This window comes from Talpa europaea, assembly GCF_964194135.1.
Source record: "Talpa europaea genome assembly, chromosome: 15".
NCBI lineage: Eukaryota > Metazoa > Chordata > Mammalia > Eulipotyphla > Talpidae > Talpa > Talpa europaea.
In genome coordinates, this window is record NC_140083.1 from 36,657,270 (window position 1) to 36,729,358 (window position 72,089).

Below are 72,089 nucleotides of genomic sequence, written 5' to 3' on the forward strand. Positions count from 1 at the left end.
TGAGTGTAGGTTTTCTCCAGTCACCATGAAGCATCCTTTCCCAAGCAATGTCCCACAGAACACTAACCTGGGAGATACTCCTGACAAAAAAAAACCTAAATGACCCCATAACTCAATAAGTGTTGAAACACTGTATTTTCTATCTCATCTCTTGGAAACCAAAGATGCATATTAGCATAGTAAATGCTCTGAGAAGTCCTGCATTGAAGAAAAAACAGTCTGATTTGTCCCAGACAAGATTTCCCATATATATTCTTTGCTAGAACTCCTTTTTCATCCAGTACTTTTTAATAATTTTAGAACTAATATTTGTAGGAAAAAACTGAGGAACCACTAAAGTCAAGAATTTATACTCAGGAAGAACTGAATTAGTCCCATAAACAAAGTAAAATGGGAAAACACATTTAATATATGGACAGGACCTCTCAGCAACTTGGAACACAGGCTTCCATTCCCTGTCAGGAAACTGCCATTGGATGAAGAGACTGTCGGTCCTGAACAGAAAAGAAGCAATATTCTTTGTCTGCATTCGGTTGGAAAATTGGGGTGACTAGTAAGCTACCAGTCATCTTTGATCTTTCCTATTCCTCAATCCAATATGTCCTTCACCAAATCCTATTATTCCTCAATATCCCACATCTTACACACCCATTACCCCTACCCTGACTCATTACCTGGGCTATTGAAATTGTCTAATAATGGGTCTTCCTACATTCATTTTTGTCCCCCTAATATATTGTCCATGCTGTTTCAAACCTTCTGAAAGCTGAAAGAAAGAAAGAAAGAAAGAAAGAAAGAAAGAAAGAAAGAAAGAAAGAAAGAAAGAAAGAAAGAAAGAAAGAAAGAAAGAAAGAAAGAAAGAAAGAAAGAAAGAAAGAAAGAAAGAAAGAGAAAGAAAGAAAGAAAGAAAGAAAACGAACAAGACGATAATGATGACCAGGTATGGCATTTCTGGCAAACTCATCTCAACTCATTCTCATGCTCCAGCCATACTGATCTCCTCCTATATCCCCACTGCCTGAAATTCTCCTTCCCCGCCTCAGTTGTGTTCATTCATCCTTCAGATCACTACACAAAAATCATTTCCTCCAGGAAGACTTCCTTGATTTGACATTCCAAGTCAGGCATACTCAAAGTGCAATCCAGAGTCCACTGCCAGCCCACAAGCTGTTCACAGGGAGATCAGTGCAGAAATTGAGAAATAAGCATCTAGAAACTTCTATAGTATTTTACTATCACCATGACATCCAAGCATCATTTAAACAGGGTAAACATCCATGTGTCTGCAAACTCACATGGTTAGTCATATAATACAACACTGATATATATTAGCACCATGACAGACAGACTGAGGGGCTGGCGTTGGGGGACGCTGGTCCTTCAACACACGTATTTTGAGATGCACTGGTCTAGGTCACACTGCCACATCACACAACCTCACTGTGCCAAGTACTTTCTTTCAAAAGATTTATCACAACTAGTAATTTCATGTGCATTTTTGTGGGGGTTCTTCCTAAGGTCTGTCTCCCACAGAGACCCCTGGCTTCATCAGAGCGGGGGCAGGTTTGCTGCTGCTGCTCAGTGTTGTCATCTCCTAGCCTGGCAGAGCATTCAGCAGTGGGTTGGTAACTCAGTCATGTGTCTGATTGTATGGGAAAAGAGTGAGCACTGTTGATTTTAACACTGTGGCAATTCAATACCATTCTTGGCACTTACTAAGTCACCTGTGCCTGACATAGGAAGATGGAAGAATGGCTGGAGGAGGTATTGAGAGGAAGACAAGAGGTAGTTATTCTGTCTCCTCAAGTCAATCAGACCCTTTCAGAATGTGTTTCCATGGTGTTAGAATGTAAACTAAAAAGTAAGCACTATTGTTTCAGAAGACAAAGGAATGTTTTGTCTTTGGATCACCTTCTTCTGTCACACATCAAGGGTATTTTGTGTGCTATTTATATTTAACTCTAATTAAGCAATTTCAGAAAATATTGCTGCCCTTCCAGGAAGAGAGCTGGGCACGTGCCAGCTGCACATGGTGTGGTGTTTCCTCACACAGGCGACCCTCTACGTCTTTGTTCCCAGCTATTTTGTTGATGAAATGGAAAGAAACAGCATTCGTGTGGTGGTGTGAATCCGACAGCTTGACTGCTGGCAGCTGCTGGACCTCTGAGCATAATTCCCTCCCTCTGGGTTATCAGAATCAAACACCCCTCACTAATCAGAATTTCAAAGGCAGCAGCTAACTTAAGAGGATTATTCTGAAATAACTCTGAATGGGACATTGGACTTTGCACTCCTTGTTGGCTCAAACAGGCACCAGAGGCAACTGGAATCTTGAACTTTTTCCAAGAAAGAGAAGAAATTCTATTACAGTGAAAAGAGCAATAGTTGGGGTCGAGTCTTAGTGCCAGCACTGGGGACGCTACCTCCTCTCGCTGGGTTTTTATTTCCTCATATGTTTAAAAAGAGGATTTGACCAGGTGACCTCTTAGATCTCTTCTAGCTCTGAAATTCTTTGATTGTAATTTCTCAGGTCTCTTCTGGCCCTAAAACTTGGGAACTGAATGATTCAAATTCCTCTAGGCCATAAGTTTCAAGACCACCAGGGAGCTCTGTACCCTCAATTTGCTATTGAAAGAGGCCGCAAAGGTTAAACTTGATGAAGGACTTCCCATTTGCTCCTTGTTGAGTTAAAATTTTCTTTTAAAAAATCTACAGTATATGTATGAGGTGATGGTGCACGGGTGCATTGGTGGGGGGGTGGGGGGAAGCAAATATTGTTTAAAAATGAACAATGATGTAAAAAAAGAAAAAAATTAATATAAAAAAAGAAAAGCAAAACAAAACAAAAATAAATAATCTACAGTATAATGTCTACCTTATGCCTCATATTGTAAAGAAGAAATTGTTTACAAATCCCATGACTCAGAGGTCATATATATATGGAAAGTGTAAATGCTATTAATATTTCCAAAATCAACACACCTGAAAAAAACCTAGAATCAAACAAATGTCTGAAGTATGGTACTGGGTGCCTTTTCAATGGCCTATCACTTGACAGAAGGGCACATAAAACTGGTAACCTGAAGGAAGTCTACCCAGCTTCGTTTGCCCTGGCATTTCTCAACATCTAATCACTGAAGTCTTTATCTTCCTCTGAAACATTTATTAACATTTACTAAATGAGGCCTCTACCAAGCATATTTGGGAAATGCTGCGGTAAGAATTCTCTACTTGGCAGATGCAGGGATTTCTGATTTACTGAATCAGAATCTTTGGAGATTGAGTTTTCACAAGCCCCCCAGGCCATAGTGTGCTATAGCTGGTAAGTTCCAACTTTCAAGAAGAGAGTGATAATTCCAGGACTTGAGGATCTTTCAAGCTAATTGAATTTGCCTAGGTAGACTGAAACTTCTCGGTGGAAGTATTTAATACTGGCAAATGAAAACTGGCAAAATCTCCATTTTTGTTCCTCTCCCAGATTGCTGGTTATTACACATTTATCTGCAAACCACTACTTACAGGTGACCTTTGCACAGGTTATAGTTTGAGGACCTTTGCGAGTATAAGATATGATCAGAAGGTATTCTCTAGGTATTCAAAACTAGGTTAAAATTTTAATCACTAGTCTTATCTCAGATATCCCAAGAAAATGGTAACATTAAAAACTAGGTGGAATTATCTAGGAATAGAAATAATGAAGTAATCAGAACCTCATTATGAAGAAGAAAGTTTGTTTTATAAACTGTAAATTGAGATAGTAAAGGCCTTGCAGACAGATATGTTTAATTATGGTCCATTCTTTTAGTAATCTGGAGAAAATTCTAAAGGTGTAAAAAATATTCTTCAACTGTCAATTGTCACTTTTTCTTTTCTATTTTATTAACTCCTCTTCAGGGCCTCCCTGGTGGCACAAGCGGTTAAGTCTCAGCACTATGAAGCTATCGGCAGCCACTGCAGCATGAGTTCAATCCCCGGCACGTGCTACCCACAAGGCAGAGAAGACCTCTCCTGTCTCACCCACTGCTCTCCTCAGCCGTGTGTTTCAGTCATTCTGCCTGTTCTGTTCCCCACTCTGTCTCTGGTGAATCCTCTCACCCCCTACACCTCTAGCCTATACTCCAATTCTTGTATGCATAAATAAATAAATCTTTAAATAAACGAACTGCTCTTCCCCGCCACAACTCAGACTAAAAAGAAACACACCACATACCTGTTGAGATTCTAGTTGGGCTCTTTTGTCCCTCGAGTGCCTTTAAGGGGGATTGATATGGTGCATTATTTCTCTTTTAAAAGCCACTCCTCTGACATATCCAATTACAGTTCTGATTTCATGTTTGATACCAAACACAGAGCCCAGGGTGATCTTTCCTTCATTTCTCTGGTTCGAGCAAAGTGCAAAATCCAATGAGAGAATCAAAAAGCAGACTGTGGGACTGAAAATTTTGAGTTTCCACATAACATTTGTCTTTTCTATTCTCTCTGAAGGTGGACAATGTCAAGATCACTCCTGGACTAAGGAAGGTTTTGCTAGAACAGCTTATCAACATAAAATATATGTCCGAGGGTGTTACGTCCAAGGCACTGGAGCCCTGACCCAACACCAAGGACTATTTAGTTGTTGTGAATCCAGCAGGTCATTCTGAGTGTCAACATGACATTTCTCCCTCTCCTATAAAATGTCAAGTATATATGCTTACAGACACAAATCTCTGTTGTCCTCCATGCAAGCCTCAGACTTTCTGACATCCCTGAGAAACACTTGAGGTAAAAAGGTGGCTAGGAAGGAAATAAGGATGATGGAGGTGACATTAAATGAACATTTGACACTTGCCAAACTCTGTCCTGGCATTTTGTGTATTATCTGAAGCAATCTTTGCAGCAAACCTAAGAGTTGATTCTTTTCCTGTCCTTTAGGGTCCTTTCCTGTCCTATAAACTAAGGGTAAAAATAAAGCAGCTTTGCAAACAAATAGGTCCGATAAACAAGTAAAATGAGAATGGTGAAACAATTTAAATGCAGCTATCAATAAAATTTGCTCCTCAGAAGTGAGAGAAGGGGATGGCGGAGACTTTGACAATATTTGATTTCCATGGCTAAATTTTAAATTTTTAAATGTAGTCAAGTGATTCAGTTAAAAAATAAAACAAAAAACTTGAGGGGCCAAACAAAATACATAAGTCACTGGATCTGATCCAGTCACTATTTTGCATTATCTGCTTCAGTCACATAAGACGCAGTTACCTACCACTCCCAGAGACCTAGAACAACAACTGCAGGACGGGCTGGTTTGAGGCAGTGCTGCCCAGGCCCTCACATTTACAGTCTAGACCAAGCTCTGCATGTCTATGTATTTCTGGTTGTAGGACTTTGGAAATTGCTCTGCACCCCACCCCTCAACCCCCCACCCCGTGGGTGACTTTGCTTCCTCCCTTCACCTTCTCATTGTCCCACTCTGTTTTTTTTTGTCGTTGTTGTTGTTGTTGTTTAAAGATTTATTTATTTATACAAGCACTAGGGTACAGGTCAGAGGCGTGGGAGGGTGAAAGAATTCACCAGAGACAGAACAGGGAGCAGAACAGGCGGACAGACCAAAGACACTGCTGAGGGGAGCAGTGGGCGAGGCAGGAGAGGTCTGCTTTGCCATGTGGGTTTCTCCCTGGCGGGCTGGGAATCGAACCCACACTGCAGAGGCTGCGCGGCGCTCAACCCGCTGCGCCACTAGGGAGGCCCTCATTGTCCCACTCTGTTCCTACTTCAGCTCACTCTAGTGCTCTAGGCATCCCAGCCCACGGTCAAGTACAGAACTTTCTAGCCCATCCCTTAGCTTAAAAAAAAAAAACCCACCTCTGAAACCTAAAAATGAGGTAGAGGTGAGGGCCAGGGTGAGAATTCCCTGGAAAAAATGAGGTAGCTTCATCTACAAATGAGAACTCCAAGGCCTTGTTCAGTCAGGTAAAGTGGATACAATTTGGATCCAAATGTATTCCTTCTCCAAAATGCCTTCCTCAGAAAATCTCCCTTTTCTACTAAAGTGCTCTCAGGACATCCTTTCCCCCTAACACTCTGAATTCAATAGGTACCTCTAGGAACCCTGGGAGGTCACATTTTACCTTGAAATGTCATAGAAATGGTGCTTTCTGTGGCACTGTATTTATTTTAATAAGAATAGATATTTTTTCCTTCAGGTAAAGACAGTGTCTTGGAGAAGTTTCCCTCAGATAGATGTGGGCCATGACAGAAAAGCATGTAGGCTGGCCTTTGGGCAACCCACAGGGCTGGAAGGAGCTACCAATAAGAAGTTGAAGGGAAAAGTTGGATGTCTCCTGGTTCCACAAGAAGTTGAATATCCCTACTCAAACTCTAGAAAAGGCAGTCAGCAAACTTTTTCTGGAAAGGACCAGATGGTAAATATTTTAGACATTAACTCTCTGGTTAGAGTGCAAAGCTGCCATAAACAAGGTATAAACAAATAAATGTGGCTGTGATCCACTAACACTTGAGTAACAAAAACTGGTTATATGCTAGTTCTGCCCACAGCTGTGCTTCACCAGCTGTACTCTAGGCACACCAGCCTGAAACAAAGGAAGAGGAGAGCAGAGCTCAGCCCGGCTGTGGGGAAAGTCTGTGAAGATCCAGTCTGCAAAGATCCAGTCTGCAAAGGTCCAGTCTTCTTTAACATTCTGCCAGGCCTGCAAGATGCAAAGTCAGATTATACCTCCACTGAGTCACTTGCCCATCTACCTCATTCCCTACTCCTACTCAGGAGAAGTTAGAAACTGAGCAGCAAGCTGGAGGGAGAGGAGAAGAATGAGGAGAAGAGAAATAAACAGCAGCAACCACTCCTTCCTCCCAGCAAGCTTTCAGCTTGAGGTAACAGAGGGATCTCTGTCAAAGGGGGAGGTACTATGTTCCCCACCCCCATGTACACACAGCCCCCTGGACTAGCTCCTGAGAACTACGGGTGGAGCTGAGCAACCAGGTGAAGCTATTCGACATGAAAAGAAGGTGAGCTCAAGAGATATGTGGAGAAGGGCTTGCTTGCTTCTCTGCATTGGAATTCCACCAAGGACTTGGGGGACTTGCAGGAGACCAGTGGAGGAAAGACAGATAGGTAGAGTCATTGAAAGAGACATGTGGGTGAGATATGTGGGGAGGCTGACAAGGGCAGCTGATATCTTCATTTATACTTTAATTTTATGCCATTGGTCCCAGATTTCTGTGTTTGTTTGCTTGTTTAAGATTTATTTATTTATGCATACAAGAACTAGGGTATAGGCCAGAGGTGCAGGGTGGTGAGAGGATTCCCCAGAGACAGAGTGGGGAGCAGAACAGACAGATCTACTGAAATACACTGCTAAGGGGAGTAGCCGGCGGACAGGAGAGGTCTGCTGTGCCATGTGTGTCAGCTCCCTGGCCGGGGATCGAACTCGTGCTGCAGTGGCTGTGGATAGCTTCATAGTGCTGCGTCTTACCCCCTGTGCCACCAGGGAGGCCCGGCCCCAGCTTTCTGCGACCTGCTTCGGAACCCTTTTGCTACGGTTCCCTGCCGGAAGGTGCCGTAGACTTGGGGCAAGCTTTCAGGCCTCATCAGCCCTGCTGCAGACCAATGCTGTTTCACTGGGCATTTGCCCACTAGGGGATGGGTAACTGTGGATGTTTTATTCAGAATATTCCTTCTTTTCTCTCTCTGCACATTTATTCTAATAAAGTTCTTTTACACTAAGAGTACGTTTTTGTCTTTGTGCACACAGATGGCCAGACCCTTTTAGAGCAAGCAAGTTTGGGGGTCCCAGGGTACCCCTCAATCTTGTTGCAAACATAAGACAGTGCTGGGAGGGGAGAGTATGTTTGACATTAACTGCAAAGGACCAGATGGTAAATATTTTAGACATTAACATTAATTCAGACATCTTGTGCTGAACAATTTCTAAACTGAGACTATATTTCCAACTTAAAATGACAATAAGCGGGCTTGTTTATACCTAAGAGTTGGGAAACAAATCACGTCACTGGACTAACCAGGCCGTATTGCTCAAGCTCAGAAAGCCAGACTTTGAACCACAAGATTGTTTCCACAAAGAAAGTCCTTTATTAATGTGTGTTACCACATCATAGGACAATGGCAGTATTTTAAAGAAACTGTGTCCTCTAGTGGTGAATGAAGGAAGGTTATATGGGGAAGAAAGGAATGTGACAGTGAGTGTATGTGGACCAGGGTCTCCATTCTCAGGTGCAGGAAGGCACCGCAGTCTATGGGCAGACGCAGGATTATCAATGACCCTCTTGAAATAGTTGCCGCCTTCTGTGCTATAGTTTAAAATGTTCAAATAGTCCAAGGGAGTCGATCATTGATGCAGTCTCGGAGGGAACAGAAACATGGAACAGAAATATTTCATTGAATGTTAATCAATCCATTACCACAGCCCTGAGGAATGTGGCATAGTTCATTCAACTGAACATCTAGGTTTAAGGTTACAGCAGGGTTGCTGTCGCTGCCCTTGGCTTATTCCCAACCACAATGTGCCCACTGACTAACTGGAGATCTATTCTCGGGGATGAGAGACTGGTTATGTGAAATAGTTGAAAATCTCAGCTGCCAAATTGTGGAACTTTTTTTTTCAGATTTATTTTATTTATTTATGCATACAAGACCTGAGTGTAAGCCAGAGGTGCAGGGGGTGAGAGGATTCACCAGAGGCAGAGTGGGGAAGTAGAGCAGACAAATCTACTGAAATCCACTGCTGAGGGGAGCAGCAGGCAAGGCAGGAGAGGTCTGCTGCGCCCTGGGTAAGCTCCCTGGCCAGGTATCAAACTTGTGCAGTATCAAAGTCTCAGCTCATAATGCTGAGACTTACCACCTTGTGCTGCCAGGAAGGCCCCGAATTGTGGAACTTCTTGAGAAATTCCAAAGGCAGTGTTATCGGGAAGCAAAAATGTACCACTCCGAAACATATATTTTTTGCAAAAGCTTGACTTTAGGAAAGGGCTCTGAAGGCTGAGTAGAGGCTGCTTTTAATGTTTATATCTAAACTTTTCTTTGTAAAGGTCTATTCTATGAGGAACTAATCTCTCTTCCAATGAAAAGGCAGAAGTACCTTTGTTTTCCCTGGTAAATGCCCTTAATGAGTCTCTCTATTCTAGCTAAGCTACTTAAGATGCCATCTGAAGCCAAGTGGACAAGTTACTCTGTCAAGCTGGGTCTCTCCCATTTATACATGCCATGCATGTTAAAGGCATACATGTCATAGATTATTATTAAATTTCCATCTGGCTTTTTCTCTTATCAAAAAAAAAAAAAAGTCATATGGCCAAGGAAGAGAAAAATAAAGTCAGATGTTGGTTAAATCGCACTTACTTTTTCAAAATACTGACATACAAGATCATACTCAAGGACAGAAAAACATTGATTCTAAAGGGCACCTGTACCCCTATGTTTATTGCAGCACTATTTACAAAAGGTAAAACCTGAAAACAACCCAAATGCTCAAAAACAGATGACTGGATCAAGAAGATGTAGTATATATACACAATGGAATATTACTCGGCAATCAAAAAAAAACTCATGCCATTCGCAGCAAGTGGATGGAGCTAGAAGGAATTATGCTCAGTGAACTAAGCCAGAAGGAAAAAGAAAAATATAGGATGGCTTCACTTATAGCAGGAATATAGGGCAAAGAAATAAGACATCAGTGTAAAAAAAATAACAGTACAAAACACAACAAAGCAAAAACAGACAATTATAAATCAGAGACATCCTGCAGGGGAGGAGGAGGGAGAGGGATCAGAGGGAGGGATGGAGGAGCACCGGGGACTGAGGTGATGGTGCACAGGTGCCTTGGGGAAGGAAATTCTATGGGACTACACCTGAGGGGGTGGGGGGAAGCAAACATTGTTTAAAAATGAACAATGATGTAAAAAAAATAAAAAATTAATAAAAAATATTTTTTAAGTTTAAATGTTGAAGGAATAAAACTTAAGCAAATTAAAAATATCCTTTTGTAAACTTAAAAAAAAAATACTGACATACAAGATCTGACCCAAACATTTTCTTTTCTGAGTTGAGGACCCCAGCCATTAATGGAGAAACAAATGGCAATGTCATCCACTCCAATCAGTTTTCTCAAACTCTTAATACAAGAAACTCACCAAGAAGGCAACATAGCAGTATGAACACTATGGACTCACTGTCACACCCACTTCCATCAACTGCCCATTACAGAAAATTAATTATGGAAGATATTGGGAATGGAATTTCTTTGTCCTTCAATAAATATCATGACTAATTTGTCTTCCTTCAAGTAACGTGCACACACCCACTCAGATGCATTTAATTCTCCAACAGGGGCAAATTTCTAAGGGTCCTCCTGCCTCCCCAAGGGTGTTGTCACTGGGGAGAAAAGTGTACATGACACTACTGTAAGGTCTATTCATGGCCTGCCATTCAGGGCAAATGCCTAATTATAGAGGGTGCCGATCAGCTCATTAGTGGCTCTTGAACCACTCACAGCCTGCTGAGTGCCCACTGAGCCAGCCATTCCTCCCACTCTGTGCTGAATGGAGACCAGGGAGCTTTAGCAGGAAGGAATCAGCTGGGAGCACTTGAGTGGAAAGCTTTATTCATTCTCAGCTTTTAGACCAACAAAGACAGTCTGAGGATCTATCTGGTTTTTGTTAATGATACAAAAGAAGTTTTTGTTTGTTTTGTTTTCTGTTTTCTAAGCTAAAAGTGCTTTAAAAGAAACAGTGTCATCATCTCTTAATCTTAGTGACTATTTTCTGTGCACGTTACAACCTAAAATGTCTAACTCATATTGCAACCACACTTCCCAAAACAACTCCCAGGGCTCTGCTGTTTCCAGAGACAACCTTTGTTATTTTTTTAATAATGGGTAACTATTTAATTGTGGTTGTTGTCAGTTTTTGGCTAGGCATTTACTTCTTTGCCCTTGATCACAAAGAAGAAAAAACTAAGAAGTTTTTTTCTTAGCCTATAAGCTGCCCCCAGGGACATGGATAGTGTACACATCTAATTCCTATAGTTCTTAGCCTGGTGTCATCCATATCATATTTACTGCAATAATTTTTCTTCCTTTAAAATTCATTCACATTCACCCTAAAAGAGTGATGGGAAGAAAGAGAGAGATAAGGTTTATGATTATATCAATCTTGGTTGACTGCAATTACTTTGTTTTTGAGAATTTTAGCTTCATATATTACCAATTATTCATCTAAAGTTAAAGTTAATTAGGATCTACACCTCACATTTTTCTTTTTTTTTTTTCAGTGACTCATTGTCTTTAAGAATAAAAGACTCTTCATTAAGATTAGAGTTTTATCTTCAAAGGGGTGAATTATGTAGAAGATTGTCACAGTGCTATTTTCAGATTTGGGTTGTAAATATCATTTTTAATGAAAGAAATGTTAGGTAAGTATTCAGTCTCACACTATTCAGTCAACATTTCTTTCCTCATTTTCGTTCAGTAAATACTTATGGAGAGTATAAGTATTGGCGAAATGCCCTAGACACTTGAATATAACAATGAATAAGACAAGGGCAAGAATATTAGAGGGTGATGAAAAGTTATGCAGAGATGGAAAGTGGGATGATGAGTGACTATAGGTTTAATTTGGGTGAACTAGGAAAGGCCTACCTGAGAAAGTGAATAAAGTTAAAATGGATATGAGAAATAGTCGTGCAAAGAGGGAAAGAAGTATTAACGCAAAGCACCAACCGTAGGAACAAATCTCAAGAGACAGAAAAGGCTTGTGGGTAACATGAATTTACTAAGTGATGAACACAGAGAAGGTGGTAAGGATTAAATGATGAGGGTTTTCCAAGAAGGAATAAGGACTTATGATTCTATTCTAAATTTAACACAAAGTCACATGGGGTGGGTGTTTAAGTCAAGAGACTAACATAACCATAACCTACTCTACATTTTTAAATGTTGTGTTTTGTCTGCTGTACGACGAATGGATTGTTACGGGACAAGAATGCAAAGTCAATATGGAAACTCATAGTTCTCCAGGCAAGAGATGGTGGTACCTTGGTTCGGGTGGAAGTGAAGATGGAGAGAAGTGCAAGAATTCAGGATAGAATGTGTAGTAGAATTCACCTGTGATGGATTTAGCACTAGGGATATAGAGGAAAGAAGAGTAATGCCTAAGGCCTCCCTGGTGGCGCAAGTGGTTAAGCACTGCACTATGAAGCAATTCACAGCCCCTGCAGCATGAGTTCCATCCCCAGCCAGGGAGAAACCCACATGGCGCAGCAGATCTCTCCTGTCTCGCCCATTGCTCCCTCCCCTCAGCAGTGTACTTTGGTCCATCTGCCTGTTCTGTTCCCCACTCTGTCTCTGGTAAATCCTTTCACCCCCTGCATCTCTGGCCTGACCCCAGCTCTTGTATGCATAAATAAAAAACCTTTAAAAAAAAAAAAAGAAGAGTAATGCCTAGATTTTTGTCTTGAGGATGCCCTGTTTGGAAGAAGCCCCTCTGTCAAAGAAGAGAATAAGGCCAATATAAAAAGAGGACTGAGATCACTATCAGAGTATTAACAATAGAATCTAACATGCCTGTGGTCTTCTATGCCAGACTTCCTAGTGCTATAAGCCCCAGACTTCCCTTTATATCATATATGTCTGAAATAAGCTCTGTCACTTGCAACCCAAAGAGTTATGACTAATACATCCAAGTTGGAATTTCAGACTTAAAAAAAAAAATAAATCTCCACTGATGATTTAATCAGGTGTTTGTTTTTTTTTTTTAAATGTGGGGTTTTAGGACTATTGGTTTGCACAGACTGTTTCAGAGAGATAAGAACCTGCTAAAAGGAAGCCCAGCTGGCAAGAATTTCATAATTTACTTCCTGGAGATCAAAGAAAGACTCCCATTTCCCTGCCCCCCAATTGATGCTCCGTGGGTACACCCCATGCAGTCACACCAGTTGTTTAATATCAGACTCCAGTCTGATAAATTATGTCCACATCTTCTGATTGGTAAGTATGTTGATTATCCCCCCTGCCTGTCCCTGTGTTGAAATATATTTTTAATAAAGTGAAATTGATTAGAAATATTTTAGAGTACTCTGTTCTGCCTGCCTGTGAGGCATAATCTCAATTATTTCCACCCTGCATATCAAGAAACAGCAGACATCAATTTGCCCATGACCTGGGTGAATTGCTCCTCAGGAGAGGAACTAACTTCACTTGCTCTTCTCCTTTGACCTAGTCATGATGAAATAATCAGAACAGTCAGGCAGAATGCAAATGACAGTAACATCCAGACCATCAAAGACACCAATAGGGAGCCGACCTCTGGTCACAAGATGCCAGAAACGGACAGGCAGGGTGGGAATCACGAAGATGCCATGGAGAAAATGGCGATACACAAACTGTGAGAATAATGTCAAAAAATGTACAAGGTACTGTTGCATGGACTCATATTACCAACAAAATCCAGGAAATCAGGATTTGTGGAATACACCACCCAAAAAGATGGGGACTCACCCCCAACCCCCCAAAGACCTCCCCTACCACTGGCTACTGCTCAAAATTTAACTATACTATACAAATTCATTTCATTAATCTAAAGAAATAATCAAGCAAATGGACCCTCATTGAAGCTTTATTTATAATAGCAATAATTCAAAACAACCTCGTGTTAAGACTTAGCCAGCTTCCTCTCACTGGCTATAAGAGTTAGTGCCCTTCCCTGGGCTATTGTAAGTCACTACTCGAGCTGCGTCCTGTGCCATATCTACGAGGGAATCCCAGGACAATCATTGTTCTAGCTGAGAACATTGTTATTTTGATCGAAATCAGAGTTCTTTTCATCAGAAAGAAGTGCAGCAACAGCAGCTAAAATATCTATACTTTGGGTTAAGTCATGAAAGTTACAGCCAGAGGGGAAACTACTTCAGTAGTGATCAGAAAAAATGAAACTGGAAATTGTTTGGTAAATGTCCTAGAAACCGTAAATGAAAAAATAAAAGCGTGCCGAAGAAATAATAGGCTCACAAATGGGCAAGCATGAGTGTGAGATGTATCATCTTGTCCACGTGTACAAAATTTAGGATATAGAAGAAAGCATTACCAATAATTAGCGGTGTTCAAAATCTTGCTGCTATATTATTTGTAATACTTCACATTTTTCACTTGAAGCATCATATTATATACATGTACTTTGGTTAAAAATTTACTGGATCAAGAAGATGTGGTACATATATACCATGGAATATTACTCAGCATTCAAAAAAGATAAACACATGCAATTTGCAGCAACATGGATGGCGCTGGAAGGGATCATGCTCAGCGAAATAAGCCAAAAAGAAAAAGAAAAATACCGGATGGTCTCACTCATAGCAGGAATCTAGAAAACTTAAATAAGGGACCAGGAAAATGAATAACTATAAGAAAGTGAAAATCAAAATCAACAAAAACTATGAACCAGAGACACTTTTAGGGGGGCGGGGGCGGGAGGGGAGGGATTGGGGTCAGAATGGGGGGGCTGCAATTGTATGGGGAATATAACAATAAAATTTATTTAAAAAAAATTTGTTTTCTTTTTTCTTCTAGGGTGGAATTAATTTTTTCTAATTGAGATAAAATTGGTTTTCAGCACTACATAGGTTGTCACATTCTCCATAGCATTTGCTTCCTTCAAATCTCTTCCCTCCGATCCCAGTTCCAGCAAGGAGGTGACTTTTTCTTTATCTCTCTCACCCCTCTCACCTTCTCTAACATCCCAAATTGAACCTGCTCTTTCAGTAGGATCCCCATGCCCTTTTTGACCTTTAAGGGGTTTTTGAGCCTCTGCAACTCTGTTATCCTGCTGAGTATACACCCAGGCCTGGAAGCTGTTCTGCCAACCAAATGTCTTTCCTCTTTCCTTGGGGGTGGAAAGGAAGCAACGAGACTATTTATATTTACATAACAATAACTGTCTCCAGTGGAGCTGTAACATGATGCAGTGTGGGATAAGGGCAGACACAAGTTTGAAGGTACGAAGGGGGCATCTGGAAGAGTGTGAGCCCTAGTTTCTATTTGTGAGGATTAGTCAAGTTTCATGGGCCAATGGGTGGAAACCAGCTGAAAGCTGACACATCAGTCATTTGAGTACATGAATGCTGACCACCACATAGATGTGAGATGGGAACTTGCCATACCAGCCCTCCCTAATAACCTGCTGCAAAGCCAGAACCATTTTCATCTACACTTTCTCCCAAATAACCCAGTACTTTGCTGAGAGACAGGACCAGGGTTGTTGTGCGCTAGCCACAACGGGTCAGCACAAAGAATTTTCACTGGTGGCCTCACAACCTACCTGGGCAGAGAAGACCTACCACAGCCAGCTTAAGACTGCCTCTCCTTAGAGAGGTCTGGCTGAAAAGATGCCCTTTGACTGGCCCATGGGAACATGGACTCAGGAGGAATACAACCATTCCCAGAACTGATAAGATTGGCTCACGGAACTAAAATCTGCAACCATGTGTGAGCTTTTATGCTGCACACCTGACTTTTTTCTGGGAGTCTGAAATTTTTCTGTATGCTAGAGAAAGTATTACTAAATAAAACTCGGGGCACTGAGTTTCTTATGAACTTTGCTGGTAGTAGCTCACTGATGGAGAAATCAAGTATAACTTGTGGCCCTCCATGGGGAAGGCTCTTGGAAGTTTGGGCCTGATTTCCTCACACTTCACTCTATGCACAGTTTCTCTTTGCCAATTTTGCATTGCATCATTTTCCTGCAATAAATGATAACCATGAGGACAATGTGCTGAGTCCTGAGAATCCTCATAAAAATCATTGGTCCTGGGACTCTTGACACAGGACCCTCCATCTTCTGCAGTCTCTTCTCCTTATACTTCTGCTCTTGCTCACTGGATCCCTTCTGTTCCCTAAACAATCCAAGTGCCTTCCTGCCTCAGGGCATTTGCATGTACTAACCTCTACCTGGAATGCTCTTTTGTATCTCCTTATGGCTCATGTTTCAGGTCTCAGTATATATGTGATCTCCTCAGAGCCTTTCCTGCAAACCATCACTGTAATATATCTCTCATATCACATTTATTTGCTATCTACAATTGTCAATCAATAATTATCTTGTTTACAATTGGGCTACATTTCCATGGGGTCTGAGATCTCTCGCTCTTGCTCACACTATATCACTAAAATTTAGGACATAATATGCAAAATATTGACAATCAATTTGATTTTAAAAGAAAATATGTTGTTATTAATTCACTTCTCCGTTAGGGATAAAAAAAGAAATATGTTATTGGAAATTCATCACTGATAAAATTTCAACAACTAGATAAAACAAACTAAACAAAAAACATCTAGGATGACTGGATCAAGAAGATGTGGTCCATATATACCATGGAATATTACTCAGCATTCAAAAAAGATAAACACATGCAATTTGCAGCAACATGGATGGCGCTGGAAGGGATCATGCTCAGCGAAATAAGCCAAAAAGAAAAAGAAAAATACCGGATGGTCTCACTCATAGCAGGAATCTAGAAAACTTAAATAAGGGACCAGGAAAATGAATAACTATAAGAAAGTGAAAATCAAAATCAACAAAAAACTATGAACCAGAGACACTTTTAGGGGGGCGGGGGCGGGAGGGGAGGGATTGGGGTCAGAATGGGGGGGCTGCAATTGTATGGGGAATATAACAATAAAATTAAAAAAATAAATAAATAAATTAAAAAAAAAAGAAAAATATATTCAAAAAAAAAAAAACATCTAGGACACAGAAAATTTAATTTGTGTCAATACACAGAGCAAATAAATGCACCCCTCATTCACATCAAAATATTCAAAGAAGAGGAGAGGGTTCTTATAAACCCATTCCAGCATCTTCCACTCTATTGGAAATCCATTTTACATCCAACAGGATTCTTTTGTGAAAAAATAGTAAAGAAAGACCTGTTGTTCTTTGTGTGTTGTATCATTTCACTGCCAAGTTAGCAATTCTCACAGGACCCTGCAAACATTTCAGCCCCTGTTCAAACAGCTGGGATGTAATTGACCTAAATGCAAGTTCCTGTGAAAGACCCGGGAAATTAGTGATGATCCCGCTGGCTGGTGGTGAGAACTCAGGTTCTGGCGAGGCAGTGCTCTCTGTCAACTTATCTAAGAACACTTACTCCCCAGTGACCTTCTCCTATGTTATTTATTTATGAGAGTTATAAAACGCATGCCTAGGGCTGAGCAATAAAAAAAAAGTTTAAATTTTTGAAAATTAATTGCTCTATAAAACACAAAATAATGTTGCCAAAATAGGAAATGAACAGAAGTATGACTAGCCTTTCCAATGACTTCCTCTCTGCCAATAGCTCTTGACCAAATGGACCTAGCCCTCTAGTCTAGAAACTGTCACTTTTAACTGCTGTTGAGTGAAAAAAGCAGAAAAGGTCAAAGGCAAAGTCTTCCTCTGAACGCACTGTCATTTGAGGAATCCTTCATGATCAAAGTTCAAAGCCAGAAGGCTTCAATGAAGTACTACAACTCATTTAGCTATCAAAAGACTTTATTTTTCAAAGAGAGGGGTGAATCATAGGGCTAGAAAGAGGTCTGATCTTGCCTTACACTTGGTTGTGAGAGAGCAGAGGAAATCTGCTAGATGAATTGTATTTTGTCTTTGGCCTTGACCTGAACCAGACTAACCTTTCAAGCAGTCTCTCCTACCATTTCCCCACATATCTGATAACTTCCATCATATTGAAATCTTCCCCATTACTTATATATACTGTGTTCATTTACATCCCTGGGTCTTTATCCAAGGCTTTTCCTCTGTTTGTATATCTGTCTCCTTTCCCATCTAGAAAAAAACTACTCATTCTCTAAGAATCTGCTCTGATACTATTTCCTTGGTAAAACTTTCCCAAATAGTGGCTCCCTCTTTTGGACTCCTACTGCGGTTTGGAGAACCCTTGGTACAACACTTAGGGCATTATGTTTTAATTATTTGTTTCTTTCTCACCAGGCTGTGAGTTCTCTGAGGCAGCCGACTGCAATGTCTTTGTATCTTTACAGTTTGGTAGCTTCAGAAACGTCCATTGACTGGTCAGAGAGAGAACTGAGCATTCAGGTGCTTGATGCTTAAGTTCTAACCTCTGGATTATGGAGATAAAGAAAATTAAATGTAATATTTTAGAAATCTTTCCATTTATAGCATTCTCAAAGGTTTACTCCAGAAATTTTTCAGGAATTTTATATAGCAAAGAAAGCATCAAGTCTATCCTAGCTTCCTTTAAATACAAACAAGCTGTGTATAAAAATCTTCTTCCCTACAAGGGTTTTAGAGCCTACACTCCATTAATATTGTACATCTTAGGATGTATAATACCTAGAAAAATAGTGGGCAAATTAATGCCCAAACCTTACAGAAGATTGTTTATAGAAAAATTAGCTAATGAGGTCCAGCACCATAAGAACAGAAGTATCACATGCTGCTCTATGGACAGGAATTTATTTACAGCTCAAGGAAGACGTTTTCCCATGTTGTAGGGTGGCTTGGGGATATATTGTCCCTGTTTAGCTGCCATGACATTTCCTGACTATCGGTGGCTGCAGAGGCCTTTCTAAGCTCCAGCAGAGAGAATCTTGACCCTAATTTCCCTCCTCTACTCAGGGGCAGATTTCTTGGGGCACAGGATTAATAGGCTTAAAGGACAAGGTTTATTGAAAGAGAAAAGCACAGAAAAAGCATGATGACAAAAACACATCTAGACTGCCTGTCGCTTCCCATAGAAATCAGGCAGGTAAGTTCAAGGAGACTAAGGACCCTCAGAGCCCAGGAGTGTGAAAAGGCCCATGGCAGCTGCAAGACTGAAATCGCAGGGAAATGTAATAGGCTGTTCCCCTTCCTCTTCTCCACCTCCTTTGGCAGCCGCCTCTGCTCCTCTGCTCATGTCTAGGTCACAGCACCCCCATTTTCCAAAGCAGAGGTGACTCTCAAATTGGTGTCTGCATCTTGCTCCAATTGCAGGTGATTCCTATATACAACTGAACAAACTGCCAAGCAGCTCTATGTATCCTAGCTATATTTTAAATTTCTCCCCTCCATCCTCACCGTTTCTATACATTTTGTTTTTGAACATATTTTCAAAACACCTCCAAGAAATTTTTTTCATTTTCATTTTTATATTTTTACATTGTTGTTCATTTTTGTACAATGTTTGCTTTCTCCACTCACGGGTTGTCTCCATAAAGTTACCCCCACCAAGACACCTGTGACCCATCGCCACAGATGCTTGTGCTCTTCCTCCTTCTCCCTTTCTGAATGTCTCTGGTTTATAGTTTGTTTGCCTGCTAGTTTTGTCTTTTTTTTTGGTGGTGATGGTGGGGGAATCCTTTATATGATTTCCCTATGTTCCTCCTATAAGTGAAACCATCTGATATTTTTCTTTCTTTCTGACTCATTTCACTGAGCATGATCCCTTCCAGCTCCATCCATGTTGCTGTGAAAGGTATAAGTTTATCTTTCTTTGATTGCTGAGTAGTATTCTATTGTGTATGGAATGTATACCACACCATTGTGTATATACACCACATCTTCTTGATCCAGTCATCTGTCTGGGGGCATTTAGGTTTCTATATCTTACCTATTGTAAGTAGTGCTGCAGTAAACATAGGAATGCAGGTTTCCTTTAGAATTAATGTTTTTCTGTCCTTTGGGTATATTCCTAGAAGTGGAATTGCTGGGTTATATGGTAGATCCATTTTTAATAAGTTGAGGGTCCTCCACACAGCTTTCCATAGTGATTGGATCAGTTTACATTCCCACCAGAAATGTAAAATGGTTCCTTTTACTCCACCTCCTCGCCAGCATTGGTTGTTGTTAGTTTCTTGAATGTGGGCCATTCTTATTGGTGTGAGGTGATATCTTATTGTGATTTTGATTTGCATTTCCCTGGTTACAAGTGATGTTGAACATTTTTTCACGTGCCTGTTGTCATCTGCATTTCCTCTTCAGAGAAGTGACTTTTTAGCTCTTCTGCCCACCTTTTGACTGGATTTTTATTTTGTTTTTCTTGACTTGTGTAAGCTCTTTGTAGATCTTTGATATCAGTCCCTGATCAGTTTTGTGGAGTGCAAATATTTTCTTCCAATCTGTGGGGTGTCTCTTCATCTTGATTATTGTCTCTTTTGCTTTACAAAAGTTTTTAGTTTGATGTAGTCCCAGCTGTTTGTCTTTTCCTTCATTATCTTTGCTTCAGGGGATGAATCTTTAAAGATGTTACTGAGGGCCTCCCCGGTGGTGCAGCGGTTGGGCGCTGGGTTGCGAAGCTGCCCGCGGCCTCTGCAGCACCGGTTCGATCCCCGGCTGCTGCCCGGCCACCGGAGGAGGGTCACACATGGCGCGCAGACCTCTCCTGCCGCCCGCTGCTCCCCTCAGCAGTGTACTTCGGTCCTTCTGCCTGCACTGCTCCCCGCTCTAGCTCTGGTGAATTCTCTCACCCTCCCGTGCTTCTGACTGTACCCAGTGCGTGTATGAACAAAAAAAACCAAAATAAATAAATAAATAAATAAATAAGCATGCCTCTATAAAAAATAAATAAATAAATAAAAATAAAGATGTTTCTGAGATGCATGACATGGAGTGTTTTGTCTATGTTTTCTTCTATATACTGCAGGGCTTCAGGTCTTACATTCAGGTCTTTTTTCCGTTTTGAGTTCATTTTTGTGTATGGTTGGAGGTAGTGTCTAGTTTCATTCTTTTGCATCTAGCAGTCTAGTTTTCCTAGCATCATTTATTGATGAGATTGTCCTTGTTCCAGTGCATATTCTTTACTCCTTTGTCATAGATCAGTTGTCCATATATGTGTGGCTTTATGTCCAGGAAAATTTTAAAATAGCTCAGACTAAGAAAACATATTTTAGATATTGGTTATTGTGATTAACAAAACCAAATGTTCTCAATTAAATTACTGAAATTGATTCAAGATGAGGACATTTTAACTGAGAGGACTATTTATATGCACCAGATACAGTATGAGTCACTTTAAGTGTAGCCTGTTTGGCTTTATTAGATTCACAGATAAATATCACACACAACAATAGCTAAAAGAATGTCGATTTAACTATCAGATTGCCTTCTCCCATCTGCAGTTTGCATCATTAATCACAGTCATATATAAAGCTCAAAAATACAAATGCACAGAAATTACTATGTTCTTCTAAAGAAATTTATTTCTTAAATTACATTTTTATTCATGCTGCAAGTTATTTTTATTCCTTCAAAACATAGAATTATAAGACCGGAAGGAGACCTACTTATCATCTTGGAGGTTTGTTTTTTTTTTTTTACCTTTTTTAAACAAAGAAATATGTTTTCCTCAAAAAAGTAGTCCAACAAATAAAAGCTTCTCCATGGCCAATTTAGACATTCATGTCTTTGGGGCCTCCTCCCCTCCTTGCTTTTTCCAGCCCTCAGCCCAAGAACTCCTCAGTGAAGGTTATGGAAATGCTGGGCTGTACTCAGGACAGTTCAAAAGCCACAAATCTGGAAAGAACCTCTTATTTCATAGTTAAGAAAATAATCCAAGAGAGGATAAATATTTTCTTAAAGTGACACGATCAGCTAGTTGCTAGCCTGGAATTAAAACTCAGGTGTCTATAACAACAGACTAATTCCAATTAGTGGCCAGGTCTCCCTTGAGAAGACTACTGGGAAGCAAGCTTTTTACAACTGGGTAAGAAAGACATAATCCACTGCCTCCTTTATTGCCTATGATAGAAGTCATTTTTTATTATATAATTATGTACAACAGATAGTGAAGTGAACATCTGTTTCCTATCAAATACTATAATCGTGGGGTTTCTCCTGTTAAAAACAGAACTGCTACATTATTCACAATAGCCTAGACAGGGAAGCAACCTAAGTCTCTCTGGATAGATGAATGGATAAAGAAGATGTAAATATACACAATGGAATACTATTAGGAGAAAGAAGGAAATCCTTACATTTGCAACAACATAGGTGGATCTGGAAAGCATTATTCTAAGTAAAATAAGCCAGACAAAGACAAATATCTCACCTATCACTATAAGTAGAATCTTTAAAAAAAAAAAAAAAAGGTCAAACTCATAGAAACAGAGATTAGGAAAGCAGTTGTCAGTCCCAGGGGCATGTGGGGGGCGGAGGGGAGGCGATGATATGGGTGTATAGGGAGAGGTTGGTAAAAGGAGACAACAAACTTTCAGTTATAAGATGAATAAGGTCAAAGGTTCTAAGGTAAAACATGGAAACTGCAATCAGTAACATGGTATTATATAATTGAAATTTGCTAACAGAGTAAAGCTTAAATGCTCTCACCAGAAAAAAAAAAAAAAGTATATGTGAGATAATGAATGTGTTAGTTAACTAAATGAGGAAAATTTTTTCACAATGTATACACAATGTATACACCATGATGTCACAAATTTTATATGTCAATTACAACTCAATAACCTGAAATATTTTAACAGAACTGCTGTTCCATTTAATCTATAGCCATGTATCTCCATCAAATACAACATGTTGGTTGTCCAGTTTGTAACATAAACAAGTAATGATCACAAAGCAATTTTTAAAAATTTTTTAAAGATTTATTTATGCATACAAGAACTGGGGTACAAGCCAGAGGTGTGGGGGTGAGAGGATTCACCAGAGACAGAGTGGGGAGCAGAACAGGCAGATTGACTGAAATACACTGCTGAGAGCAGCAGCGGGCGAGACAGGAGAGGTCTGCTGTGCCATGTGGGTAGTTCCCTGGCCGGGGATCAAAATAGTGCTGCAGTGGCTATGGACAGCCTCATAGGTTAGATCTCAACACCTTGCGCCACCAGGGAGGCTCAACACAAAGCAATTTTAAAATACAAAATGTTGCATAATTTAGACTTAAGAAAAAAGCCATTCTCTATAAGTCAGAACATGAAGTAGTGACTCTTGATTCCTCAACTCTGCACATCTCTCTGTATCAAGTGCAAGATAGCACAGATGCAATATCCCACCTAAAATAGGCCAGTGTTTTCTTTCATAAGATAAAAAACATGGTTCAAAATTGAAATGACTTTCAAGAATGGTTGCTGACTATAAAGCTTATTTGTTTTTTGCAGTAAGCTTGCTTTTTCTTTCCTTTTTATCAACCCTGAATTTAAGATAATCATTTCCTGTTATTGGTAATTTTACTTTTCCTAGAAAAAAAGAAAAAAGGAGACAAGGTATTTCCAGTATAGCATAAAGTGATCCAGCTAATTAAATGCTGCAAGAGCCAAGTGACAGATTAGCCTTTCATCCCATTAGCCCACACGCATAAATTGAAGTCATAAACATTTAGTAAGTTCTTTGTCATTTATTTTAATGCTTTTTAAATGTTCTAAGGAGAAAAATTTATGATGTGTTTCTATAGCATTCTGGTTATGAAGGTTCTATTCATCAATAACTAATTTATTTCTATAATGGAATACCCGTTTACAAAGACTGCTTCTCATAACAAATGTGAGGAATTAATGGAGGAGTCCCTAATTACTGAATAGTACAGCCTGGAATATATATAAGTAGTTACTGAAAAAATTATATGTGCTGAATCTGCAAAAAGCATTGTAAGGAGAAAAAAAGCTTTAGGTATTTGAGGGAAGAAAAGTATTTTTTAAAGTCACACAAATTTCAAATTTTACCATAAAGAAAAAAAATTTACTACCCACTTATTAAAAACCTAATTCCAGTCCAAAGAATTTAGCACCATCCCCAGCAAGACTATAATAATAGGTTTTCATGAATTACTAGTATATGGCTATTGTGTAAAAATAACTGACTCTACAGTGTACCTGCTTGAGGATTTACATTAGTAAATCTATGAAGCCAAATATAGTCACTTTAGTCTAACATAATTCTGAATTTTCAATATCACCAGCAATTTTCCAAAATTAGTACAATAACCTGTCATTGGATTACTAAAAATATTCTATTAGAAATAAAAATTAGGGGCCTCCCTGGTGGTACAAGAGGTTAAATTGCAGCACCATGAAGCTATCCGCAGCCACTGCAGCATAAGTTCAATCCCTGGCCAGGGAGCTACCCACATGGCGCAGCAGACCTCTCCTGTCTCACCCATGCTCCCCTCAGCAGTGTATTTCAGTCAGTCTGCCTGTTCTGCTCACCACTGTCTCCAGCGAATCCTCTCCCCTCGCTCCCACCTCTGGCCTATACCCCAGCTCTTGTTTGCATAAATAAATCATAAATCTTTTTTAAAAAAAAAGAAATAAAAATTAAAAGTAATTTTAAATTCTTGGACCCATTTTCTATGGCTACATTGTCTCAGCTTTGTCCCAGCTAAGTTACACTGGATGTTACATTACAGTACCTGGTTTATATTTATAAGGTGGTTGAAACTGAAGAACATTTTTCTTTTCAATCGCAAATGGTGATCACATAACTGACCACACAATTTCTTCACTGTAACCACCTAACTCAGGTTTATTTCAGACTTTATGTGGCCAAGGGAGCCTAACCAAAGGTAAAAAATGTAACCTTGTCATGTCTTATAGAATATTGAGTGTATATAATTCTCAACATTCCCTTATATTTCAAAGACCACCCACTCTCAGGCAACATAGAAGTTACTAGGAAGTTCCATTAAGGAAGGCAATCCCTTCTCAACCTCTTCTAAAATGAATTTACTGAAAGAGGTGCACCGAAAAGAGGTGAATCATCTTGAACAACAGGCGTAAGATTCAAGGCCCCTCTCTGGCCTGTTCTTTAAAACAATTTTAGCTCAAACAGGGCACTGTGGTGATGGTGCACGGGTGCATTGGTGAAGGAAATTCTATGAGGACTACACCTGAGGGGGGAGGGGAGTAAGCATTGTTTAAAAATGAACAATGATGGGCCTCCCCAGTGGCGCAGCGGTTGAGTGCTGGGTTGCGAAGCTGCCCGCGGCCTCTGCGGCGCCGGTTCAATCCCCGGCTGCTCCCCGGCCACCGGAGGAGGGTCCCACATGGCGCGCAGACCTCTCCTGCCGCCCGCTGCTCCCCTCAGCAGTGTACTTCGGTCCTTCTGCCTGCTCTGCCTCCCGCTCTGGTGAATTCTCTCACCCTCCCGCGCTTCTGACTGTACCCAGTGCATGTATAAACAAACAAACAAATAAATAAATAAAAACATGCCTCTATAAAAAAAAAAAAATTTAAAAAAAAAAAATGAACAATGATAAAAAATATATAAATGAAAAATTAAAAAAGAAAACAAAAAACAATTTCAGCTCAAGCTTTCATCACGTAACACCTACAATACCTATAGTGGAAACTGAATACTATCGAAAGAGCAGAAGGTGGGTAAGATAGAACCTTCCACCTAAAGAAGCAATCAGTTCTATAGAGGAGACAAGATAATTCCAATGACACATTGCAGTGGGGGAGTGAAGTGCTACATAGAGTAAACCTCTCCCTTTTTATTGATCATCATTTGGGGAGATTTTTTAAGTCAACTCTTGATTATTAATATATTTTCTGTAATGAAAATTTAACTATGCATCAATATAATCTGTTTTGTGAAGGTTTAAAAAAAAAATGTTTAAATGCTGTTGATGGTTGGTTTGAACGACCCAGAGGGAACATGTGTGAGACCACCTGAGAGTGTTGGTAGAAGCTTTCCCATTCTGTCCTTTTCAACTGTAATGTCCTCTGTCAACTGGCAAGTTTAAAAGGATTTTTCTCTTAATATCTGTAATGTAATGCAAAAGACCCAAAAGTGAAGTCTTCCACGAACTGAACTCGAAGAACTTGTGAAGTTTTCACTACGATCGAGCACTGGAACTGCAATGATTGCAAAAAGCAAGACTTTAATTTTTAAATGTCACATAGGTTTCTGATGTTTATACAAACATCAGAGATATTTAGCATTTCTTATTTCAGCCACTTACTCTGTGTCTTACTTAATGTCTAAGTTTTATCTGTGATAAGGGAATAATAATTCTTACTCTGTGGGTCATTGCAGAGATTAAATACATCTAAAGTTTTGATCATACTCCTTAGTACAGAGAAAGTCAATATATGATATCTATTAAGACTAAAACTACTTGCCTCAAATTAATCTAACTACCCTACTTCATTAAATGAGGTAGGTGTTCTCACAATGAATGCTTAAATACATAAATAATCCTGCTCCATGAACATACAGATGAATTAATCCTCTGGGTCAGAATGGCCAGGCTGCCCCAGTGGGGATGAAGATAGCCAACATGCCCAAGATTATTCAACAACAAAGGAATTTCATAGATGTAACTAAGATTACAGATTTTATAAAGATTTATTTATTTATACAAGCATTGGGTATAGCCAGAAGTGCAGGAGGGTGAGAGAATTCACCATAGCCAAGCGGGGAACAGAACAGGCAGACTGACAAAATACACTCCTGAGGGGAGTAGCGGGTGGCAGGAGAGGTCTGAGCGCCATGTGGGACCCTCGCCGGTGGCCGGGGATTGAACCGGCACTGCAGAGGCTGCAGGCAGCTTTGCAACCCAGCGCTCAACCGCTGCACCACCAGGGGAGGCCCTAAGATTACAGATTTTATTTTTTTTCCCCCAGACATAGAATGTGATTTATTTTATTTTATTTTATTTTATATATAATAAATTTTATTTTTATATTCCCCATACAATTGCAACCCCCTTATTTTGACCCCAGTCCCTCCCCTCCTGCCCCCTACACCCCATAGAGTGTCTCTAGTTCATAGTTTTTTGTTGATTTTGATTTTCACTTTCTTATAGTTATTCATTTTCCTGGTACCTTATTTAAGTTTTCTGGATTCCTGCTATGAGTGAGACCATCCAGTATTTTTCTTTTTCTTTCTGGCTTATTTTGCTGAGCATGATCCCTTCCAGCGCCATCCATATTGCTGCAAATTGCATGTGTTTATCTTTTTTGAATGCTGAGTAATATTCCATGGTGTATATGTACCACATCTTCTTGATCCAGTCATCTATTTTTGGGCATTTGGGTTGTTTCCAAAGCTTAGCTATTGTAAACAGTGCTGCTATAAACATAGGGGTAATTTTAAAGCAGGGAGGTAATCTGGGATTTTCTGGATGAGTCCATCCTAATCACTTGATATTCTCTGGAGGCTTTCAAAACAATGAAGCACCAGAAGATAAAGAAAAGATGAAACAAGTAGGAGAGGAGTTCTGTGATATAAAATGTGATAAAATTTGACTTACCTTTGCTGACTTTGAAGACAGAGGAAGGAGATGATCCATCAGGGAACAGGAGTGGCCCTAGTTGCTGAGAACAACTTCCTGTGAGGAGCCAACAAAAACCTAAGGACCTGGTTCCCACGCACAGAGAACTGAATTCAGTCCATAACCCTCAGGCCCAGGGTGTGGAGGGGCTTCTCCCCCAAAAGCCTCTAGTTAGGAAGGCACCCTGCCCGCACATTGACCTCAGCCTGTGTGACCCACCCGAAGCTGGGCTACCAGATTCTACCCTGCCAAACTGGGGGAAATAAATGGAAGTTTTTTTAAGCTATTATGAGACTAGCACTTTACTGCTGCAGCATAGGAACTAATGTACTGATCTCTAAGGAGGAATTCATGTTTTCCAGATCTGTCCTACATGCTTTTCTTACCCCATTATCATTCATTCCATTTCTCGCCTTTTCACCCCATTCACCAAGAGGCAAAGATGGATCCATAAAGTCAGTATTTACATTAAAACTGAGGGGCCTCTCTGGTGGTGCAAGGGGTTAAGTCTGAGCACTATGAAGCTATCAGCAGCCACTGCAGCATGAGTACAGGAAAGTCACAATCTCACAGAAAGGCAGTCAGTTTTGGGGGTGGTAAAAGAAAAGCTTTAAAATTCAGCCAAATGCAATGACTTTCATATGATGCCTGGCTTTTACAGTAAAGCACCCAATTTTAGAAGTTACCTTTAGGTACCTAAGTTGAATGTTGGAAAATCTCAAATGCCTTATAAAAGTCCCAGGAATGGATGCAATATCATTTTTATAAAAGCTTGCAGTCGAAATTGAATGAATTCTGTCAGGAATGCCAATGAGCAGTTACATAAATGAATGAATGTGACCTTAAGAAGTCATGATTTATTTTCTCCAGCCTTTTTGATCAGAGCCTGGGAGTCACTTTTAACAAGTGTGATGATATAAAAAACATATTGTTTAATGTCTCTCCACCGTAATTCCAAAGAGAAACTTCAAAGAACTGGCCTGAGAGTAGCTCATTTAACACGACTTGCTTTGTTGGCACTCAGACTGTCCTCAGTTGCTTTGCCAGCAGCAGCAAGCAGACAAGCCCTGAGCAGCAAGGAAAGCGGTAACTTCTCTCACTATTGGGGGAAAGGCTGGGCAGAAAAATAGGAATGCTCTGGAACTCACTACTGCCTGCCTTCCCACTGAGATGCCTCTTTGTGATAAACTCAGTTTCCATTAACAGGGAGATTTCTTTGGCTTCAAGAGCAATTTCTGTGTGTTGACATGGTGTTAATATTAGTAACAATGGTTCTGAATGAGCATGAGTGAGTCCTGGGCATTCTGCATTTCCACATTTCTGTTCACCAGAGTGGATTATAACCACATGCACATTCACATTATATGTGCAGTTTTTTTTAAAAAAAAATCTGTAGATATTTTATTTCTAACCTTATTTTCTGAATCAATGAAAAAGAATGTGTATTTCAAGAAGCAGAATCAGCCAATCAGTTTTTCATGGACCAATACTCTAAACTGTGGATTCTATTTCCGGTTCTGCCAATTACCTGGAATGTAAAAATGAACAACTCCCAGGCTTTTGCATCTTGGTTGACTCTTTCCTTCTATCACAAAATGGCAGACAAAAGTACTGTGGTGCCCGAGAGTGTGGACTTTCAAAATGCATAGAACTGGCTTCCAATCCCACCTTTGCTGTTCAGCTACATGACTTTGTATTCCTTAACCTCTTCATTTAAGGAAATTTCCATTTCCTTACCTTTAAATGAATATAGTAGCTACCCCATAAAGATGGTGTCATAGTAAATAATTTGTTTAGCATAGTTTCTTAAATATTTTAACTGTTATTACAACTATCAAATAGAACTAGCAGAGGCTTTCATGGAAAGTCTACAATTATCTTTGTCAGGGAATCACATTCACCTGCAGGTTGACATCATCGGAACCAAGTGACTGCCCAATAAGCTGCTTTCCATAACCGATCTCACAACGGCACTTCCAACTCTTTTGTTGGCCACACACACTCCATCTCCACACCTTTACATTCTTGACATGACAAATCTGTAAAACCACCTCTCACCTTATGAAAGCAAATAATATTGCTTTAAAATGAAAAGACGAGAGAGAGAGAGAGAGAGAGAGAGACAGAGACAGACAGAGAGGGACTGCTTGGGAAGGAAGCTGCTAGTACAGGGCAAACCAACAGCCAGAGGGCAAACCAGGCACATGGGTCTCAGTCATTGCCACCTGCCTCTTCCCAGAGCTCAGAACCATTTTGTATTTTGTTTATTCACTGGGTTTCTGTCACCTGCCAAGTATACCACTGCCAGTCTGGAGCCAGGGTTTAGCCCTGGAGTCTCAATGTTTATTCTGACATGAAACTTCTTAAAAACCAATGGTAGTCATAAGTATGATGGCTCTGAGGTGTTTCTTCAAGAGGACAGCCCCTGGCAGGGCTCAGTGAAGGGGGAATGACACCTGTTCTCAGAGCACAAAGGTCCATCTGTGTGAACCAATCAAGAAGCATTTCGGATAACTTAACTTGCCCAACAAATGGAAATATCAAAAAAGTGAGGTCTCTGTACCTGGGTTTGTTACTGTCAGGTATAATCTCACACCTGAGGCAAAGAGCAGTGTTTCTTTGCCCCTATTCTGTGAATATAAGAAGCAAAACTATATGGGCTGTAGTTACAGAAACTTTGAGTCAGAATATATGGATTTGACTCTGGTTCATTCTGACTTAAATCTAATCCAGTAAGCTACTTTGAGTCTCAGTTTCCATATCTTTAAAATAAAGCATGTGTGTGGTATGTATGACGATGATGGCTCTGAAGTAGGCATGGCCTCGGGTTTGGGTATTCTGGTGTGTATGTGTTTATATATGTATGTATGTATATGTACACACATACCCATGTACATCAAATTGTATACTTTGAAGTCAAATTATATATATATTTGTATGTATAGAAATGAATTATACAGTTAAATCAAGCTACGTCAAATTCTTTCAAAAACAAGTTTGAAAAGTATACCCTCTACTTATTGTCTATTATATTTATATATGTGCTGAATGTATACATACATATACAAACACACATATACTTATATAGAGAGAAAGAATTAAATGAGATATAGCATGTGGGAGGTCAGCCACTAACTTTAGTCTGTTGCTAATAAAGTGCATGCCCACCCTGATGTCCTTAAGCTCTTGATTATTCATCAGTTTAGCACATTGGTCAAAGATACCACAAGATCTATTTCTGTTTTTTTCCTTTATTTTCTGCATTTCCAGTTGTTGGATTCTTCATTTAGAGTTACCCCTGACCAAAAAGGGAAATCAAAGAAAGGACTTAGCAAGTATTCTTTTAGAATATTACGTAAGAAAGTAATTGGTACTGAGCTTAAATAAAACTCATGGATTTCATTTCTCTAGCCTTTCTTTGAAACCTATTAAAAATCCACCCAAATTTATCTTAGCAGCATAGATATGAGCCAATATTACTCCTTCAGAATTCACTTGGCTTAAAAATAGCAGAAAATTGGGATAGCATTTCAGTCACAAGATCATTTTGCATTAACTCCATTTCAGAATGATCATTATTTTTAAGAAATTTTTTTTAAATAATGATTATTTCTTAAAAATAATGATCATTCTGAAATGGTGTTAATGCAAAATGATTACTTCTTAAAAATTCATAAAACCTGAATACTGTCTCTTGCCTTTCTTATAACATGATATTAACAAAGATTTCCTTTTACTGCTATGGACTTCTAGTTACTCAAATATTTTAACTCATGGGAGAGAATTAAATGGCTTCTGTCCAAGTGAGATATTATTCTAGTTAATTATTAGCATTAAAATTCCATTTTAGTGTTCAACACACTAACAGACAGATGCTGCCACCACTATGGGTCAATGCTTTTGTAAAAGACAATCTCATTCTAGTCAGGTATGAAATTGTGTTGAAAGGTTGGATGAGTTAATGGCACTGTGTGCTGTGGGTGTATGCTCAGAACTGTTAGTTCAGAGTAAAACCCACAGAGAACCCTTGGGTAAGTCCAGGACTTTGGAAAAGTCATTGCTATTCTGCAAATTGCACCTTTTATTGGAATTTATTAAACAAAATATAGTAAAGGGCACCCTGGGAGGTTTCAAAAGAAATGACAACCTCTGACTCCAAAAAAGGACAGCAAGGATACAGAAATGTGAATCAAGTAGAGATCAGTTTTAGAGCAACATGTATGTCAACCTGCCTGTGTTAAAGCGGTTCCATCTGTCCTCATAAGAAGTTAAAGAGCACCAGGTAAAAAGGGAGCAGAGGTTAGGGAACTCAGAAATGAGATGAACAAAACTGAGGGGGTGAATTTTAGAAGCCAATGGTAGTATGTATAAAGGCTTGAGTTAGAAACCAGTAACTTGTGTGGGAGAGGAAAGAAATGAACTAGCTACTTTGGAAGATATGTATCAGAATATTAACAAAAGGTGGGAATATTTTAGGAACTGATCTATCTTGACTGATGATAGTAACCCAGGATCATTGTCAAAGCTCATTGAAATAGAAGCTTAAGATGAGTGCAATTCTATGAATAAGTTATACCATGATTAAGTATAATTTCAAAAGAAAAATAAATTTTAAAACTAAAGAGTGAACAGGCAAAGAATTTTTAGTATGCATCTTTTTCTTTCCTTCATTTTACCTTGAACTTGAAATCTAATAGTTACTAGAAAGTATATTTTTCAAACTTACGTTTTTGAAACAAAGACATTTACAAAAATCACACTTGTGGAACTGGATACAATTTGATTTAACTATACATTCAAGTGTGTGCATACAAACGTATATACAACTTAATTTAAATATATGGTTTGATATAAATGTATATAGTCAACCATATACATACAAATGTGTATACACTTTTACAAAGATCTACTGAATTTATAATAGCTTTTATATCAGCAGCTAATTATAGTTAGGATGATGTTTTCTTGTACAGTCCCTGGTAACATACAGTCCCTTGGTAAAATATGTAAATCCTCTATTGTATATTAATAAAATATATTTTGTAAGCAAAGATATTGCTTTTTTAAAAAGATTTATTTATGCATACAAGAGCTGGGGTACAGGCCAGAGGTGTGGGGGCAGTGAGAGGACTCACCAGAGACAGAGTGGGGAGAACGGGTGGATTGGGCGAGTCAGGAGAGGTCTGCAGCGCCATGTGGGTTGCTCCCTGGCCAACTGGGGAATCAAACTCGTGCTACAGAGGCTGTGGACAGCTTCTTAACCCCTTGCACCTTAACCCCTTGCACCACCAAGGAGGCCCAAAGATATTGCCTTTTAAATACAAATTATAAGCTTGAAGTTGTGGATCTCCAGTCAGCAGCAATCCTATTGACAGTGAGGTAGGATGAAGCAGGTTATAAAGGCTAATTGAACAAAAAATACTTAATATGCCTGATTAATAACTCTATCCCAGACCTACTGAAGTAGTGTCTATATGGTTGGCCCTGTAGTCTGAAATTTTTATCAATTTTCCCCTGGTTCTGCCTATGCTTGCTGGTTGATAATCACTGCAAAAGAACACAGATGAAACTCAGCAAGCTCTTTCACAAACTGCATGTTGTTACAATCATGAATTCCACAGGTTATAAAAATACAAATCTATTTAGAGGCTACTGATAAAAAAATACACATACATAAGCATAAGAAATATTTAGTAATAAATACAAAGGAAGATGATAAATTTTCGTATCCAGTGTAATATTCCTCAGGGCACCTTCTACCATAAACAAAGTGAGGCCAATGAATGAAGAAGAGTTTTCTCATTATCCCAGGCTTTCCCTGAACAAAACCATTAATTCTTCCTAATCATAGGCTTATTTAACGAACCATACAATTGTGTTTGCAGCCACTTCTGCACCACCATCACTCTTATCTCACTGCCACCTTATAGGGTAAATGTCAGGCTTTTCTGCCCTCCCGCCATTAGGACTGATGATGGCTCCCTGCAGTCCTGAATGCATGCCTGATGGCGGGCACCTGGAGTAGGGTGTGGGCATGTGTAGGTGGGTTCACCTGGGCTGAGACTTGGCTCATAAGGAACACCGAGGGAACAGAACCAGAAGGAGAATAAGCGAGAGATGGGAAGAAAACCAGCGGAGAAGCAGAGAGAAGGCCGGAGAGCCCAGAAAGAGTGAAGACTTGCTAGGGGCTGGGAGGCCTGCCAGCCTCCCGGCCCACCGCCACCACTGCCTGCCATGTACCTGGTAAACTGAATAAAAGCTTGAAAAAGCCACCAAGGGTTCCAGGACTCTTCTCCTTTACCCAATCATAGAGATCATGCTCTGTACCCTTCCTGGCACTACACACCTCTAACTGGCCGAACTCCAGCCAAAGGAGACGGGCGGTAAGTAAGGAGGTCTCTGTGCTGTGGCTCATACAAAGCAAAGTGCACACAAATGCAGCAGTTATAAAACATAAAGAAGCCCCTGGCTGCAAAAGTCACTTGCGAGAGTGCACCCTCTAATGGAGGGGTGAAAAAAACTCACTGTTACAGGCCTGGGTCTGTGGTTTCTGAAATTACCTCATCAGAAATCCACTGAATTTTTGGTTTGCAAACTTCCCTTCTGAATTCTGGTGCAATAAGTTGCTCAGGACTTCAAAACAGAGCAGCCCTTCCAGAGCACAGCTGTTGGTGCTTTGTAGGAGGCAAGTGAGGCTTATCAAGTTGGCCTCTTTGAAGATACCTCTTTGAAGAAAACTCAATCATCCACAGCCTCACCTTCTTTGTCTGAACAATAGAGACATTCAAACAGTCTGTGACCCATTTTAAGTCATTTTAAGACTCATGTAAGTCACTGGGTTATTGTAATTTTCAAATGAGATGATGCATGGGAGGACACTTTGAAATAAAGGCTTTGAAAGTCTATGTCACTATAATAATAATTTAGGCGAGCTACCCCCAACTCCATGGTGCCTTTGTGCAAAACTGAAAGGGATACTCCCTCCAGGTGGATGAATTACATAAAGACCCTCTGGGCTGACAGCCTCACAGCGTACACAGAGGAGCAATGAGCACTGGCAAATCGAGAGGCAGGTGAGGGAAGCACGGCTGCACCTGTGAGTGCTAGTCCTCACCCAGGCTGGGTTCTGGTCAGTCTGCAAACTCCCACTGCTTTCCTCTGTGGTTCAAGATGTAGTAGAATCGTTTCTTCCTTATTAAAAAGCACCAGCAGATCTGGAGTGGGGAAAGAGAGTTTGAGCAAGTGGAAGAGGAAGGTTTGACAGTGGGTGCTTTTCTGCTCAGAGTGCCCCAAAGGACAGTGATGGGTAAACTCACTCATGGATTCCTTGAAAATCCCATGTAGTGGCAGGATGGGCACAGAGCAGGATCTCTATGATTCTTGCAGATGGGTGAAGGAGGAGGCCTGGAGCCCTCAGTGGCCTTTTCAGTTTACCAGGTACATGGCAGGCAGAGATGGCAGGGGGCCGGGAGGCTGGCAGACCCCTAGTTCCCAGGGAATCTTCACTTTTTGGGCTCTCCGGCGTTCTCTCGGGGCCTCTGCTTCTCTGCTCTTCTCCTTCTGGTGGTCTCCTTCTGCTCTTCTCCTTCTGGTGGTTCTCTCTTACAAGCCCAGTCTCAGCCCAGGTGAACTCACCTACATAGGCCCACACCCCACTCCAGATGCCCGCCATCAGGCATGCATTCAGGACCACAGAGATCCATCATCAATCGTAATGGTGGGAGGGCAGAAAAGCCTGACAATCATTTACCCTACACCCCAGCCGCTCTTGATGCCCAGGAGCACGGAGGTGGGAGAACAGCTCAGAAATGGGAAAGGCTTAGTTCCATGACCACCAGTGCCTTTCTTCCCGTCTTGCTTGGGCTGGTCTAAGCACTTGCCCTCCTACAAGCAGAGCTGCTTCTTCTCTGAAGGTAAACAAGTTCTGAGAGCTGGCAGAGCTCAACCACAAGCAAGCCAGGGTCAGGGTTCTGTTTCCCGTTCTAAATTAACCTGCTCCAAATTATTAAACCAAAGGCCATTATCTCAACATCATAAACCTTATTTCTAATTAAGATGATCTATGCCTCTTTCAGAATTACACATTCCAATTAGCAGGGAATAAAGTTATTCCTTTTGTGTACTGGCACGCTAAAATGATCGTGGAAAAAGTAAAAAATGGCTTCAATTACATGTTAGTATTAGTCTTCTGTCAGGCTTGTTCTGAAATATGGGGTCTTCATATTCCACTTAATGGAATTACAGTGTCATTAAATATCTTCGCTTGTAAAAAATATAATCCTCAATATTTTAACAAAATGTCCCTCAATGTTTTTAAATAGCAGCGTGTATGCATGTCAGCTGTGAGCGCTGCCATCTCTCATCTCCCATGTTCATATTATTTGCATCTGAAAAATTTTCCTGACCTTATTACAGAAGATAATTTTACCCTAGAGGAACATATGAGAACTGGCATCGGATTTCCTTTCCTATTTTTGCATCATGTAATTATTCAGCGTATTTTGTGAAAGCTCTATGCATTATGTAGAAAGATGATCCCATTGCCACAATATCATCTCTCTTCTAGTCACACAAGCCAAATAAAATTTAAAAAACACGGTGTCTAAAAATTTGAGACTTGTAAATGACATGGAGACTAGGTTTGCTTTCCAGCTCTGCCGCTCCATTAGTTTCTCTGCACTTAGATTTCATCGCCTTTAAAATGGGTGGATGAGGAGACAGAACAAAATAATGGAGGCAAAGCCCAGGTCCCATAATAGGTGCTCACTGAATCCCTTACATCATTTTACTCATTTAGCCCATGATGATGGCTTAATTGATATTCACTCAATTAATGGAAAGTAGGAGTCCCAAAGATGTTTTTGTTGGTTCTGGATATCAGGGATTTTCTTTCTAGAAGTAAGGGGGAAATCAGCAACAGGGTAAGTTCTGGGTAAAATTTTAACAAGCCAAAGTGCTTTACTTGCTGTTCTATGGTGCTTGGTGTATCTTGGCATTCTTCACCCCACCCCATTGGCATGTTTTATAACTTCCAGGGAGTCCAAGGTTTTGGGGAAAGCAATCTGGTTAAATCAATTCTTATTTAGCAATGACTACATAACCACACAGAGATATTACATTTTATTTTTTAAAGATTTATTTATTTATGCATATAAGAACTGGGGTACAGGCCAGAGGTGTGGTGGGTGAGAGGATTCACCAGAGACAGAGTGGGGAGCAGAACAGGCAGATCTACTGAAATACACTGGTCGGGGGAGCAGCGGGTGAGACAGGAGAGGTCTGCTGTGCCAGTGGGTCACCTCCCTGGCCGGGGATCGAACTCATGCTGCAGTGGCTGTGGATAGCTTCATAGATTGTGTCTTAACCCCTTGCACCACAGGGGCGGCCCGAGATATTTACATTTTAAAAGGAAGCCCAGAGTGTTATGTCAAAAGAAGAGGGGAAAAAAAAAGGAAAACTTTAGGCAGCAAATCAAACAGCAATTATTTTGTATAGGAGAAGCATCTAGGGTCAAAAACAGACACAGGACCAGAACCCCTTACATTATGACCTCAGGGGCTCTTACTGGTACAGAGGGCGAAGTGGTCACACCTTAGGGCAGCTTCTTCTGTGGGGAGAAGATGCCTACATTCTAGGGTTCTCGTCTTCTGGAGATCACTTGGCTGTACTTTTTATTTCCCTGGAACCATCGCTCTAACTAAGAAATATAAGTCAGAAGTACAAGATTAAAGTTTTATGTCAGGAAAATTTAAACAGCTTCAATCATTTTTTCCCTAAAACAGGAGTTGGTGATAAAGGAATATTTTTCTTCAGATAAGAGATTACTGAATCACAAACTGCAAAAGCAGTTTAACTTCCAGAAATTGGAAATTTTTTTTGTTTTGCATTATGAAAATAGATACTTACAGATGATAGAAATGAACCAAAAATTATAAAATCCACAAGTAGTCCCTGGATGTTATGTTTTGCCATCTTTTTCAACCTATCTTACCACAAATATTTTATCGAAGATGTTAATAACCAGGAAATCAACCAGTTTTACAGACTCTGGAGCTTGATACTAATCCCCACTTTTACCTCCAATGGATTATTATGACTTCAAAACAGGTAGAGACCCTAATGAGAAAAAAGAAAACTGTAAATAGAAAGAGAAGGAAATAAGAGACCTAGATAATGTATTAACTGAGTGAGTAATTGATTGTTTACAATTTTTCTCCAAAATAATATCCTTTACCTTGGCTTTCACAGAGCAGGATCAGTGTTTTCACATCAGTGCTGTAGGAACATTTGCCAATAAACCTGTTGTTCCCTCTTGTTTTTCTTAGCTCTAATGTTGTTTTCTTTTAATTCTTTTTTTTTTTAAGATTTATTTATTTATACAAGAACTGGGCCAGAGGTGCAGGAGGGTGAGAGGATTCACCAGAGACAGGTTGGGAGCAGAACAGGCAGAAGGACCAAAAACACTGCTGAGGGGAGCAGCGGGTGAGACAGGAGAGGTCTGTCATGCCATGTGGGTATCTCCCTGGCCGGCCGGGAATCAAACCTGTGCTGCAGAGGCTGCGGACAGCTTCACAGTGCTGAGCTCAACCCGCTGTGCCACCGGGGAGGCCCTTCTTTTAATTCTTATAACTAAAGTAGAAAACAAAATGATGCAAAAATTTCCCCCTGAAAGTACCAGAAGACCTTTGTTCAGATTTATTTTTTCATTCAATGAAGGCTATCAGGGAAAAATGAGAACCAGTTCTTAGACTCTAGCATTTCTCCTTGAAATACAGAAAAGAAATATCCCCAGAAAGTAATCATTAACGCCTCTGCGGCAGAGTGAGAAACCCTCAACAAAACCTCTTCAAACCCTCCCACCATGATAGGGCCTCAGAGAGACCCACTGGAAAATGTGTTTTGGAGGTGAGAATCGCCAGGGCCAGAGCACCTCCAGGGAGGATGGTGCCAGCCTCCGAGGTGGTTTGAATGGCAAGAACGGCCTCCCAGAGACCTTGGCATCCAGGAGAGCTTGGTGTCCAGGAAATCAAAATAAACACAGCTGGTTCTCCTTCACACTTGAGATAAGCAGAGAGCTGAGCCCAAGTCCTCCTGTCCCTGGGGTGGAGCAGCACCTCAGGGACCAGGGCCACCCATGACTAAGCCAGCTTAGGGGCTGCTCCGGTACCCTCCCTGGGCTTGTGCTGGCTCCTATCTCCACCCCTGACTGAACAACAGCTGAGACCTGTGTTCACTCTCACTTATATTCTCAAGCCCCTTTATCCTTCAGAGCCCTGCATTCTTCTTTCCTTGCTACATGTCAACCACTGCTTTTGAGAAACACTCAGTAACTATACTGCGCATCTTCCCTAAAAAAGACTAGTGAACCCCTAAGAGTGGGGGTGACTTCATCTCACACTTACCTCAACTTTCCCCATTTATAACTCTCCCACCACCTCTCTAGCCAGTGTCCAGAATAGATGCCCTAGGCTACTGTCATGGATTCTGTTTTCCACCTGAACTCTCATTGGTGCAAATATGCTTCAACAGGGATTATTTGCATGATTTCTGGTGTTTTCCTGGTGTTTAAAAAGTGAACAGTCTTGTCTGGCCGCCCGCTGTGTCTTCTGAGGTCCCTATAGTCCCTCCTGGCCCATCTGCTCCAATAATCTGTAATTCCAACCATTGGCTTCCAGTTACCAGATCCTCAAATTCTGTTCTTTTTTCTTCCAATCCCAAGCCTCTGCCCTTCCTCTGGCCTCTGAGAATCAGAGTACCAACCCATAACACTGGTTGAATGAATGAATAGCAACTCAGACTACTTTTTTCAGTTTCCAAAATTACCATGAAACTCTGACATGACCGATGATTGGAGAAGCCTGTCATACTAACCAGATTTTCATTTTCTGCTGAGATTGGGAAACCGAGCTAGAGTGTGTACCACATTAATGTCAAAACCCAAACAATAAAAATCACCCAGCACCTTTCTTCCATGGGAGATTTAATTTCCACTTCCAAGCCCAAGGTCAGAAGAGAGCAAGACATATACGCACAATCCACATGTGTTCTCCTGACTCCACAGCCAACCCGAGCTACAGTGACAGGGTCAGCGCCACAAACCGCTGAGCAGCAACTGTTCACATGCCATGATTGAAAAGTCCCAGGGGAGATGTCTACCCCTAAAATTTCTTTTTTCCTTCCTCAGGGAGTTCTTTCCCACCAACTCCCTGTTTTACTGTCATGAGTTGAATTGTGTTCTTCCCCCCGCCCAGCAAGAAAAAAATGTGTATATTGTAGTCCTAACCCCTAGCACTTCAAACTGTGGCCTTATTTAGAAATAAGGTCATTGCAGGTATAATTAGTTAAGGTAGGGACACAGTGGAGTAGGACTGGGTCCCTAATCCAATATGACAAGCATTCTTAAAAGAGGCAAATTTAGACACAGACAAGCACCGGGGGGAGCGCCCTGTGGACCCCAAGGCACAGACCAGGGAGCTGCAGCTATAAGCCAAGGGTGGGTTATGAGAATTCCTGGCAAACCAGCAAACCACCAGGGCTAGGGGAGCGCCCTGGAACAGACACTCCCATGCAACCCTCAGAGGAACCAACCCTGCAACAATTTGACCTCAGACTTTCCGGCTGCCAGAACATGAGACAATAAATTTCTGTTGCTTAATGCCACCCAGTAGGGCCTCCCCTGGTGGTGCAGCGGTTGAGTGCTGGGCTGCAAATCTGCGCGCAGCCTCTGTAGTGCCAGTTTGATCCCCGGACGCTGGCGAGGGTCCCACATGGCGCGCAGACCTCTCCTGCCGTGCCCGCTGCTCCCCTCAGCAGTGTATTTTGTCAGTCTGCCTGTTCTGTTCCCCACTCTAGCTCTGGTGAATTCTCTCACCCTCCCGTGCTTCCAACTGTACCCAGTGCTTGTATAAATAAATCTAAAAAAAAAAAAGCCACCCATTATGTGGTATAGTAGCCTCAAAAAATTAAAACACTCTCTCAGCCTACGGTAGACTCTTAGTTTTTCTTTCTCATCCCTCTGTCTTCATGCCCTTCATGGTGCTGACTAAATTGGTAAATATTACTCCCCTGTGTGTTTGTGTAATTAATGACCATGTCCCATTTTGCTTCCAGCCCATTGAGACACCGGTGTATATTTCCTCCATCTAACTAACATTTAGAAATGAAGAGTCACTCCATAAGTACATTTAATGAATGTATGGGCTGTCCTACTGTGAGACCAGCAATGCAACTGGGACAGGACCACACACATCATTGCTCAGGAAAAAAGTCAGAAGGCCCGAGGACCCATGTAATGATCTTTTTTATGTATTTATGCATAAAAGAACTGGGGTACAGGCCAAAGATGCAGGAGAGGGTGAGAGGATTCACCAGAGACAGAGTGAGGAACAGAACAGGCCGACTGACTGAAACACACTGCTGAGGGGAGCAGCGGGCAAGTCAGGAGAGGTCTGCTGTGCCACGTGGGTAGCTCCCTGCACGGGGATTAAACTCATGCTGCATTGACTGCAGACAGCTTCACAGTGCTGCATCTTAATCCCTTGTGCCACCAGGGAGGCCCTCCCATGTCTTAATCAACCTAAAAGGCACTGTTCATCCATGACCCCTGTAGTTCATTATACTAATTGGACGGAGTTGGGCAGGGACAGGGAGCCTGAGATAGAACTAGAGCCCTTTGCTCCTGGACACAGCAGGCCTAGAGGAAGTATCACAGTGTCATGCATTTTTGAAGAGGCCAGACAGGACGTTCCTCTGGGATCACAAGTGAGCATAGGGTAGTTGGCCCTTGGCAGTTTGAGGGGAGCCAACTAAAGAGAGACAAGCAGAACTGAGCACGGAGCTGCCACTTACTAAATTTGGACTAGGTGCTATGCCAAATGCTTGACTTACATTATTTCATTAAATCCCCATAACAGACTCACCAGTAAATATTATTATTCCCATGTTACATTGGAAAACTGCCTAAGGTCACACTGTTAGTGAGCAATAAGCCTCAATTTAAAATCAAGGATTTGCTGTTACATTTTCCTAGCTTGCTGGTCTTGAATGCAGCTGGCCTGGATGACTTCCTTTCATACTGTGGTTACTAAAGGCTGAAAAACTCATATATTTTAGGAAGCATTGTTTACTAATGTTTGTTTACTTGTCTATCACCATTGTAGGGTAAGGACAAAATGTCAGGATTTTCTGCCCTCCCGCCATCAAGATAGATGACGGATCCTTGCGGTCCTGAATGCATGCCTGACGGCGGGCACCTGGAGTAAGGTGTGGGCATAGGTAGATGGGATTCACCTGGGCTGAGACTGGGCTTTTAAGGGCAGCGTCACGGGGACGCCAGTAGAAGCCGAGCAAGAAAGAAGCAGCAGAAACCAAGAGAAAGGCAGAGAACACCGGAGAGCCCAGGTAGAATGAAGACTTTCTGGGGGCAGCCTCCCGGCCCCCCAGCACCCTTGCCTGCTGTGTACCTGGTAATCCCAATGAAAGACCTGCAAAAACTACTGAGGACTCTGACTCCTCCTTTACCCGGTCTGCATGGGATCAGAAAACCTGCTCAGTGGTCATTCCTGGCCTTTACAACCATCTACTAACATCTTGGGCTATCAGGACCCTGTCTCCTTTATAATTGCATACCCAGACTTAGATTTTGCATTTCTACTACCTAACAGGATAAGCATCTAGCAGGAACTCAAAATGTTTGCGTTAGGAATGAATTAAATAGGCACTGGTTGATCACCTATAAGTAATTTAAGATAAATTTATCAATTTTCAAATCTTCTTGTCAGTGAAAGAACCTTACAGAAGTGTTGGCCCAGACACTTTTCAATTGTGAAGAACTGCAGTGTAGTTATTTGTGTGTGTGTGAAATCAAAAATCATTTGGTGCTATCCCATGGAAAGTTCCCATCCCCCCTTGCCAAGGTGCCCTTCTCTAAACATCCATTATCACTTCTTGGAGCTCCCTATGCACAAGTCTCCTATGGGTTCTCTTTTGTCTATCTATTCCAATTTTGCCTGAAATTGTTTTTTTGCTGAATCAAGAACTTTTTATTTTAATAAAATCTCCAAGGTAATCATACAATGGACATTTTCCTATTAGATCACTCTGAGAGGTAGCTAATTTTAGGACAGGCAGCTGCTCATGAGAGACCTGGGAATAACAGCCCCTCTTTCCTAATAAGGAAACCAGAAGTCAACTGCTTCATGGACTACCAGGATACAAAATTCCCATTCCCCAAGCAACATTATGTGAAATTGTTCCTGGGCAGATTTCTTTTCGTTTCCCTTACTTTGCCCTTATCCTATAGTGGGGGGGAGGGCAGGCAGTGGCAAATACCAACTTTACGAATACTATACAAAATGCTAAACACAATGTAGGGGCAGGAAGGGCCACTGAGCAGGTTTTCTATGGAGGAGTCAGAGTCCTGGAGCCCTCAGTGGCTTTTCAGGCTTTTATTGGGATTTACCCGGTACACAGCAGGCAAGGGTGCTGGGGGGCCGGGAGGCTGGCAGGCCTCCCAGCCCCCAGCAAGTCTTCACTCTTTCCGGGCTCTCCGGCCTTCTCTCTCATTCTCTCTACTTCTCTGCTTCTCTTCTCTTGGCTTCTGCTGGCGTCCCCGTGATGCCGCCCTGATAAACTCAGTCTCTCAGCGCAGGTGTACCCACTCCAGGTGCCCGCCATCAGGCATGCATTCAGGATCACAGGGTTCCCTCATCTATCCTGACGGCGGGAGGGTAGAAAAGCCTGATACTTTTACCTTACCCTACACATGAAGAGTGAAGAATACCGAGTACTACTTTAAAAATTAGTTTCTAATAGAGCCTGTGCTCTCTTCATATTTCCAGAAAAAAACAACGCTGCCACATTGGTTTATAGAGAAAGCAGTCATTCTCGATTCAAAAGCCCCACACACAACAAACCTAGTAAAACCCTGAGCCTTTCACCAGGCATCTGTTCTATGTAAAAGTTCTTCCACACAACAACATAAGCTCAGAAAATGAAAAACAAACAAGATGAGCTGAATGTCTGTCCTCTTTTTTCATAGGACATTGAAATTAAATATTCAATGAAATAACTGTCACAGGGCTCAGTTCCTCAATAGTAAGCCACACTGGTCTTAGGCTCCACACTGGGAGGCCTCCAGGGCAACATGCTTAAATACTGTAATATTTATGATGTTCTATCGCCATCTCCTGGAAGAAAAGACCAAGAACACAAGGAGGGGTATTAGGATTTCAAGCTTTAGTGGAGATCATTTTCTTCCATTCTCGAGATAGGTAAAGACTCTCACTGAAGATACATACTTGCATCACATTCCAGACGAAGTAACACAAGGTTGGGCAACCAACAAATAGGAAAGGCAAATCTCTAGCATCAGCTGTGTGAGAGCAAGAGATAACAGCAAATCTACAATAATCAGCCTTTAAAATCAGTTGTCAGTTCCCAGGGAAGATCTGAGTTCTCTTTAGAAAAGCGATATGTGATCCTAATTTGCAAGTGTCAATGGCATCTCAGAAGCAGAGAGAGATGCTAAGGAAATAATTTCCATACTTTGAAAGCGCTTAGCTTTATCTTTGCATTCTCAGTCTCAGAATTTGTCAAAAGAATTCTAAGAATTTTTAAACATTATTAGGATTAAGAGTTTTTCTAAATTAACCATTATTTTCTAGCTTAGTTTGTGTGGGGTTATTTATATGTGGTATGAGTAAAACCAAATTCGTTGGGATGTTTGGCTTTCTCTATTCCCTTAAGTCTTTAATTGCTCAAGAGTTGGTTTACCTAACAGCAAAGAGTCAGAATGTAACACTCTCAATATTATTTGAAAACAAAATTTTATTTTGATCATTGTCTTTTCCATCAATAGCCTCATGCCATGAGTAAAAGAATATGTATTGTAAAACTTTAAAATGAAAAGTATTTTAGTCCATGTACTTTGTAGTCCCAAATCACAAGCTATTCCATATAGTCACACAATAGAGGATGGAAGTGTTATAGAGCAACCCCGATATTAAACGGGTTCCTGGCTGTGGGTCCTCACCCGCGCGCTTTAAAGGGACTTATGAATACTCTACTACAGACACACGCAAAAGGGTTAATAAAAGGTTTATTTACAAGAGAAAAAGAAATAAGGAAAATGTACAACTCAGGGAGAAAATAGGGAAATAAAGTCTTTAATGCGTCCTACCTGATCCGACGACCTGGAAACCCAAAGTCACTCTCAGAGCTGACCGGACGCTGTGAGCTGGCGGAGAGCCCAAAAATGGAGAGCCCCCAAAGCCCACGTGTCTGCCTTTTGTATCCACCTGGCTGCTTAACCCCACCCTCAGGTCCCAGCCACCTTCCCTTTGGTGGTGATGGGATTTGGAGTTCCCAGTGTCTTTGGCTTTGACCTGGGGTGGGGGTGGAGTCCACAAAGCTTATATGGAATTTGCTTTGGGACATCCTTTTCCCCCTAACAGAAGGGCCATTTTAAGTAAATCCCCCCCCCCCCCCTAATAGCTAATCACTGTGAGGGAGAGTTGAAACCAGGTGTTCTCTCTGACATCCTACCCCACCATCCTGACCTTTGGGGAGTTTTACAGTTTATGCAGCTCATCAATGTCCTAAAGTAGCCAGGACAATTTCCTTTCTGTATATTCATTAAGTTCATTCATAAAACGAACACAGGAAACAGGTTTAGGATTTTAGGGCTGGAAGGGAGCTTTCTTTTATAATTGATGAAAGTGATGTGTTGGTGACATTTGGTGGCCTGTTAGGGAAGATCGAAGGTCTGAACACAATACCTTGGGCTTCTCTCCCCCAACCCAACCCACCCACTCACCCCCCACCTCCCAATTTATTTAGCTTCTCTTGAGGACCTGCCCTATAAAAAGCATTGTAAGGAACATCTAAAAATCTAATTCTTAGTCCCCAAAAGCCAATCAATTTGTCTAAATTTGGTTTCCCGAGCTCCTCACAAAATCAGAAGAAAGGCTTGGAGGTCCAATGGAAAGTAGATATAAAGGAGCTTCATCTTCCCTTGAGTTCTGCTGTTTTACAGTGTGGCTCATGAGACATGATGAGGTAGTTACTTGACAGAGTCAGCCACCACATGAGAACTCCTTCTAAAGTTGTTGGTCAGGAGAAGTAAACTTTACTTCTGCCAAGCTTCTTCTTAAAGCAGGAATTCTGCCCACACAACAAATGTCATAATCCCAACCTCTCTTTGAAACCATATTTGGAATCAAAAGTTCATAAATATCCAGAAAATTGAAATGCTTCCCTGGCCCATGACCAAATTCTTAGACCCTTTCGAGGCCATCCTGACCTCTTTATTCCTCTCCCTCCCTTCCTGTGCATGCCTGGCTGCTTTGATGCTTGAGCAGTTCTCATATCTTCCTGTTTATCTTTCAGCTGTTTTCCAGCTGGACACTTGTGTTGTTTGTGTGTAATGATAAATCCATATAGCCCAGCCACTTGACCAAGATATACAATGTTCTGATACTATCGATTCAGCAATTATTTTTCAACTCCCTACAAATCTCTCATAAAAAGGAGATAGTTGTGCTTTGACTTCTTTGTGAGACTATGTAAAGCAAACTGATCTGGTAGCATCCTTGTAAAATTCACTTCAGAAGTTTCAAAAATGTACTTAAATTACCACTTGTCCTTTCCCTATAGATTTTTCCACTTTCTAATAAGTTGTCGATGTGCAATTTCTCATTTCATTCTCCTATGGCAAAGTCAGCTTCCAGCCCACAGAACAGACATGGAATTTTTCTCAAATGTGCCAGGCTCCCCCAGATCTCATGCTTCACATATGCTCTTGTATCTACTTTAACTGCCTCCCCTTAGACTATCCAGATAACACCTACTTTGCCCTTTAAACTTCAGCCCAGGGCCTCCCTGGATGGCACAAGGGGTTAAACACAGCACTGTGAAGCTATCCCTAGCTGGCTAGGAGCTACCCACATGGCGCACCAGACCTCTCCTGTCTCACCCACTGCTCCCCTCAGCAGTATATTTCAGTCAGTCTGCTTTTTCTGTTCCCCATTCTGTCTCTGGTGAATCCTCTCACCCCCCCACAGCTCTGACCTATACCCGAGTTCTTGTACGCATAAATAAATAAATCTTTAAAAATAAATAAATAAACCTCAGCCCAGGATTTTCTTCCTTTTGTTTCCTCCAGGCAGTCTGGCATCCTTCACTTCTGTGCCCCCACTAGACCCTGTTTATACCTCTATCATGGCACCATCACATGCTATTGCATTGCTTCTCCTCCCACCAACTAGAGTTTCATTTTGTGATTAATAATTTGACTCTGTGTCCTACTAGTCATTGCTGTGTCCTAACCATAGCGAGTGTCCTGGTGGTTAGGTGACCATTCCCGATGCTTGAGACACAAGGAGAAGACTGCTTTCCAGGGGCACAGAGCACTAGGGCTAGCAGGGCAATGACTTCCTGCCCAGTTCAGAGAGGCAGAAAGATACTACTACTTTCCCCTTTCTACTCATATCATCCACCCGATGTTCAGAACTCTATCTCCCCATCAGCCAAAAATCTGGACCCATCAGGAATAAACCTTCCATTGAAACAGGTTGAACCCCTCAGCCTTTCCAGCACTCCCTTGAGACTTGCTGACTCTGTGAAGTCCAGCAGGGAATGAGCCACCGTGCCCATGTGTGCCCATGTGCCCATGTGACCAGTTCCTCCAATCAGCAGGAGCCTAGCACCAGGCCAGGCATAACACTGAAACTCCAGGATTGTATGAATCTGGATTTTTTCTCGTGGACTCACCACAGACATAAAAACTTGCCCTCTTACCCCAATTGAAACTAAAGACCTAAGTTTCATTATATTTTATCTCCTGTGATCAACATTGTTATAAAGGGAGTTCTGCTTCCAGGGTAGAAATTATTATTATTTTTTAATTTCTCACTGATTCTAACAAAGCACTATTATTTCCAGAGACAAAAGATATTTGGGCACATTCTTTAATTCTAAAGACCGTGTAACAGGCAGAACTGTATTCCCAAGTGGACATTTAGTGCCAATGTCAGAAAGAATACTATGCTGGTTAGTAAAAGGGTTTGCTATATAATTTCCACTATCACTGATGATCTCAAAATTCTAGATTATGAAAGATCACTTTACTCCTTTTACCACATTTGATGTTCTACAGAGCTTTGTGATATCTAAAGGTCAGAATGTGTTTACTTACATTTTTAAATGTCAGTTTCTCTGTATTCATCACTAACATTTTGTTCCAATAGCCCCTCTTTCAGGAAAGTCTCCTTTTTTAAGTCTCCAAGTAATTAATTTTGCTTCCTCTGCTCTCGGTGTGCACTTGTGCCATATCACAACAGCAGAGCAATGCTCCAGTGTTGAACGACGTGCTTTTCCATTTCTCCTCGTCCCCACCGCCACTCCCCGCTCCACCAGCACCATCTAAGTAGAGGTTGTACTTTTCTTTTTTTTATTTTATTTAAAGATTTATTTATGCATACAAGAACCAGGGTATAGGCCAGAGGCACAGGAGGGTGAGAGAACTCACCAGAGACAGAGTGGGGACCAGAACAGGCAGACTGATGAAATACACTGCTGAGGGGAGCAGCGGGAGAGACAGGAGAGGTCTGCTGCGCCATGTGGGCATCTCCCTGGGCAGCCAGGATTGAACATACACTGCAGAGGCTGCAGAGAGCTTCAGAGTGCTGCGCTCAACCGCCTGCACACCAGGGAGTCCCAGTTGTACTTTTCTTAATGCACTGGTCTCAGTCACAAAAGTCATGGTTCTCAACCATAAAATCTAGAAAATTGAGAAAGAATGGTGTTTTGCTTTCATTTTTGGAAAGAGGGGAGTTGATGTTGCTCTGATTTTGTTTTTGCATTTTAGAAAACCAGGCTTTAAATATCATAAGCCAAATCCTTGCGGACCTTAGAGCATGGTCTTTATGCCATCAACACTAAAATTTGGTGCTGTGAGATGCACATTACTGACCAAATGAAATAAGAGCGTGACTAAAATGTAGGAAGAGGAGCGTGAGAAGGGCTGTGACGAACATGAGCAAACTGGAGCATCCCTGAAAAAGGGCGCAGGCCTCAGCCACAGACTGGACAGCAGTGGGTTACAGAAGAGCAGAAACCCAAGGAAAGCTGGAGGGGATCCAGAGCAGATGGGGCAGAGAGCACTGTCCAGAGAGCACAAGAGAATGATAGACAGGGAAGATGTGTAGGCTGCTGGGCCTGGGGCGAATTCCACCAAAGCCCACTCCCCACATTCCCAAGTGTACAGAAGTGGTTGAGAAGCAACCAGCAGCTCCAGAGGATGCGTAGCAAAAACATGGTTGTAACAGTCCGATGACTCATGAAGATCACAGTCCATGCAAGGTAACTCATAGTTGCATGTTCTCTGGGCTGAGGTCTAGGGTCAGGCAGAGGCAGCCACACCATTGCAGAGACTGGCCAGGCCACAGTCTGGTCTGTGTCCAGGCTGGAAGAATGGATGTGCCCTGAGGTAGCCTGTTCAAGCTGCCAAAGCAAAATTCCGTAGATGGGTGGCTTATGACACATAAAAACTTATTTCTCACAGTTCTGTAGGCCAGAAGTCCAAGATCAAAATACAGGCAGATTTTGGGCCTCCCCTGGTGGCGCAGTTGTTGAGCGCTGGGCTGCGAAGCTGCCCGCAGCCTCTGCAGCACCAGTTCGATCCCCGGCCGCCAGCAAGGATCCCACGTGGCATGCAGACCTCTCCTGCCACTCCCACTGCTCCCCTCAGCAGTGTATTTCGTCAATCTGCCTGTTCTGTTCTGTTCCCCGCTCTGGCTCTGGTGAATTCTCTCACCCTCCTGTGCTTCTGACTGTACCCAGTGCTTGTATAAGTAAATAAATAAATCTTAAAAAAAAAAAAAGTTATGCAACAAAAACACTAATAGTGATTAAAAAAAAAAGAAATACAGGCAGATTTTGTGTCTGGTGAGAGCCCACTTTCTGGTAGATCTATGGTCTTTGCAATAAACTCCAGGTCTTCCATCCTCATGACCTGCTCACCTTCCACCGAACCCACCTCCAAAACCATCAGGATCATTAGGATTTCAGGTTGTGATTTTGGTGGAAGATAAATACATTCAGTCTATAGAAAGCCTCAAAGAACTTAAGCCAACTGATTTACCTTTGAGGAGAAGGGTAGAGAATTTTGAAAGAGACAAACATTTAAACAAGAACAGACTAAGTTTGGCCTCCCTGGTGGCACATTGGTTTAGCACTTTGAAGCTATGGGAAGCCACTGCAACCTGAGTTCAATTGCCAGGGAAATGATCCACACAGCACAGCAGACCTCTCCTGTCTCACCTGCTGCTCCCCTTAGCAGTGGACTTCAGTAGATTCCCCTGTTCTGCTCCCCACTCTGTCTCTGGTTAATCCTCTTACCCCGAACCTCTTCCTCCGGCCTACACCCCAGAGGGTATGCATAAATAAATAAAATAAATCTTTAAAAAAAAAAAAGAACAGATTAAGTTGCCTTGAGTTGGGAAGATTGAGTTTTCTTTTTCCTTTTTATTTTTTTAAAGATTTATTTGTTTATTTATACAAGAACCGGGTACAGGCCAGATGCGCGGGAGGGTGAGAGGATTCACCAGAGACAGAGTGGGGAGCAGAACAGGCAGACTGACAAAATACACTGGTGAGGGGAGCAGCAGACAAGACAGGAGAGGTCTGCCGTGCCACATGGGACCCTCACCGGCTGGCCAGGATCGAACCAGTGCTGCAGAGGCTGCGAACAGCTTCACAGCACTGTGCTCAACTGCCTGAGCCACCAGAGGAGGCTCAGAAAGATTGAGTTTTCTATTACCATTGAAAATGGAGACTGGTGAGTTGCATTAATTTTAATGAAATAAATGTATGATTTTTCAAATATGTTAATATTTACATTTATGCTTTCCAAGGCTTGCTTATATAAAAATAAAACCTAATGCATTAACATCATTTATTCATGCAAGAAATAAAACTGAATGTCTATTCCAAATATTAAGCTGGAAGCTGGAGATATAAAGGTAAATAAGGACTGGCAGGCAAGAGAGCAAAGCCATCTTCGTAGACTTAAAGTGTCAACAGGCTCCTTCCTGTAGCCTAAAGATAAAGCCAAGTTTTTTCACATCCAATTATGACCAAGGAGCCAGATAAAGAAAATATAACATTGGGTACCTGCCCTTTGCTTCTCTGAGTGCATTCTTTAGAGAGGAAGAGATTAAATCCTGATTGCTTTCCTCTGGCATATCTTTAGTTCAGAACAGCTTCAATCTAGAAATCAATTACTTTACTATTCTAGAATTTTGATATCTTCTGTCAAGAATAGTTACATTCTTAATGCCAGTGACTCACTGTTCCTAATATATGAAATTCCAACTTGTGTTTTAGAAACTTGAATTATTAAAAACAAAACTTAGAAACAACAAAATTTGTCCCTACAAAAACAAGAAAGTGGATATAAGTAACAAAAAAGTTGAAAAGGTATTCAGGACTTAATTTTCAAATTCTATGTTTGTGTTTTGGACTATCTTCACTTGGGGGAAATCTTTTGATAGAACTCCTATTTGTGATTGAATAAATTGGCTTTTTGTTCTAGAATAGAATGAAACAGAGTTGAGAAGCCCACACTTTTGCAACATTTAAATTTAGTGAAAATATTCAAGAAAAAAAAGGCAAACTTTTGATGAGTTTTATCATAAAAAGTCAGTTCTGGAGTGAAACAAAAAATATCCATGCTAAAATTTTTACTTATTTTAATAAATCAAAAGATAAAACTGACTACCCTCCACTCAGCAGAATTTGTTCTGAGCTCTGAGCTTATCTTAGTGTCCCAGAAGAAAACATATTCTCATAAAAAAGGGTCTTCAAAGGAAAAATCAATTAAAGGAGTCAAAAATTTTCAATCTATACTATGCCATAAGATCCAATTTTTAATATTATAGGCAATTTTACATAAATTTTTGACCCACTTTGAAAAAAATGCAGTATTTACTCAAGAAAAAGGAGAGACCCAGTATCATAATCTTAGCGATAACTGCAACTAAGAAATTTATTAAAATATAGCAATGGATGTTGGGAGGTTGATGGGGACCAGGAAAAAACCTAATTCTAATAAAGTAAAAATCAAAATCGACAAACAACTATAAACCAGAGACACAATGGGGGGGGGGGCAGTAGGATCAAAACAAGCGGGGTGGGAATTGTATGAGGACCATAACCAAGAGGGAAATGCAGACATTATACAAAAATGAAAAATGATGTAAAAGTGTATAAAATAAAAATAAAAATAAATAAAATACAGCAATATGTTTCAGGACTATTATTTATTTTCTGTGTTTTTTTTTTAAGTTTTCGGATAATCATATACCTCTTGGTATTTTTAGAAAGATCTTTAAAAGCACAATTTTAAAAGAATTTTAAAATTCTGTTTTTTAATGTGTCCAACAAGAGCATAAAATCGGTTTGTTAATTAGTTTAGATTTCGAAAATCATATGATTTTGGCACCGGCTCAGAGCTGCCTTGGCTGTCACGCCATGGCACCGGTTCTGCTGGAATGTGGGAGCTGGGCCTTTTGACAGCGACCTGCCCAACAGGAGGGTGAGCAGCTACTCCTAGCACAGGGTCGACACAGCTGGAGACCCCAGGTAGCAAGCAGGCCTGGGCAGGAGGGAACAAAGTGGGCGCCTTCCCTGCCCTTTGTGCCAGGCGGTGGGAGGTCCTGCCAAGCCCTGAACCCTGCACCTTCCTAGCGACCATGCAATAAAGCCCCGCTGATTTTGTCGCCCGGAAAAGAAAAAAAAAAATAATCTCATGATACTACTTTTCAACAACTCCTCTTATTCTCAAAAATATCACTAGTGAGTTAGATTTTCATCAAAGCTCAGTTGAAGTGCAGAGTTTGTGTTAATTGTTAAGTGTGAAAGGATGTCTTTTGGGCATGCTGTTGGGTTTGGATTGCATGCTAAAGTGTCAGAAGTCAAGACAGGAGGCAAGAGGGGCCAGGTGAATGGACAGGCAGTCGTCAAGCCCCCAACCCCACTTCATCCCTAGCTCTGCTTCTATCAGTTGTATCAGGCTTGGATTTTCAGGTAAGTTCTAATTTGAAGAAATGGTTCTCTGGCTAAAAATAAGCTTGAAAACATTGCTGTGGGCAATAGAGAACCAGGGAAGAATTTTAAGCAGGGGAGTAACACAATCAGGTTTGCATTTTTAAAATTCACTCTGGCAAAGGAAGGTAGGACAGACATTTATGAAGAGTAAACCCTGGGATGTGAGGGTTTATCCCATACATAGGGGACTAAATGCAGTATGGTTTAATGTCATGACCTTGGCTTTGATGATAGAGAAAAAAATGTTTCCAAGTCTCCTTATGTGAGAATCTGCACATTGAATTATAATTGGAATTTCATGAATAGAAAATTTGTTTCTTTAATTTTTTTATTTTATTTATTTATTTTTAAGATTTATTTATTTGTTTGTTTGTTTGTTTGTTTGTTTATACAAGCACTGGGTACAGTCAGAAGTGCGGGGGGGTGAGAGAATTCACCAGAGCCAGAATCTGGGAGCAGAACAGGCATACAGACGAAGTACACTGCTGAGGGGAGCAGCAGGCGGCAGGAGAGGTCTGCGTGCCATGTGGGGTCCCCGCAGGCGGCCGGGGGGATCGAATCAGCGCTGCAGAGGCTGCGAGCAGCTTCGCAGCCCAGCGTTCAACCGCTGCACCACCGGGGAGACCCGAAAATTTGTTTCTTTAGATGACTTAATTTGATTTCAATTATAAATCAACAAGAACTCTATTTATATTGTTTATTTTTTCTTTCTTTCTTTCTTTTTTTGACCTAGCTGCCTGGATATGCAGAAATAAACTAAATGTTTCACTATATCAACTAATTTATTCTAGCTACTTTTAATACAAATTTTTCTTCTACTTTCTTTGTTTTATTTTGCCTTTTTTTCTAAGTTGCCATTTTGAATGTGTTTTGGAAGTGTTAAATCTAAATCATAAATAATAACTGCAATGATTATTGATATTACATAGAGCTTACATGTGTTTAACATGTATATATAAGATATTTAATATAATATCTAATATGCTCAATTAATACTCACTGAAACTAAATATGGAACTCTCTGGCTTTGGAATTAGTGACTTGGTTATAAAAGATTGTTGACATCAAATGACAGCCGTTTCCGTTTATTCCCAGTAGAAGCATAACTAATCATTTCTGGGTTTAAAACTCACCAATGCATTGAAATAGCCAATTTCAAAAAATATCTCTCATCAACTGAAAATCAAACCATTAGAAGTCATCTCTCGAATCTTCAGTTCCTTCTTATATAAACTAAATATAAAAATAATGAGACATAACAAATTTGTAGGGAGTCCTAATATGAAAATTAATGTAAAATCATGCTGAAATTTTCAATGTGGAAAATGTTATTATTATTCTTGAAATGAGACAGTGAGTTCTTTGTTATTATCTCACAACACTCATGCATATCAGTGGCAAGTCACTCTTCACAATAACCTAGAATTTGGTCACTTCCCATCACCTCCACCCTGGTCCAGGACACCATCATCTCTCACCCGGACCATGGTCAAAACCTTGTAACGGGTCTCCTGCTACTCTTTTTTTACTCCAACAGTAGACAGTGATTCTTTTAAAATATTGTGTCCCAAAATGACTGGGACACTATATTTGGCTGGATCAAGTCAAATGACTTGATCAAGACTGGATAAATGACTGGATCAAGAAGATGTGGTATATATACATAATGGAATACTATTCAGCAATCAAAAAAGATAAACTCATGCCATTCGCAGCAAGGAGGATGGAGCTAGAAGGAATTATGCCCAGTGAAATAAGCCAGAAGGGAAAAAAGAAAAATATCAGATGATTTCACTTATAGCAGGAATATAGGGGAACTAAAAAAGACAGCAGGAGAAAAAAATAATAACAAAACAAAAACTAACAGACAATTATAAACCAGAGACACCCTGCAGGGGAGGAGGCGGGAGAGGGATCAGAGGGAGGGAGGGAGGAGCACAGGGGACTGTGATGATGGTGCACGGGGGCATTGGTGACGGAAACTCTATGGGGACTACACCTGAGGGGGGAGGAGAGGAAAAAGCGAACATTGTTTAAAAATGAACAATGATGTTGCAAAAGAATGAAGCTTGACCACTACCTCACACCATACACAAAAATCAACTCAAAATGGATTAAAGAACTAGACATAAGACCTGAAACCATAAAATATATAGAAGGAAATATAGGCAAAACACTACGTGATTTGCACATCAAAGACATCTTTACAGACACATCACCCAAAGCAGTGATAGTGAAGGCAAAGATAAACAGCTGGGACTACATCAAATTAAAGAGCTTTTGCACAGCAAAAGAGACAATAACAAAAACAAAGAGAAACCCCACCAACTGGGAGAACATTTTTGCACCCAACACTAATGATAAAGGACTGATCACAAAAATCTGCAAAAAGCTGACGAGACTCAACAACAACAAAGAAAATAATCCAGTCAAAAAATGGGCAGAAGAGCTAAAAAGAAACTTCTCTGAAGAGGAAATGCAAATGGCCAACAGGCATATGAAAAAATGTTCAACATCACTTGTCATCAGGGAAATGCAAATCAAAACTACCATGAGATACCATCTTACACCAGTGAGAATGGCACATATTAAAAAAACTAGCAACAACAAATGTTGGCGAGGGTGTGGAGAAAAAGGAACTCTTCTGCACTGTTGGTGGGAGTGCAAACTGGTCCAACCACTGTGGAAAGCTGTGTGGAGATTTCTGGACCTACTCAACATAGAGCTTCCATATGATCCAGCAATTCCACTCCTAGGTATTTACCCAAAGGACACAGAAACATCAATTCCAAAGAACACCTGCACCCCTATGTTTATAGCAGCACTGTTTACAATAGCTAAGCTTTGGAAACAACCCAAATGCCCAAAAATAGATGACTGGATCAAGAAGATGTGGTACATATACACCATGGAATATTACTCAGCTTTCAAAAAAGATAAACACATGCAATTTGCAGCAACATGGATGGCGCTGGAAGGGATCATGCTCAGCGAAATAAGCCAAAAAGAAAAAGAAAAATACCGGATGGTCTCACTCATAGCAGGAATCTAGAAAACTTAAATAAGGGACCAGGAAAATGAATAACTATAAGAAAGTGAAAATCAAAATCAACAAAAAACTATGAACCAGAGACACTTTTAGGGGGGCGGGGGTGGGAGGGGAGGGATTGGGGTCAGAATGGGGGGGCTGCAATTGTATGGGGAATATAACAATAAAATTTATAAAAAAAAAATTTTAAATAAATGGGGTCATTTACATTAAGAAAAAAAATAAAAAATGTTATATTCATACCATGGAATATTGCTTAATAAGAGAAAGGAAAGTCCTACTGACACATGAAAAAAAAAATGAACAATGATGTAAAAATATTTTAAAATATATATTGTGCAGATCTTATCACTTCTCTGCTCAGATCCTATGAGGTAGACAGCATATTGACCCCTCAAAGATGCCCAAATTCTAGGTCCCCTGCACCTGTATGTCTCCTTACATGGCAAAGGGTCTTTGAAGATATGATTACATTATGAATCTTGAGGTGGGGAGATTCTGCTTTATTTTCCAGATGCAATCACAAGAATCCCATAAGAAGAGAAAGACACTTGACTAAGGAGGAGAGTTTGAAGTGGTGGTGCCATTGCTGGAAGGGGTGGTGAACCCAGGAATAAGGCAAAGAAGTCCCAGAAGGAATGCACCCCACCATTGCTTTGATTTTAATCCCATGTTACAGATTGAAGTGACTCCCTCAGCCCCCAGAAATACGTGGGAGTCCTAACCCCAGTACTTCAGAATGAGGCTTTTTTTGGAGATAAGATCTTTACAGAGGTAATCAAGTTAAAATAAGGTCATTATCATGGTGCCTATTCCAATATGACTGCCATGTTTATTAAAAAACGCAAGATGAACGGGCCTCCCTGGTGGTGCAAGGGATTAAGCACCACACTATGAAGCAATCTCAGGCTCTGCTGCACGAGTTTGATTCCCCAGCCAGCCAGGGAGAAACCCACATGGCGAGGCAGACCTCTCCTGTCTCGCCCGCTGCTCCCCTCAGCAGTGTTTTTCAGTCAATCTGCCTGTTCTGTTCCCCACTCTGTCTCTGGGGGATCCTCTCATCCCTCACCCCCTGCATCTCTGGCCTGTGCCCCACCTCTTGTATGCATAAATAAATAAATCTTAAAAAAAAAAAAAAACACACAAAACGAACACCCTGGTGACCATGAAGCAGAGATCAGGGTGATACTTCTATAATCCAAGGAACAGCAAAGATGGCAGTGAATCATCAGAAGCTAGAGAAGCATGGGACAGATTCTTCCCCACAGTTCTCAGAAGGAATCAACCCTGCTGATAGATCTCTTGGTCTTAGACCTCCATAGTGTAAGACAATATATTTCTATTGTTTAAACCACCCAATTGTGGGCCTCACCCGTGGCACAGCGGTTGAGCACTGGGCTGCGAAGCTGCCTGCAGCCTCTGCAGCACCGGTTCGATCCCCAGCCACTAGCAAGGGTCCCACATGGTGCACAGACCTCTCCTGCCATGCCTGCTGCTCCCCTCAGCAATGTACTTCATCAATCTGCCTGTTCTGCTTTCCACTCTGGCTCTGGTGAATTCTCACCCTCCCGCGCTTCTGACTGTACCCAGGTCTTGTATGAATAAATAAATAAATCTTTAAAAATAAATAACTAAATAAACCACCCAATTGTGGTACATTCTTATAGTAGCTATTGCAAACCAGTATACCCCATAAAGCCTGTTTAGGGTGTCTGACCTGAAGAAGTTTAAGATAATTAGCTTGCATTTCTCTAAGCTACTAAGTTTGTAGTAATCTATTACCACAGCAATAAGAAAGTTATTTTCCAAGGTTTCCCATCAGATGTCCTACAACGAAAGGTCTCATCATGGTTTAGTATCTTCCACTGACACTTCCTCTCTGACTAATCTCCCATAACTCTTCCCCTTATTACCTCTGTCCCAATCCTATTTGTCTCCTCGTCGTTCTTTGAACACCTATGCTCGGTCACTCCTGAATCCTTGGATTTTCTCCTTCTAACTAAAATTTCCCTCCTCACTGTGCCCTTACTTCCTTCAGGTTCCTGACTAGATGTTCCCTTATCAAAGAGCCGACTCCCAATCTCTATATACAGTAGCACTCTTTTCTCTGCTTTATTTTTCTTGGTACTTATCACACTTGACATGTTATACACGTGTTAACTTGGTATCACCAGCTCCACTTGCCCCCATTGAGAACATAAGCATTTTGAGAACAGGGAGTGTTTGGATCGTTCCTGTATCTTTTTTTTTTAAAGATTTATTTATTTATGCATACAAGAACTGGGTTATAGGCCAGAGGTGTGGAGGGGTGAGAGGATTCCCAGAGACAGAGTGGGGAGCAGAACAGGCAGATTGACTGTAATACACTGCTGAGGGGAGCAGCAGGTGAGACAAGAGAGGTCTGCTGCGTCATGTGGTTCAGCTCCCTGGCTGGGGATAGAACTGGTGCTGCAGTGGCTGTGGATAGCTTCATAGTGCTGTCTTTTTTTTTTTTTTTTTTTGTGGGACCCTCGCCGGCAGCCAGGGAATGAACCGTTGCTGCAGAGGCTGCAGGCAGCCTTGCAGCCCAGCGCAAAGCCAAAGCCATGCCACCAGGGGAGGCCCCATAGTGCTGTGTCTTAACCCCTTGCACCACCAGGGAGGCCCTGTTCCTGGTCTTATAACAGTGCAAGGCACATGAAAAGCTCTCAGTAATCTGATCACTATGGTCTTTGACCAGTACATCTTTGTTGATCAAACAAATTCAGAATTCCTCTTATAGTCTCTATCTAAAGTTCTTTACACCTAAACTGTTTTCGTTATCTGTTTTTGAGCATTTAAGCAATGACACTAACAGATTCTAGAGTCATAAATCCAGTATGCTCACCCCATGTGACCTTCATCAAAATAAACTGAAGGAGATGAGCTCACTAGCAGCACAGATTTCCCACAGAACTTCAAAACCTTTCAACCTGATAGTCAAGAGCACAAGAAAGCCGACTGCTCTCAACCAGGGAAACCAGTCAGGGTATAATGATAGCTCTGGACTTATAATTAATCTCAAAAGGTTGACTGAGCAATTAAACCTCCTTTTGGAACTAGATATTAAAATGTTTTTATGCACTAAAATATTTTAATACAGTAATAAAAGGGGTAGGCTTTAGTTGTTATAAGGAATTCAAAATTAATTACAGTGTTCAAAAACTCTCCCATTTTGAACTCTAAATTTTAACTAATAGGACTGTTGCATGATGTTGGCTGAGAGCTTGTCTTGTGCCACAGAGACTGAGGACATGGACTGCGAAGAGTTTTAGAAAATTTATTCAGGTGATAAGAAAGCATGAAAGCTCCCTGTGATGACAGGGAGGAGGAGCCCGAAGAAGATTTCCCCCAGATGCTATGTCTAGGGTCTTTTATACCAAATATAGCTTGCTAAGGGGCCTCTCTGTTGGATACACATGCGAGGAGGTAGCTTAATAAAGATTGGCACACACTCAGGGAGAAAAGCATGCTAGAGATTAACATATTGTAAGGGGCAGGAAGACACAGAGCAGCATCTCTGTGGTACCAGCAGACGTGTGTCCGGACCAGCGGGCAGATCAACGTGGTACCCAGGGGAGGAAGCAGGGGCTAGGTATAGGACAGTGAAAGGTTCGGCGCGGTAAAGAAAAGGAGAGCCAGACTATATTTCTCAAAGGGAGGAAAAGTTTATTGCGCCCCGAGCGGACCTCACAGACCCAAGGCGGGGGTCTGTGGAGTCGCGCACGTTGTTAGGGGGAAGCAGGGTTTTATAGGGTGAGGAGAGGTCAGGTGGGTAGTTGGGCTCCTATGGCGGGAAAAGTTTGTAGGGCAGGTAGAGGTTCTTTGTCTGAGAGGAGACTCGTAGGGGGAGGGGGGAGGCTCATTGTCTGAGTCCTCCAGGCAGGTATCCGCATTCCTGCCCCCCAGGTAGGCTTCCGGGTAGGCTTTTGCATTCCAGCCTGCTGCATGGACCTTTCAGACAGGGGTACGCAAGGAGTGGAGACAAAGCCAGGATCATCGCCAGTCTCATTTATTCAGGAATGTGCACAATGTTATATAGGGTTCAGAGCGGGGAGGTCTCTCATTATCTCGAACAAGGAGAGACCACCAATGCAAACAAGCCACAAGGAGCAAGCAGGGGGAAGGGTTCAGTCGTCACAATAGGAAACTTGAAACCTTCACTTGAGCTAACATTCAGTACCTGCTTCAGGCAAGAACCCGGATGTCCAGGTCTGGGCCCTGACACGCGTGAAGGAGGAGAGAGTCCTGGAGCCCTCAGTGGCTTTTCAGGCTTTTATTGGGATTTACCAGGTACAAAGCAGGCAGGGGTACTGGGGGGCTTGCTAGCCTCCCAGCCCCGCAGCAAGTCTTCACTCTATCTTGGCTCGCCAGTGTTCTCTGGTGGCCTTGTTCTCCGCTGCTCTCACCGTTCTGCTGGTGTCCCCGTGACGCCGCCCTTATAAGCTCAGTCTCTCAGCCCAGGTGTACCCTCTTACGCATGCCCACACCCCACTCCAGGTGCCCGCCATCAGGCATGCATTCAGGACCACAGATCCATCATCAATCCTAATGGCAGGAGGGCAGAAAAGCCGGATACATTTTCACTTACCCTACACATATGCAGCTCAAAACGGGAAATCAGGAAACCGTTTTCCAATGGGCTTGTAACAGGGTGGTCCCAGGAAAGGGGGAGGTTCCCTGCCCCACGTTGGGCGCCAAATCTGTTATAGGACAGGAAGAGGGGCAGCCCAAACCCCGCAAACCTGTCTATTCTAAGTGGGTTCTGCCATCCGCCGCATCAACACAAAACATAGGAGACTTTAATGGGAAGGAACTTTAATAAAAGTAGGAAACAATACAGGTAAGGCAAAGAGTCTAGTTTTGGCTTTTACCTAATGAAGTAAAACTGGAAGGGAAGCATTGTCACTTGGGAAAATGGTAAAACTTTGGTATGTACAAAATGTTAACAGTAGTTTTCTAAAATGTGTATATAAAAACAAAAAGAAAGAAAAAAAAAACCTCTCAGTATCTGGTATGTATGTAAATTGTCAATGCTGATTGTCACCTTGTAATATTGTATAATTCAATTGTTTCATATCTACAGGAATTGTTTCTGAAAATATAGGGAGAAAAGGTCTCAACAGATTCCTATTGATGGAACTGTTGAGAGTAAAACTTTTCTACTAAGGACTGAATAGACTTGGAAATACACCTCATATTTACTAAGTTTTCCTTGACATAATAATACTGATGATTTTTTTGCATTTTGCTCTAAATCCACAAAGTTTTCTTGTTTTGGTGACCAGGATCTGCAGCAAGATTGTAATTTTTTTTCCAACAAAGCTAACTTGTGTTTGCATTTTCTCTCCCCTTGATACCAACACAGCATACAAATAGTGGTAGTAATTTTTACTACTTATCTCAGAGTCTGTTTTTGCATAACTTCCATAGGGATTTTGTCTGCTTAAACAACAACAAAAAAAATTGGACACGAGTTTGATTGTGTGGCTTTGTGTGGAGTTCTTCCAAAAAGTTGAAAAAGAGCTGAACCAAGAAGAGGAGAACCTGTTTGCCTTGTTTGTAGGGTTCCAGAGACCTCCAAAGAAGGTGAGGAAGCTTGCCTCCATTGGCAGGACTGGACAACCCGGCCAACGAAAATGCCCTGGTACCCTCGAGAAGAGGAAAGCCCAGGTGGAGTCTGATGAGACCAACTTTATATCTGAAGCATACATCGACTGGATGCCACCGGTTCGCTCTGATCCTGTATGGAATATTTCAACAAAGCCAGCTAAAAATTGCTGTTAGTTATTTCTGCCCTGTGATTTTATGCAAAAATAGGAAAAATGGTTTAAAAGTAGATTTAGTTTGCAAACTTTTGCTATGCTGTTAAAAGTTTGGGATCAAGGTTGAGAAAATTTGTGTTTTACATCAGTTGAACCATTTTAACATTTTTTCCCTGTGATTTTGATATATTTGCTATCTTGTTTTAGCCAATGCTCCAGATTTTTTTTTTCTTTTGGCTTGGATAATGGACTATTTTTAAGTAATGAAACTGTCATACTGGACATTCATGGACAATGCTGCTGACTAATTGTTGCTTCTCTTACACACATTGTAACCCTGAAAAAAAGACTGTCTCCTAAGATTACACCATGAGATCTGTGCCACCATAGATATGGTGGAATAAAAATTAAAAGGGGGGATTGTAACAGGGTGGTTCCAGGAAAGGGGGAGGTTCCCTGCCCCACCCAAGGGAGGGTGGAGCTGAGCAGGAAAAGGAGAAGCTGCAGAAGAGACTGAGGAAGGAAGCAGGATGGAGCCAGGAGACCTGGAGGAGGCGCATGGAGCCTAGAGACACATAAAGAAACTGTGCTTGTCTTTTGGTCGTGGACTGGGTGACACAGATGTGGGTGAGACCCGTGGAGAGGTGACCATGGCAGCTTTTATCTTGATGTTGATTTTGCTCTTTTCCTTCCGGGCTTGTCTGGTTGTTTCTGACTCTTTTCTGTGGGTCCCCACTGGAAGATGCTTTAGACTTGTGGCAGGCTTTGGGGCCTTGCTCTGGGCCGATCCCATATGGATGGAGTTTTACCCACGAGGGGACGGGTAACTTTGGGTGCTTCACTTAGAAACTAGACTCTTTGCCTTACCTGTATTGTTTCCTAGTTTTATTAAAGTTCCTTCCCATTAAAGTCTCCTATGTTTTGTGTTGATGCGGCGGATGGCAGAACCCACTTAGAATAGACAGGTTTGCGGGGTTTGGGCTGCCCCTCTTCCTGTCCTATAACAGGCTCACAGCTCACACCAGCTCTACGGGCCATTCTGGGATCCAGGCTCCAAATTTGGGGGCCTCTCTACTGCCTGCAGTTGGAGGGGGCCAAGGAGCTGGAGCTGGCCGAGGGTCCCGGTAATCCTCCTTGCAGCCCTGAACCAGGGGCTGCTATCCCCTAGGGCAGCTGGGAGGGGAACCACTACTGTCTGCCTCACCGCTGGCCTCTGCCTGCTGCCTGAGCCCCAGTGGGATCCCTGGAGGGGGGCTGGTAAAATGCTCACCACCAGCTGCTGCCTGCACTGCCCAGATCAGTTGGCCTGTTACAATACCCCAGCTATAATCCTGGTTAACTAGTTACTCTTGTGGGCAGGCCTTCAAAGAGGAAGAGTTCTCTGGCTCTTTCAAAATGGTGTCTTTTCCTCTTACCCTGATGGAAGCATAAGACTTTTCTTCAATATTTACTGCGAGACCTGGTCAGACTTCTAAAGGTAAAAACCACAAAGATGTGAGTGTTCCTATAGGATTGATATGTTATCAAATGAAAACAATGAATTTAGCTCATGTTGGCAACTTCTAATCAAAAGCAGATAATTTTCAAATGCCATGCATGTAATTTTTTAATGAAACAAATATGTCATCCTCATCCACAAAGTTTCATTTCAGTTAGATTTAATTTTTAATCCTCTATCTTAAGGAATTATGAAATTTTTAAGTATAAGCAATTTGTAAATATTTTCCCATAAGTCTTTAAAAGTCAAATATTAAATATACGTCTTCACTATTGTTTCCTTGAAGGAAAAATTACCTCAATAAGAAAAAACTCTATAGCAATCTATTAAATAAACTGTAAGTGTTTATAAAGCATTCAGAAAGTTTTTTGAATTTTCCAGATTTTGAAATATATCAATATCATGTTATGTTCTAGAATTCCTTTATCTAGAAAACACACTTCCACTTCTAAATATCATATATTATTTTTCTATTTTCATTACTACATAAAATAAACTAATTCCAAAATTTTAATACCATGTTGGGTGGCATAAATTACTTTTGCTGTTTATTTTGAGAACTACTTTTCATGCCTGTTAATTGCTTCAGTTCCTGGACACTTAATTAGGATTGTTTACCTATTTCCTCTTATATTCCCACATCCAAAGCCATTATTGCAGTCACCAAAATAAAACACTGGTAAGCCTATTTTTATTTTTTTTTAAAGATTTATTTATTTATGCATACAAGAGTTGGGGTACAGGCCAGAGATGTGGCGGGGGGCGGAATGAGAGGATTCACCAGAGATAAGCGGGGAACAGAACAGGCAGATTGAAGTACACTGCTGAGGGGAGCAGCGGGCAGTCAGGAAAGGTCTGCTGAGTCATGTGGGTTCCTCCCTGGCCGGCCGGGGATCGAACTCTTGCTGCAGTGGCTGTGGATTGCTGCATAGTGAGGTGCTTAACCCCTTGCGCCACCAGGGAAGCCCTCTTTTTTTTTTTTTTTTTTTTTTTTAGATTTATTTATTTATGCATACAAGAACTGGGCTACAGGCCAGAGGTGTGGGGGGGTAAAAGGATGCACCAGAGACAGAGTGGGGAACAGAACCAGTAGATTGAAATACACTGCTGAGGGGAGCAGCAGGCGAGTCAGGAGAGGTCTGCTGCACCATGTGGGAATCACCCTGGCCAGAGATTGAACTCATGCTGCAGTGGCTGCAGACAGCTTCATAGGTTGCGCCTTAACCCACTGCACCACCAAGGCGGCCCCGGTAAGTCTATTTTTATAATTTATTTATGTCTACTCAGAGGTTCAGAAATTTTATAGCCAATACTCAGTGAACATCAAATACTCATAATTATTTTTATCAAGGATATTAAATCTACAAGTGCAAATATATGAAGAGGAAAACCAGCGACAAAATTAATTTCCAACCTCCCCAACAATTACATGTAATAACACTCAATGAAGTCTTAAAAATTAAGAAATTTAGGGTCTCCCCTGGTGGCGCAGCGGTTGAGCACTGGGCTGTGAAGCTGCCCACAGCCTGTGCAGTGCCAGTTCGATAGCTGGCCTCAGGCAAGGGTCCCAAACATGGTGCGCAAACCTCTTCTGCCGCGCCCACTGCTCCCCTCAGCAGTGTACTTCGTCAGTCTGCCTGTTCTGTTCCCCGCTCTGGCTCTGGTGAATTCTCTCACCCTCCCGTGCTTCTGAATGTACCCAGTGCTTGTATAAATGAATAAATAAAATCTTTTTAAAAAATTAAGAAATTTAACCCCAAAATATGTATCACTAGTCTTTTATCTATATTTTGACTGTTGGGGGTAGAAGGATTAAGTAAAAAGGCAATTAGAGAAAGAAAACACCAGGAGAGTGGTGGAGGGCAAGGGGCCATCGTGGTAGATGGGCAGGGCATGTCTTGGACAGGAACAAAAGAGAAAAGCAAACGAGAAAGGAAGACATAGAGCAAGGTAGTCTCAGGGGAAAAGAGAGCTAAAAGGATACCATAAATCAAGTCATCTGACACAAAAGTGGCCCTATCAAAAATACATTAATCTCTGAATCTTTTTTTATTAGTCAGCAGTATGCAAAACAGACATTGCTAATATTTACTGATCTATTAACCCAATTCTGCCTACAAGGTCTTTTGTTTTCTGTATTGCTCTGCTGATTTCCTTTACAGTACATGTTACCACCATTTATATATATATATATATATATATTCTTACATATATGAATACATAGCCACACTCATACACATAGCATATTTAATATTTATTTTAGGTCTGTTAAAACTGAATTAACCTATAAGGATGTCTCAATCCTATCTCCAAAAACTATTTTAACAAAGTTTTTAAATCTTAGAAATTCAACAGTTTCATGGCTTAGAGAAACAAGCTATCTATTGGAAATCAAAACAAGGATTGTTTATGCCATGCAGACTTGAGAATAAAGGATCATATTGTGTTCCCGATGCGCAGCCCCAGCTTCTCACCTCAGGGTATATGAAGGTCCACAATAGCATAATCCTGACTCCCACAACCTAGAATCCATCCTCATGGTATTCAGAGCAAAAATAGAAAGCTTCACTAAACAACAACTTATAAATAAAAAGTATATTAATACTTTTAAAAGAGATAGGAGGTGATTTTTTTAAACCATTTAAGATATAGGCAGAGACTTAGCCTAGAACAATGACTTGCAGTACAATGGCTGGTGGTTACACAGCTAGCCGGCAGGGTGGCTCCTTGGTGAGGCAGGACAGTTTGAGTGCTGGAAGACACATGGAGCACAGTATGGAAGGAGTTTAGTAATGGGAAACTGCAGGGACCATCTGACCCATATTAATCCTAATTCACACCCGATGGATGGTAGTTAATGTGATGAGGCTGAATATCTGGTACTCATAAAGGGGACATTATAATGTGGTTAAAACAACAAGGAAAGAAAAGTTTCTCAATTACAAATTACTTAATAATTTAATTTTTAAACCTAGAAATTAAACATGCTTCCTTTTTGTTTGTTTTGGCCACACAAAATGTCTTCGTGTCAATAGAACAAAAATATTCATTGCAGCATTATTTGAAATAGCAATAAGCTGGGGGAAACTTCAGTATAGGACATCAATGATGGCAGAGCCACACAATAGAATATTATGGAACACTTTAAAAGAGTGAAAGATCTGTATTTCTACTAACATTCGAGATTTTTCAAGTTACATTGTTAATGAAAAAAAGGAAGAAGAAATAGCTACCTGTAGGGACACAGGGCAGGTTTTCTATGATCCAGCAGACCAGGTAAAGGAGGAATCAGAGTCCTGGAGCCCTCAGTGGCTTTTTGCAGGCTTTTATTGGGGTTTACCAGATACACAGCAGGCAGGAGTGCTGGGGAGCCAGGAGGCTGGCAGGCCATCCAACCCCAAGCAAGTCTTCACTCTATCTGGGCTCTCCGGCGTCCTCTGCTTCTCTCTCAGCTTCTGCTGCTGCTGGCATCCCCGTGACGCCGCCCTTAAAAGTCCAGTCTCTCAGCTCAGGTGCACCCACTTCAGGTGCCCGCCAACAGGCATGCATTCAGGACCACAGGGTTCCCTCATCTATCCTAATGGCGGGAGGGCAGAAAAGCCTGATACCTTTTACCTACCCTACACTACCATTTGGGTTTAAAAAAAAAAAAAACTACAAATAAGTGCTTAAACAATTTCTGGAAGATACATAAGAAATTTAACATCAGTGCCTCCCGAAGAGAAATTAGACAGGGATGAAAGGGAGATTCGCTTATCTTTTAATTTTCTTTTTTTTTAAATTTAATTTTACGTATATTTTACATCATTTTCCTTTTTGAAGATAGCAGGTTTTCTCCTTTCAGGTGTAGTCCCCACAAAATTCCCATCACCAATTCACCTGTGCACCATCACCATAGTCCCTTGTGTAAGAACACATTCCCTCCCGTTTTGATCCCTCTCCCTCTCCCTCCCTTACTGAGTGTCTCTGATTAATAATTGCCTGTTAATTTTGCTTTTTAATTTAACTATTTTTCCCTGATCCCTTATTTGGTTCCCCTACTTTCCTCCTATAAGTTAAACTGATATTTTTCTTTTTCCTTCTGGCTTATTTCACTGAGCATAATCTCTTCCAGCTCCATCCATGTTGCTGCAAATGGCATGAGTTTATCTTTTTTTGATTGCTGAATAGTGTATATGTGTATATGTACCACATCTTCTTGATCCAGTCATCTATTTTTGGGTATTGGGTTGTTTAGAGAGCTACCTATTGTAAATAGTGCTTCAAAAAACAGAGGGGTGCAGGTGTCCTTTTGAATTAATGCTTTGTGTCCTTTGGGTAGATCTGGAATTGAGTAGGACTGGAATTGCTGGGTCATATGGAAGCTCCATTTTTAGTAGTTTGAGGAACCTCTACACAGCTTTCCTTACTGGTTGGATCAATTTGCACTCCCACCAGCAGTGCAGGAGAGTTCTTTTTCTCTACATCTTCGCCAACATTGTTGTTTCCTGTTTTTTTAATATGTGCCATTCTCACTGGTGTAAGGTAGTATCTCATGTGGTTTTGAAAATCTTTTGATTTTCTACCATATGCACATATTATTACTGACTGCAAAACTGTCCAATGTAAATGCAGCAGCCACAGTGAAGCTGTCTTGTTTCTGGCACTAAGATGATTCTATCAAAACGTGTGTGTCCAAAGATCACAGAGCTGGAAATACCATGTGGAATATCTAAAAAATATGGAGGTTATTTATTCACATTTTCACTCAACTCATCATTGATTTACAGCTGTCTACTATGTTTATTACACATTAGTGATACAATAAATCAATAGATAAAATCCCTGCCCACAGGAAACTTAAGAGAAATGCAATTACTGAATGCTATGCCTCTCGACTAAACCAGAACATCCGGGAGCAAATGCCACCAATCTGTTTTAACAAGTCTTCTAGTTGGGATACACACTCTTTTAAAAACTGTTCTAAGAAATGCCTCATATATCAAGACATTTCATCTCTTCAATTAACCTTTTCTACTCTACCCATACAGGATGGGTCATAGGACCTGCATTGCCCTGAGTTTACAAGAGTATGAGAAGTATATACTTCTCACACAGCAGATTTTTATTGTACATCCTTATATCAATCTTTTCATGGTTCCCAGCATGCTTCTTCATGACGGCCCTGTCTCTCACCTACATATCTCTCACCTGGCAATAACTAGCAAAGTGCTTAATAAGCTTACTGAACAAATGAACATAGAACTACCAGATCTAACGCTCCACAGATGACACTTGGTGAAGGATATAATAAAAAATTTAGCTCTTACAGATGAGGTTTCAGCTTACCACCACACTCTCCCATAGCTGCTTAAACAATGTTTAGTAGTCATTTTCTACAGCACTGTTCATAATCAACATTAGAATTCTTTCAGAAGATACCACAGTTGCACAGGAGAGACAGTGCGTGCCATCACTAAATTGGATTCAGGTACGTATTTTAGCCATATAGTCATATGGCTTTTGAAAGTCTCTGAACTTAACATTTTCCATTTGTGAAATGGGGTATTATAAAGGATGTCTTTTTCTTTTTGGCAAACATTTGTTGAATTGTGCATTAGTTTGAGTGTCTTTTAATGTTTCTTAGAATCTCAGTGCTGTATTCGGGGAGGAAGTGAAGTGGCAAAGCCTCCGCTTTGCCCCTTCTGCAGTGGCTGCTAGGTGGATCACCTTTTCACTGAGGCTGTCTCATGCCATGGTCCAAGAGCATGGACAGTGGATTGCACTCTTCCTTGGTCATGCCTTCCTGGTAGGTACCATTAAGGTAACCATAGATACAAGGGTTTCAGATCTTCCAAGCAGACAAGGATTGATTTACGATTATAGGCACCACTGGTATTGAGTATACCGCTTTCTTGGTTGTCCATGTCTACAATGATTCCTGCTATCAGATCTTTGTGTTACACATCATCTTAAAGAGACTGATAGCCATGTGTTCCAGGTAGAGGCTCATTTGGCTCAATAATGTGGAAACTAGGGTGGTGAGACTATAGGGTACTGCCTGGATAGTTACTGAGTCCTGAGTGGCAACAGAAAATATGATAATGAATAGGGGTTAGCTTGTCTGTCACTGGATTTGGAGACGTAGAACCCAAGGGTTGTCCTAGAGAGAGCCCCCTGTACAACACCTCGTCGCACAGCAATGGCAGTGGATCCTGTGAAGACTTCCCAGTCTTCCGTGTATTTTTGAGCATCCAGCAGATAGAACCAGTAGAAGAGGTGTTGCAAATAAATGGGAGAGAGGAGGATCAACTTAACCAAAACCTGCAATGTTGTAGAGAGCTAAATTCTAGGAGAGGTTAGTCTTGAGCTAAAAAAAACAATCACTTAAACTGTGCGGTAAGGATGGAAATGGATACGTTTCAAATAGGGCAGGAATGATGACTTTATTGATAAAATGAGATTAATGGTACTCTGCTTGGTATGGAGATGAGAGCTAAATGTAATAGGAGAACATCCCTAAATAAAATAAAAGTACAAGTGATTTTATGAATAAACTATAAAATCAAACAGATTAAGACTGGGTGAAGACAGAAGTTTAGAAGTGGCTCAGAGGAATGGTGGGAAATAGACTAGAGGACTCTATGAGACCAAAAATCAGGTTAAGGATAGAACTTGATGAAGATGTAGTAGTTCAAACAGTACGTTGCAATGTAAGTTGAAATCACTCTGAATGAAAATGTCCAAGCTTTAACCTTGAGAGTGAATGGTAAAAATAGTAACATGAAGGTTAATCAACTAATTATGAGGTTGGTATGCTGAATAAATCTACAATGAATAGATTGTTTTCACTTGGAAAAAAACCCCTGAAATATGAAGGCAAAAAACATTTCTCTTGCTTGGCCTTGGATGTCACATCTTAAAATTTGTTCACTTTGAAGATGCCAGGGTAAGTTATCGATAGGGAAGACAAAAACAATGAAGGGCGGAGGAAGAGGAATCAAGACATTGGCACTGAATGAAGAGCTGAAGAAAAATTCAGTGGCAGGATGGTTGAAAGAGCTTTGTGATAGGCAGGAATGTCTTTGAGTTTGTGGTGGTGTGTGCAATGTGACATAAGGCCTCTCTCCCCTTCTCTAAAAATGGATCGCTCTGCTCGCCAAATGAACTTAACTATTCTCACCAATGCCATGAGTCTTCAGCTTCTTCCCCACCAAATATGACCAGAAGTGGTGTGTGTTATTGCCAGAAGAAAGCACTGAGACAAATGTGACTCACTAGTCCCTTTCCCTCTGCTATAGAAATGACAATATTCTGAATGGCAAGTAGCTTGGTCATCTTCTATTCTGGAAAAAGAGGAAACAGACCCCCTCATGCTACCCACAATAGATTTGTAGAGTAAGTTGTTACAAACCACCTATTTTGAGGGGTGTCTTGCAGCATAATTGTACATATTGCCAATATCCAATCATTACTGTCCTGTCAATCTTATCTCAAACACTTCCAAACCACACTTGTTCAGCATTACATTCCCTCATCTGTATAACTCAAGTGCTAACTAAGCAAAGTCCTTATTTCCTTCCTAACCACTTTCTGAACACCTAATCTTTCAAAGACAACCCTGATCACATAACTACTGAGCTTTTAAATCTTCGTAACTTTTCATCATCCCTGAAATTAAATCCAGTTTACAAGGCCTCCTATAATCTGCCTTTCTTAACTTCTCACTAATCCCTTATATTTCAAGTTAGTCATATTCAGCTTCTGAATACACCCAGAACCTCTTCTCTATGCCTTTGCCAGTTCCCTTCCCACTATATGGAGTACTTAACTTTTAGGCTTGTCCTGATCCCCAAACCAGGAACCTCTGCCATGAATCATAGAAGCTTGCATTTCTATTATACCTAATTAATAGTAACTACATAGTGTATCTTCCTCACACTGCCCCCAATTTTAAGCAAATAGCACTACAGTAGGGCAACAGTAATTTAATTTGCCATTGGTCCATTTATAAGAGTGGATGTATGGTAATAAATTGTATAAAAATCTGGACATGTACAGCACTATGACTAGAGACTATGGTAGAACACAGATCAACAGTGTAGTAGCCTCTTATCTGGGCATTCACATATGCTGAGTATTTGACTGTACTTTAGAGGGGCAATTGATGCTAAAAAAAATTTCTAAACCAACTTTTTATACAAAGGTTTTAAAGACTATGAATTTCATGGTTTCCAAACTCAGCATTCTGGACTTACTCTAACTCTGAACAATCAAGACTCGTTAATATTCCTCTAACATTATATAAAAGGAAAATGACTTAATTTTGCTTATGCCAATTTTTCCAAGGGGAACTGAAATGGTTCAGAAGCTTCAAATACTCAATGATCTTAAACAGGAATTTGGGTTTTCTGCCACTTGCCTCTTTAAAACCCTATGTGCAGGTAGCCTCAAGTAGATGCCTTAAGAAGTATTGCCTTGTCCCTTTAATTTTATATATTCTTTAGGAATCATAAATCACTAAACAGGAAATCATCTAACTAGAAAACAAGAAAGTAAATGGACAAACTGTTTCTTGAAGATAATGCAATCTTTAGTCTTTACTCAGTCTTTTTATAAGAACTGAAGGAAAATGCATGTTATTGAATAGCTGTTTTTTATATATTCCAAAAGCATTCAAACTCTCCTTTTATTGTAGCAGCCGTTTTATCTTATTTCTACCAAGTATAAAATAAGTGTTTTATAGCCAGACAAAAACAGTCTTAAGGGGTTTACTAAAGACCACTCATTTAAATCAGACATGATAATATACAAAATAGAAACCTACTGTCAATAAATCATGGTAATTCTAATTAGTGGAAGGATGATTAGAAGCAGTAAATTTTGTTAGGCAAATGAACTGACATTATCTAAAAATGTTTGAAGAATCTTAGTTGGATATATAATGCTGATAAAAACAAGAAAAACTGTTCATTAAAACATTGGTTTCTCAATCAGAGCAATTTTATACTTTCCCAAACCTTCAACTCCACTGGGACATGACTCAACATCTGGAGGGGCAGTGGTAGTACTACTATTGGTATATAAGCGGGTAGAAGCCAAAGGCTTTAGTATCTCCCAGTGCATAGGGCAGTCACCCATGACAATCCAGTCCAAAGTAACAGCAAAGGCAGTTGAGAAATTCTGCTCTAAAAGAACAGGTGTTTCTATTAAAAGTATAAATTCTGAAGGAAAGTGGACTTTATTTCTAGATTAAGGAATCAGTAATTTATATCCAGACCTTTTAGGAAAGCTTAACTTAGTTTTTGGATGTTTCCAAGCACATGCAGTATGTCTTTTAAAAGTAATACACACTAGGATTATAGTAAGCTACCATCACATATTTACCTAAGCAAGCAGTTGGGTTTCTATTAAAAGTGATACAAATCAGGATTATGACAGGCTATT